Raw genomic sequence first — 72,089 nt, forward strand, 5'->3', positions numbered from 1 at the left:
CCTTGTGGCTTTCCTTCTCTTCCTCCAGTCCCCCAGGCACTCTGCTGCCTTGGTTTACAAATCAGGATCCTTAGGCACTTCCTATTTCATTGATGACAAGGTGGTATTCAAACAGGAAGATGAGACGGGAGAGGGTCCTGTCTCAGCTCTGATATTTGTATGCTGCTGGAAGCAAGTTATTTATCTGTACCTTGATTTCCTCAGCTAGAAAATGGATTGTTGAAAATTGTAAAGGTCGATACAAATATAAATTCTTAACACCAAAAATAATAAGAATAAACTTTATATAATAGTTTGAAGTTTGCAAGGCTTTCCCCTCATATACACAGGGTACATAGGATGAGCACTGAGTGCTCTCTAGGGTCTCATCTCTTTCCCAGATAATGTGGAAGCCTTTTCACTTTCTGGGCTGCCTCACTTACTCTAACCTACTCTCACACTGGCAAGTCTGGGTTCCCAGAGAAGGCCCAGCACCATATGTTTACATTCAAATCTTCTGTTGGTGGGGAGAATACACTCTCCATACTCATGATGTGAGCTCTTGAGTCCCTCTAAATTTCCACAAAACTAGCCACTTACAATAATAAAACATGGAGATATTAAGCTTTTTGCTTAGCAATGACACAAAGAAGTAATAAAAATATCATAAGTAGCCATATATATTTTAATTTAATTTAAATTTAAAATATTTCATTTTCCCAATTACATGTAATAACAATTTTTCACATGTTTTCCAAAATGACAAGATTCAAATTGTTCCCTTCTCCTTTTCCCTCCCCTCTTCCAGGGTAAGTAAACCATTTAATCTGGATTACATATGTATTATTATGTAATACATACTTCCATAGTGGACATTATTGTAAGAGAATATGCATATGAAACCAAAAGCCCAAAACAAAACCCCAAATAAACAAAAGTAAATCATATGCTTTCATGTGCATTTTGACTCCAACAGTTCTCTCCCTGGAGGCGGAGAGCTTTCTTTGCCATAAATTCTCCCAAGTTATCCTGGATCCTTGTATTGCTGAGAGGAGCAAAATCTTTCACATTTGATCATCGTGCACTATTGCTATTACTATGTGCTGTGCTCTCGTTCTGCTTATTTTACTAGAAGTAGGCATTTATTAAAAAATTTTAATGTAAGAATATGAAATATAGCAACATAATTCCACAATCTCACCAGTGGACTCAGTATCCATGGAGGAGAATGGGTACGCACTTAAAGAAACCTGCAAAGGTGGCACTTGAGTTAAGAAAATTCATGTATTCAGAGTAACTCAACTCTGAAATTGTACATTTTAGGCTCCTCTTTCTGTCTCAGAAACACCACAAAAGTTCCTCAATGAATGCAGCTTCTGTGCTGAACAGATGCTTCTACTGTTAGGCTGAGCCGATCTATTCTGTCCTTGCCTAAATACCTCATTGGGTACAGCCCCAACCAGCCTGTCAGTATTCTGGGTGATTACTCGAATTCTCTGCTTCTCAGCTATTCTTCAACTCAACTGAATTTTCTCCTCCACACCACGGTAGTATGCATCACTTGCAGCAATTCTGAAATCTGTTCTTTCACGTCTCTCTTCTTTCTGCATCTATGATTGGGCAAATTAAATTTGTCCCATAATCACTGAATAGTTCTGGCGTCCTTATCAGTCTAGTATATAGAACAGCTTATCGGATTCAAAATGAACAACCACTTCATAACTTTGAGTCAATGTAAATGTTTTTCTTAGAACTCTGAGTGTATATACATAGCTATGCCTCTGATAAGTGAATTGCTAAAGTAGACAACTAGCAACAAGCTGCTCTTTGTGATAGGGCAGTATCTTAAATGGACAGTACCTTATACTTACAAAGTCCTCAGGAGGTAGAGTAGGACCTTTATTATGTCCATTTCACAGAAAAACCTGCAACTCCGAGAGATTAACATGCTTGATCAGAGAGGTCTCTGTACTGCCCAAGAGTCCATCTCATTCTCCCTTCAGTCCCAAGTCTCTGCCCTGCCACCTTCCCATCGGTCCATATTTCACTGTGTTCTCCTCACTTTTCTTCCACCGGGCTAGACACTGGACGGGACCTGGAGGTTAAGCGAAGCTGTTCTTTTTTTGGAAGGGACCTCTCACCATTCAGATCCTCCTTTCAGAAAGGGCCTCTTCTCTCTCTCTCTCTCTCTTTCTCTCTCTCTCTCTCTCTCTCTCTCTCTCTCTCTCTCTCTCTCTCTCTCTCTCTCTCTCTCTCTCTCTCTCTCACAACTCTCATCTCCTGTCATAGAATTGATACTACTAAATATCAGATCCAAGGGAGAAGAGTGGTAAGGGCTAGGCAATGGGGGTCAAGTGACTTGCCCAGGGTCACACAGCTGGGAAGTGTCTGAGGTCAAATTTGAACCAAAGACCTCCCAGTTCTAGACATGGCTCTCAATCCACTGAGTCATCCAGCTGCTCCCACAAAAAAAAAAAAAAAAACCTCTTCTGGCACTGCCAGCTCTGACTATACCAATATCTCCATCATGAGAAACTTTTTGCACTTCTCAATCAAGCCCCTTCTTTTCTCTTGGCTTCTGTTTCCTCTGGGGTAACATCATGAGGCAGTTGGATTGCTCCTCCCTCCACTCTGATAACAATTAAAGCAGACAACAATGGAAATGGATTGCTTGCTAAAACAGTAAGATCCTTATCACTGAAGGGCATGCATATATCTCCCTAGCAAAATATGAGCTCCTCTGTAAAAGAAATGCTTTCTCATTTGACTTCAGGTCTTTGGCACCTAGCATTGTTCTATAAATAGACTTCTTGGATGAAGAATAGCAATAGTGATAAATGTTTCTCCAATTGGATTGTCAGAGGTCATGAGCTTAATAAGCACTGGTGCTCAACTCTGAGCCTGTCTCTTGAGACGAGGTCTAGCATCTTTTTTACTATAACATGCTAATAAGTAATACTTGGTGAGGGTGGGGGTGGGAGTGGGGTGGCAGCAGCTAGATGGTTCAGTGGATTGAGAGCCAGGTCTAGAGACAGGAGGTCCTGCCTGTGTCCAAATGTGGCTTCAGATACTTCCTAGTTGTCTAACCCCGGGCAAGTCACTTAAACCCTCATTACCTAGCCCTTACAACTCTTCTGCCTTGGAACTAATATGCAGTATTGATTCTAAGATGAAAGGTAAGGAAAGAAAGGAAAGAAAGGAAAGAAAGGAAAGAAAGAAAGAAAGAAAGAAAGAAAGAAAGAAAGAAAGAAAGAAAGAAAGAAAGAAAGAAAGAAAGAAAGAAAGAAAGAAAGAAAGAAAGAAAGAAAGAAAGAAAGAAAGAAAGAAAGAAAGAAAGAAAGAAAGAAAGAAAGAAAGAAAGAAAGAAAGGAAGGAAGAAAGGAAGGAAGGAAGGAAGGAAGGAAGGAAGGAAGGAAGGAAGGAAGGAAGGAAGGAAGGAAGGAAGGAAGGAAGGAAGGAAGGAAGGAAGGAAGGAAGGAAGAGAAGGAAGGAAGGAAGGAAGGAAGGAAGGAAGGAAGGAAGGAAGGAAGGAAGGAAGGAAGGAAGGAAGGAAGAGAAAGGAAGGAAGGAAGGAAGAGAAAGGAAGGAAGGAAGGAAGGAAGGAAGGAAGGAAGGAAGGAAGGAAGGAAGGAAGGAAGGAAGGAAGGAAGGAAGGAAGGAAGGAAGGAAGGAAGGAAGGAAGGAAGGAAGGAAGGAAGGAAGGAAGGAAGGAAGGAAGGAAGATAGTTTCAGGTACTCCAGGTCAAATAGTATAGAACTAGGCTGCAACCTTATGGTTTTTGAAAGGTTAAAAGCATAAACTGAAAGAGGAATAGGAGCTGGAGTCCATTCCAGATTTTGGTGGCATAGTAGATAGAATGTCTGGCTTAGGGTCTCCTCAGACTCCTCTTCCTATGCTCAAATCTGGCCTCAGCAGGGCAGCTAGATGGCTCAGTGGATTGAGAGCCAGGTCTAGAGACAGGAGGTCCTGCCTGTGTCCAAATGTGGCTTCAGATACTTCCTAGCTGTGTGACCCTGGGCAAGTCACTTCACCCCATTGCCTAGCCCTTACCACTCTTCTGTCTTGGAACCAGGATACAGTATTGATTCTATGATAGGTAGAAGAATTTTTTTTTAAGTACTTGTGGTAGGGAAATAGTAATAAAATGGTTCTGAGACACACGTAGAGAGTATCTATGGTGAAGGCAATCCACAACTCTAGAACTAATTAATGTTGAATATTTCAAGTATTATTTTTTAAAGTTTATTATCTGACAAAATAGAACCATGTGACTAAGTTTTTCTACCTGCTCAAAAAGCCCACTCCACCAAAGCCTCAACAAGAAGACAAGAGATCAAGAGCCTGATGTTCACCCAATTTATATCTTGTCTATGTCAGCATGTAACAACAGGAAGTGAGTGGGGTTCTGGGAATTGTAGTTTTGCTGGGGATCGTACTTTTTTAGGGTAACAGCTTCTAATTACACAAACTCTGGTGTCCTTTTTCTTTCCAGAGAATCTTCACGAACTGCCACAGAAAAGAACCTATGCCAGTGATGGATGAGTCACTTCACCTGCTGGGTTAGGCTGACTCCCCACAGAACCCAGTATCTCAGCCAAAAGCACATGACCAGAATCCTCAAATATAAGAGGTCATGTATAGGGTTCTCCCACCACTCTTCTGGGAGTATATAAACTTCAGAGCTGAGAACCTGAGGGATCAGTGATAGGGAAGGGTCTGCCAATATTAGTCCAAGGATCTTTGCTCTCTATGCAAGACTACAGCAGCAGCATTCCAGCAGAAAAGATCACTATAGCCCCCTAGCTGAAGGAAAGGTAACACTCAGTGAATCCTAAAGCCCTCGGTGGTAGAAATGGTAATTGACCATTTTTTAAACCCTTACTTTCTGTCTTAGTAACAACTTTAAGACAGAAGGGCAAGGACTAGGCAATGGGGGTTAAGTGACTTGCCCAGGATCACACAGCCAGGAAGTATCTGAGGCCAGATTTGAACCCAGATCCTCCTGGACTCCAGGTCTGGTTCTCTAATCTACTAAGTGGCCTAGCTACCCCCAATCAATCAATAAAGATCTAACCAGAGAATTCAGCAAAGATATCATGCCTTGTGATGAGCTAGTTCTGTAGGTGAATAATCTGCCCAGTTCAGCTCAGTAGTAGCTCTGCCCTGAGAAGAGCCAGTCCAGTGGTAATGACTTGCATGGTGTGACATATTCAGCTGAGATAACATGTGCTATGGAGGAGCCAACCCAGCCTAGAAAAAGAATCATTCAGTCATCACTGACCCTGATGCAGTAAACTTTACCTCTGCAGTAAACTTCATGAGAATTCTTTGAAGAAGGAAAAAAAAAAGAAATCAAGACCCTACAGTTCTGGAGTTGTGTTCTCCTCACATTTTACTTCATGGCTACTCTCCCCTTCGTGTTCTCTATGTGTTTGTGGGAAAATGTGTCCCTCTCTTTTTAAAATGTTTGTACCTTCTGTTCTTGCCATGTCATTTGAGTAAATACCTCTTCTAATTGATTCTACTGGCTGATTGTTGAAGGGAACCACTAGAGGAGACCCTTCATGACAATGTTAGGAATAGTCAGGAATAGACAATAGTTAGAAACAGTTTTCCATAGAATTCAAGGTAGTAGCTGCCCCTCTGGGGGGCCTGACTCACCAATGTGAACATGAGTTGGGGTAGTGAGCCCAAAGAGAGTGCTACAGAAACACATTTGGCACAAGTCCCTGACCTTAAAGAGCTTACAGTCTAATAGGAGAGGCCAAATTAATAAATATAACTGAAGATATCCATTCAAATGAATTGGAATTAATGAATAAAACCAAACATTTTCCCTCTAAACCTGTCCTTACTCCAAATTTTGCAATTTCTTTTAGGAGTATTAATATCCTGGAAAATGTTTTACGTTGCTTTTCTCCTCATTGAAGGGATATGGTTGGGAGGAAGGGAGATAGGAGGGAGAGAATTTTTAACTCAAAAAAAATTTTAATGAATATTTAAAAACTATTTTTAGGACCTGCTAGTACAAAAATATTTATGACAGCTCTTTTGTGGTGGCAAAGAATTGGAAATTAAAGGGATGTCTTTGAGGAATGGATGAACAAATTGTGGTATATGATGATGATGGGATACTATTGTGCTATAAGAAATGATAAGCAGGATGATTTCAGAAAAAGCTGGAAAGAACTACATAAACTGATGCAGAGCAAAATAAACAGAGCCAGGAGAACACTGTCCACAGTTACAGCAATATTGTATGATTATCAGCTGTGAAAGACTTTGCTACTTTCAGCAATTCAATGATCCAGGATGATTCTGAAGGACCTTTGACTGGGAATGTTATCTACTGTCAGAGAAAGAACTATTGGAGTCAGAATGCAGATCAAAGCATAGGATTTTTCACTTTAATTTATTTGGGGTTTTATTTTGGGATTTTGGTTTTATATGAATATTCTCTTACAACAGTGACCAATATGGAAGTATGTTTTGCATGTATACCCCAGATTAAATTGCTTACCATTTCAGGGGGGGGGGGAGAGAAGGGTGGGAGGATTTGGATCATATAATTTCAGAAAATATGTGTTGAAAATAGTTATTCCATGAATTGGGAAAATAAAATATCTTTGAATAAAAAAGGAAAAAATATTTTTACATGTAATTGGAAGGAAATGAAATATTTTAGAAAGAGTATTAATATCCTTCTTACCATCCAGTTCTTAATCCATATTCACCTTTGACTAATTCTAACCCCCTTTTTCACCCTCCATATCTAATCACTTGCTAATGTTCTATTGGATCCACTTCAAATTCTCTAAATGATTATTACTGTTCCTCCACTTGACTAGTGGCCAGTCTAGTTCAGGCCCTTGCTGGTTCTCAGTTTGATTACTGTGTTGATGTTCAGTCATTTCAGTCCTGTCTGACTCTTCATGGCCCCATTTGGGCTTTTTTTTGGCAAAGATACTGGAATGGTTTGTCATTTCCTTTTCCAGCTCATTTTACAGATGAGAAAACCAAGGCACTGGGTCACATAGTTAGTAAATAAAGCCAGATTTGAAATTTTTCTGACTTCAGATCTAGCACTGTATTTATTCACTGTGTCACATAGCTACCCTATTGTAATAACCTCTTTTTGTTTGTTTTAAAAAACAAATTCTAATTGATATATTTTGATTTTTTACATCACCACAATTCCTCCCAGAGACCTATCCCATGTAACAAGTAATTAAAAAACCCCAAAACTCTTACCTTTCATCTTAGAATCAATACTATATATTGGGTCCAAGGCAGAAAAACAGTAAGGGCTAGACCATGGGGATTAAATGATTTGCCCAAGGTCAGAAAACTAGGAAGTACCTGGATCTAGATTTGAACCCAGAACCTCCTGTCTCTAGGCCCAACTCTCAACCCAGTAATCCACCAAACTGCTATCAAATTTTTTTAAGAAAAGAAAGAGAAAAATATCAGCAAACCTGATGAATATATTTTTAAAAATCTGAAAATACCCGCACTGTTCCATACCTGTGAACCTCTTGCTTCTGCAAAAGAGTAGGGTCTTCTCTTTTTTCTTCTTTGGGACTATAATTGTAAACTGTAATTGTGCAGCATTCATTTAAAAACATTTTCTGGTTGCTCTTCTTTCCATTTACACCATTTTAGTAAATATGTATATTGTTTTCTTGAGTTTGCCTCCTTTACTTTGCATCAGTTCATGTAAGTCTTTGGTGTTTCTCTGTAGTCATCATATTCATCATTTCTTACAGTTGTAAAATTGAGATTTGAACTCTGGACTTCAATCCCCACAAGTCCTTGCTCCACTTCCCCAAAATGCTTTGTAATCTCACGGAATTCTGAGGTGGGCGAGATCGAGAAGGTACTTAAGCTGATTGCAAAAGCTTTTGAGCTCTCTTTTTGGACTTCCCTTCTGGAGCAGACATGGCTCTTTCCATAATGTAGGTGAGGTTTTGTCTAGGCCTCTGGCCTAGGCATGTTTTCCTTATCCTGTATTTTCTTTAATTCTTAATCTTTAATAAACCTCATAAAAATATAATACTCCTTGCAGAGAGAAACTCATTTCTACCTGCCTCAGTCTCCCCATATTCCTAAATTTTAACTGTTACACAGTCCAGTAATATTCCATTATATTTTTATACCACAGTTTATATAGCTATTCCCTAATTGTTGAGCATTTACTTGGCTTCCAATTCTTTGTTACTACACACACACACACACACACACACACACACACAAATACTGCAACAAATATTTTGGTATATATGTAGACTTTCTTCTTATCAATGACTTCCTTGGAGTATAAGCCTAATAGTATAAACTCGCTATAAGCCCAGACCTTTGAGTCTAACAGGTATGGACATTTTAGTCACTCTATTTGCAGGATTCCAAATTGTTTTACAAAATAGTTCTACTGATTTGCATTTCTACCAACAATACATTAATGTGCCTATTCTCTGACTCCTCCAAAATAGACCAGATATCTAGGTGATACAGTGCCTAAAGAACTGAATATGAGTTCAAATACAGCTTTAGGTATTACTAGTTGTGTGACCCTGGACAAACAATTTCCTCACTTCAATTTCTTCTTGTATAAATGAGGATAATAATAGCACCTACTTCCCAGAGTTGTTGTGAGGATAAAAATGAGATACTAGTTGTAAAGTGCTTTGATAACTTTAAAATGCTATATAAATGCTATCATTCTTTTTTGTTATCTTTGTCAATTTGCTATGTTTGAGGTGAAAACTCAGGATTTAAAAAAATCTTCTTATTAATGACTTAAGAGTTTTCTTTCCTGTGGTAGTTAACAGCTTGTAATTCTTTTTAGAATTGTTCATTTCCTTTAGTCAGTTATTTATGGGGAAATGGCTTTTGTATATGCATGTGATACTAGACCTTTGTTAGAGAAATCTGATACAAAGATTTTTCCTATTCAAATTACTTCCCATTTTATTTTAGGTGCTTTAATTTTGTTTGTACAGCAGCTTTTCAGTTTCCTATAATCAGATGATTGGTTTTATCTTTTGTAACTGCCTTTATCCGTTGTAATAAATCCTTCATTGATTTCACTGTCCCTCAGTTCTTTTCTCTAGAATACATCCTCCTCATCACTTTCAAAATAACTTCACACAGATCTGATTGTCATTCACCCTTTTAAAAATTTTGCAAGGGCTCCTTATTTCCTTTCAGATAAAATAAAACCTTCTCAGACTGGCATTTAAAGCTTTCCATAATCTGGTTCCAATCTATCTTTCAAGACTCATTTCATATTACTGCCCTTCAGCTACCCTGTGGTGAAGCAGGCTATCTCCCACCTCTGGGTTTCCACACAAGTCCTCACTGCTTCCCCACTGCAGGGTGCTCCAAAAGCTTCAGAACAATTGGACAATTTAATAGCTCAATTCCCCTAAAGAAAGTTTCCAGTTTGTGTTCTCTCCTTCCTTAAATTTACCTTGTATTTATCAGGATGATGGTATTTCCTCCAACATCGCCACCTCCCAGGGCAGGGATTGCCTTGCTTTTGTCTTTGGATCTCCTTTGTGGTTATCATGAGCAGGTAGTCTCTCTGAGTCTGAGTTAGTTCATCTATAAAATGGGAAGAATGGGCCAGTAGTAGCAGCAGCAGCAATAGCAACAGTAGCAGCAGCAGCAGCAGCAGCAGCAGTAGTAGCAATAGTCGGAGTAGGAGTAGTAGTGTGGGGCCCCATAGTCCCGAGGAATATGTTCCAAGACCTACCATGGATGACTGAAATCACAGAGGTAAGTGACCCATGTAGAATGTGATTTTTCTTATGCATGCATATGTTTAATAAAGTTACATTAAATACAGTCATAATAAGGTATATTTCTGTTGCTAAAGAGCACTCTAGAGTAGTGTGGGATGTGTTACAAGAGCCCATATGGATGCCTGAAACCACTAGAATTTGAAACCATGAATAAAGGAAGGCTATTATAGTAACAGTAGTAATAGTAGTGGTAGTAGTACTAATAGTGGTAGTAGTAGAGCAGTAGTAGTAATAGTGTAGAAATGTCTAGCATTTGTGTAGTGCTTTAAGATTTTCAAAGCATTTTATTAATATTATCTCATTTGATCCTCCCAACAACTCTAGGGAGATAAGTGCTATTATTATCCCCATTTTACAGATGAGGAAATAGAGCCTGAGGATGGCTTACCCCAAATCACACAGGTAGTAAAGAACTGAGGCAGGATTTGAACTGAGGTCTTCCTGACCCCAACTCTAGCATTCCATCCACTACTATGCCCAACTGTAGGAATTGAGTAGAATTTATTTTTTTCTTTTTTATTGATTAATTAATTTAGAATATTTTTCCATGGTTACATGATTCCCGTTCTTTCCCTCCCCTCCTCCCACCCCTCTCCCATAGCCAACAAGCAATTCCACTGGGTGGAATGACATGTGTCATTAATGCAGACCTATTTCCATATTATTAATATCTTCATTAGAGTGATCATTTAGAGTCTACATCCCCAATCATATCCCCTCGACCCATGTGATCAAGCAGTTGTTTCTCTTCTGTGTTTCTGCTCCCACAGTTCTTTCTCTGAATGTGGATAGTGTTCTTTCTCATAAGGTCCTCCAAATAGTCCTGGATCATTACACCACCACTAATGGAGAAGTCCATTACATTCGATTGCACCACAGTGTATCAGTCTCTGTGTACAATGTTTTCCTGGTTCTGCTCCTTTCACTCTGCATCAATTCCTGGAGGTTGTTCCAGTCTCCATGGAATTCCTCCACTTTATTATTCCTTTGAGCACAATAGTATTCCCTCACCAACATTTGCCACAATGTGTTCAGCCATTCCCCAATTGAAGGGCATCCCCTCATTTTCCAATTTTTGGCCACCACAAGGAGTGCAGCTATGAATATTCTTGTACATGTCTTTTTCCTTATTATCTCTTTAGGGTACAAACCCAGCAGTGCTATGGCTGGATCAAAGGGCAGACAGTCTTTTATCGCCCTTTGGGCATAGTTCCAAATTGCCCTCCAGAATGGTTGGATCAATTCACAGCCCCACCAGCAATGCATTAATGTCCCAATTTTGCCACATCCCCTCCAATATTTATTACCTTCCTTTGCTGTCATTTTAGCCAATCTGCTAGGTGTGTGGTGGTACCTCTTGAATAGAATTTATTGGCTTGAATAGCAACTCATTAAAAATAGTCAGCAATAAATCCAAGGTTTGCTGGTCACAGGACATAGAGCTAAAAAGGGCTGTACCAGTCATTAAGTGATTTGGAAGCTCAAACAAGGCAAAGATCATGGAAACAAGAGCTAGCATTCACATAGCACTTCCAGGTTTGTGAGGCACTGAATAAGATATAGAGTATGGGAGACAGAAGTCAGGAAAGATTCAGCACTGCAAGGAGCCTTTGAAATCTTCTAATCTGACCCCTATATTCACAGATGAGCAAACTGAGGTCCAAAGACAGAAGCAACTTGCCCAAGGTCACATGGCTATTAAGTTCCAGTGGTGGACTTGAACTCTTTCTGCTATACCACACCGTTTGCTTCACAGTGAGTGTAACATTTGAGCAGGACCTTAAAAGATAGACAGGATTTCAATAGGAATGACTATGGATAATGTCAGAGGATATGGTGTAAGGATAAACTGTGGGGGAGAAAAGGGTAAAGAGAGAAATATCCTCCCTCCCAAATGGCATTTTCTATCCCTTTGACAATGGATATGATCTTTGTCAACCAAGAGAAATGTAAGACATTTTGCAAATTATAAAAACCAAATCCAAGCTAAGTAATTAAGTTTGGATTTGAAATATGTCCTTAAGAAATGCATCCATTGCTACATTTTTGTGGTTTTGCTTTTGTTTTCCCTTAGTTCTTTCAGTTTTCCTTAGCTTTTCTTTTGCAGACCTCATTCTTTTCTTGAAGATTAGGGTTTAAATTGCAGCTATGCCATTTACTATCTATAGAAACTCATCACAATGGCTCTGAGCCTCAGTTCCCTCAGTTGGATTTTGTTGTTGTTCTGTTGTATCTGACTCATCATCACCCCTTTGGAGCTTTTCTTGGCACAGATCTTGACCCTTACCATTTCTTTCTTCAGATCATTTTATAGTTGAGAAAACTGAGGCCAACCAGGTTAAATGATTTGCCCAGGGTCACACAGTAAGTTTCTGAGGCTGTATTTGACTCAGAAAGATGAGTCTTCCTTGTTACTGGTCTCATGTTCTCTCCATTCTGCCACCCAGCTGCCCTATTGGGTAAGATGGTGTCTAAGGTCCCTTCTAGTTCTAAATAATCTGATGCTAGAAAAGGCCCCCCTAGAGGTCAGGTATGGTATGGCAATGGCAATAGTCCTTGGGGTACCATCTAGAGACTTGGGAGAAACAGGAAGAGACAAAAGAGAAGGAATTAGGGGGCTAACTGTGAATACTAGACACGGCTTCCCATATGAGAGATTGCATTATGATGCTCTTTTCCGATAAATTCCGATAAATCCCAGGGGACCAGATTCATGGAATCTATAACTAAATTATAAATAAGAGAAGCTGAAGCTGGAAGGGACCTCAGAATACCTCTCTTTTTTATAAATGAAGAAATTGAGACCCAGAGAAGGGAAGAGGCTTTCCTAGGCCCTGATTCAAATTCAGGTCTTCTTCTTCCTTCCTTCCTTCCTTCCTTCCTTCCTTCCTTCCTTCCTTCCTTCCTTCCTTTCTTCCTTCCTTCCTTCCTTCCTTCCTTCCTTCCTTCCTTCCTTCCTTCCTTCCTTCCTTCCTTCCTTCCTTCCTTCCTTTCTTCCTTCCTTACTTTCTGTCTTAGTAAGACTTCTAAGACAGAAGAGCAAGGACTAGGCAACCAGGGTTAAGTGACTTGTCCTGAGTCACACAGCCAGGAAATGTCTGAGATCAGATTTGAACCCAGATCCTCCCAACTCCATACCTGGTGCTCTGTCCACTATGCCACCTAGCTGCCACTATGTTGCTTCTTTTCAAGGTTTTTTTTTTAATGTTCATTTTCACCTTCCATGGTCACAATAGTCTTAAGATAAACTTTCTCAGGTTCACCTACTTAATAAGTAGAAGACAGAACTTAAACACTGGTCTCTTGGCTTCCAGTCTGGCATGATTTCTGCTATATCGTACCACAAGGGGCCCCTAATGAGAGTAAGATATGCTGCCTCCCACCCCCAGCCTCCTTCTAACTATCCCCGAGGTACTTTGTTGTCAGGGAGGATCCTTAGTTCTACCCTAAATACTTCCTGCTACTTAGATTGGAGAACTCAAAAAGCCAGTATTGAAAGGGATCTCACTGTCTAATAAGAATAACATCGAAGATCTATGCAGTTTCAAGGTTTACAAAATGCTTTACAAAAATTAGCTCATTTTATTCTCACAATAAACATATAAGTAAATGCTATTATTATCCCCATTTTCCAGATGTGGAAACTGAGATTGAGAGAAGTTAAGCGACTTGCCTAGGGTCACCCAACTAATAAATATCTGAGACAGGATTCAAACTCAGGACTTCCAGTCAATTGCTTTATCCACTCTGCTACCTACCTGCCAAGGCTCCCCAGAGACAGAGAGGGACATGGGCAAATTCTTTAGCTAGACAGGGGTGTTTGGACCTTGGTGCCCAGAAAATAGAGAAAAGAAAAAGAGGTGTCAGTGAGGATTGAGGGTAAATCAAGGTAGGTTTTCCAGGGGAGAGGAGGAAGGGGGAAAGAGGGAAGGAAGATGCATCTACCAGGAGAGCTGTGTATGAAAACCTGGCAGAGGCAGGGAAAGCATGAGGAATAGACTGGGGCAGACACTGATCTAACTTGCATGGCTAAAGTTGGAAGTCCAGAAGGATGAAGAAAAGGGGGATGGGCAGGACCCTGGTATTGGAGGCAAGATTTGGGGCCAAACTCCAGCAAAGAAACTTAAGATCGGTGCCCCCATCCCCCTTCCCAATCCTCTGGTGCTAAAAAGCCCTCGACATTTATGACTTCAGGAGGGTAAAGAGCCTGAGAAACGGATCTTAGACCATATGGATTTGTTTCCTGGGTTAAAAAAAATCCTTCTAATTGGGCCAGGAAAAGCTGTAGTCCGCTGTCTGTCCAGAGGGCCCTGGTTTCAATTACTCTGCGACAACGCCTCCCCCCAACCCCAAGCACACACACACATCCTATTCCCCAAACTCTATGGCCTCTTCTCCCTCCAAGACCAGCAGTGAGGGGGAGGAGGGGGGTCCAAAGAGGTCAGTGAGCCGAGAAGGTATGTTGGACCCGAGAAGGGAGGAGAAAAAAGTTGGAAACAAAGAGAAATTAGAAAGATGTGAGAAGAAAAGTGTGGAGATGTGAATAATAGAGAAAGAAGGTGAGAAAAGGAATGAGATTAGGGGAAAGGAGAACACAGGGAGAGAGAAAAAGACTATTGGGAGGGTACGATGGGGAGGCAAGTCCTTGGGGCGCTGGACTCAGTGTATAGAACCACAGCCTATAAGCTTTTAAAAGGTTCCTAGAAACCAACCAGCCCAAACCCTTCTCTTTACAGATGGGGGAAATGAGGTCCAGAGGCTGCAATTTCTGGGGCAGAGTTTCCCAAAGGGGGTCCAGGTCCAGATCCCAGAGGGAAGGGAGAAGCCTGATTTTCCAGGGGCCTTCTAGGGAATTTTCTGTTATACCAATTCAGGGAAGCTCAGCGATCCTGAGAGCCACTTACCAGGGTCTGGTATGGTCTGAAGAAGAAAAGAAATGGAGACATCTTTTAAAGAAGAGAGAGATAGAAAGAGATATACACACACATACATATACACAAAGACAGAGCCAGAGACAGAGAAAGACAGACAGACAGACAGACAGACAGACAGACAGAAAGACAGACAGACAGAGAAAGACAGACAGAAAGACAGACAGACAGAGAAAGATAGAGGCAGAAAGAGACAAGTGGCATAAAATAGAGATAGAATGGCAGAACAGCCATTGAGAGAATAAGACAGACAGAAAGAAGAGCTACAACAACAACAAAAAAAGAGAAATTGGAGGAGAAAATAAGCCTAGTTCTGAGAAAAGGCAAAAGATACACAGGGAAGAGAAACTAGAAGAGAAAAGGTAGAGGGAGGAATAGGCTGAGAGGGGGGTTAGCAATTGCAGTGGTGAAAGCCAGCTGTGGTATTGTGGAATGTGGACAGGGTGCTCTGGGCCTGAAGCCAGAAAACTAAAGATAAAACCCAAGTTGGGAACAGTTGGGTGGCTCAAGTGAATTGAGAACCAAGCCAAGATATGGGAGGTCCTGAGTTCAAATCTAGCCTCAGACACTTCCTAGCTGGGTGACTCTTGCTAAGTCATTTCACCCCCATTGCCTAGTCCTTACTGCTCTTCTGCCTCAGAACCAATACACAATATTGATTCTGAGATAGATGGTAAAGATAAAGAAAAGATTAAATCCAAGTCCAGCCTCTTACTCACTATTTGACTTTGGGCAAATTGTTTGACTTATCTGGCCCCAATTTAGTCATCTATACAAAGGGGATCATAGGGAAGAGGAAAGGAAGGGAATAAGCATGTTTATAATGCTTGCTATATGCCAGGCTTTAGGTAAGGGCTCAAGTATACACCTGTGAGTCCTTCCTCTTTATCCTTTTGATAATCCATATTAAGTAGTTTAGTTTATAGTCAGATAAATGGGTTTTTCTGGGTCTTTAGAGATAAGGAATTTAGAATAGATTGAATGAATTCTCAAGAAGAAGAAATAATTCACCTCAAGATGAAAGAGGGTGGGTGGAGATGAGATCTATAGTTTTAGGAATCTACTTATCATTTACCCTTTACTTCTATTATAAAAAATAAACTTTGTTTCAAGAGCCAAGGGGTTTGATGCTTTACTGGCCCTGCAGAGGTCCCTAGGGGGGTGGTTATCATCTCCCATCCATCTAGGAAGGATTTTTATTTCAGCTAGGTGGTGCAGGGGATAAAGTGTAGGATCTGAAATCAGCAAGATTCATCTTCCTAACTTCAAATCTGGCCTCACACATGTGGCCCTAGACAAGTCACTTAACCATGTCTGCTTTAGTTTCCTTATCTGTAAAATGGGCTGGAAAAGGAAATGACAAACCAGTATAGTATCTTTGCCGAGAAAACTTCAAATGGAGTCACAAAGGGTCAAACATGCCTGAAAAACAACTGTACAACATTTATAGAGCACTTACTACTTCCCAGACATTGTGCTAAGCACTTTATTTTTTTTAAGCTCTTACCTTCTGTTTCAGAAACAATACTGTGTATTGGTTCTAAGGCAAAAGAGTGGTAAGGGCTAGGCAATGGGGGTTAAGTGACTTGCCCAGGGTCACACAGCTAGGAAGTGTCTCAGGTGAACCCAGGATCTCCTGTCTCTAGATCTGGCTATCTTAACACTGATCCATTTAGCTGCCCCTTTAAGCACTTTAAAATTATTGTATCATTTGATCTTTACACAACCCTGGAAGGTAAGTGCAGTTAGTATTCCCATTTTATAGTTGAGGAAAATGAGGTTAAGTGACTTACCCAAATTCGAATAGCTGGTAAGTATCTGAGGCCAGATTTGAATTCAGATCTTCCTGTCCCCAGGCCCAGTGCTCTATCCCCTGAGCTACCTAGCTGCCTAATCATATTTAACTAGCAACTTCATGGAGATGTTGAAGATAAGGCTGACCTGGAAAGAAACAAAAATCACTTGATAAATGTCAAGTTATCATCACTACAAAATGAGCAGAGAGGAGGAAGTGGAGGGACTGAGACCAAGAGGACACTGAGCAAGTGGAGCATCAAAGGAAGAGAAGAAGGGAAAGGAGAGATGGGAAGCACCCCTCTTCCTCCACCTAGATCTGGCACTTCCCTCTGAAGGCCCCTGGGAGTGATGGCCTAACTATCTAATGACCAATAAGCCCTGAAATGTCAAAGACAAAAAACAAAATGTTGCCTGTCCTCTAGGAACTTACATTCTAATAGGCAGATGGGTAAACAGGCTGCCCCCAAACCAGCCAACCTATTCAAGCTATTAAAGCTTAAAACTTCATTGAGGATTTAGGGATGCCCTGTAGAAGTCTCTATATGCCACATACAAAGCAAATGAGTGATAGTGGTTGGAGGAGGGGGGAGGCCCTAAGAGCTGGTGGGACCCCAGGAATTTGAACTGCATCAATATGGGAATGCAGGAATTTGTATAGGCAAGCAAGAAGGAGGAATATTGCAAATGTGGACAGCCAATGGAGAAGCACAGAAGAAGTGGCAACTAGTTTGCTCAGTGGATAGAAGCAGACCTGGAGATAGGAGGTCCTGTGTCCAAATTTGGCCTCAGACACTTCTAGCTGTATAACCCTGGGCAATTCACTTAACTCCAATTGCCTAGCTCTCTTCTGCCTAGGAACAGATACTTAGTGTTGATTTTAAGACAGAAGGTAATGGTTTTTTAAAAAAAGAAAAGAAGGGAGAAGCTAGATGGCTTAGTAGATAGACAGCCAGGTCTAGAGATGAAAGGTCCTGGATTCAAATCTGACCTTAGACACTTCCTAATTGGGTTGATCCTAGGCAAGTCACTTAACTCCAATTGCCTAGCTCTTACCAATGTTCCACCTTGGAACTAATCCACAGTATTGGTTCTAAAGTGAAAGGGAAGGTTTAAAAAAAGAAAAGAAAAGCAGAGAGGCAGAGATAGTGCTACATGTTAAGAACATCAAGGAGATTAGCGTACCTGGACCATAAAAATCATAGAGGTGAGTAATATGTGAGAAGACTGGAAGAACAGGAAAAGTTCCTCCTGTGAAGAACTTTCAATGCCAGAAGAGTTTAGGGTTAATACTAGAAGTAATAGGGAGCTACTGGCATTTATTGAGCAAGTGAGTGGCGTGGTCAGATTTGTACTCTTGGAAAATCCCTTGGGCACTTGAGTGGAAGATGGATCAAAGTGGATAGAGAGTTGAGACAGAGGCTAATTAGAAGCCTACTGCAATAATCCAGGCAAGAGGAGAGTGATGAGTTAAGGGGTGACAAGGACCTTCACTGAAAGGGGCAGTCTTTAAGTATTGATGGGGATGGGCAGGAGAAAGAAGGTAGAAACATCAAGATATGACAGCTGATCTTACATATTTGGGGGGTGATAGAAGTGAGAAAGGAGGCAGGGAGGATTCAAGGATGGGAATTTGGGGGGATTGAGCAGATGGAGGTATTTTGGGAATTGGGGGATTGAGCAGATGGAGGTACGATCAACAGTAAAATGGAAATTGGGAAGGAGGGAAGGTTTTGGGGGGGATGAAAGTGAATTGTTTGGGGTATGATTTTTTAAATTTTATTTTTTTAATTTCAATTTAATTTAAAATTTTTTGTTACAATACTCACTTTATTTCCCTCCCTCCCCTCCGCCCACCCTTCCCACAGCCAACACATAATTTCATTGGGTATTACTTGTGTCCTTGATCAGAACCTATTTCCATGTTGTTGGTGTTTGCACCATTCATTTAGTTTACATTCCCAACAATATCCCTTCAACCCATGTATTCAAGCAGTTGTTTTTCTTCAGTGTTTTTACTCCCACAGTGTTTCCTCTGAATGTGGATAGTGGTTTTTCTTGTAGATTCCTCTAAGTTGTTCAGGATCACTGCATTGCCAATAATGGAGAAGTCCATTACATTCGGTTGTGCCACAGTGTATCAGTCTCTGTGTACAATGTTCTCCTGGTTCTGCTCCTCTCACTCTGCATCAGTTCCTGGAAGTTGTTCCAGTCCCCATGGAATTCCTCCACTTTATTATTCCTTTGAGCACAATAGTATTCCATCACCAACAGATACCACAATTTTTTCAGCCATTCCCCAGTTGAAGGGTATCCCCTCATTTTCCAATTTTTGCCACCAAAAAGAGTGCAGCTATGAATATTCTTGTACAAGTCTTTTCCCTTATTATCTCTTTGGGGGTACAAACCCAGCAGTGCTATGGCTGGATCAAAGGGCAGTCTTTTAGCACCCTTTGGGCATATTTCCAAATTGCCTTCCAGAATGATTGAATCAATTTACAACTCCACCAGCAATGAATTAATGTCCCAACTTTGCCACATCCCCTCCAACATTCATTACTTTCCTTTGCTGTCAGGTTAGCCAATCTGCTAGGTGTGAGGTGATACTTCAGAGTTGTTCTGATTTGCATTTCTCTGATTATAAGATATTTAGAACACTTTTTCATGTGCTTATTAATAGTTTTGATTTCTTTTACTGAAAATTGCCTATTTATGTCCCTTGCCCATTTATCAATTGGAGAATGACTTGATTTTTCTCACAATTGGTTTAGCTCTTTATAAATTTGAGTAATTAGACCTTTGTCAAAGGTTTTTGTAATGAAGATTGTTTCCCAATTTGTTGTTTCCCTTCTAATTTTGGATGCATTCATTTTGTTTGTACAAAACCTTTTTAATTTGATGTAATCAAAATGATTGATTTTACATTTTGTGATTTTTTTCTAGTTCTTGCTTGGTTTTAAAGTCTTTCCTTTCCCATAGATCTGACAAGTATACTATTCTGTGTTTGACTAATTTGCTTCTTTATATTCAGGTCATTCACCCATTCTGAGTTTATCTTGGTGTAGGATGTGAGATGTTGATCCAAACATAATCTCTCCCATACTGCCTTCCAATTTTCCCAGAAGTTTTTAGCAAATCGTGGGTTTTGGTCCCAAAAACTGGGATCTTTGGGCTTATCATAGACTGTCTTGCTGAGGCCATTTACCCCTAGTCTATTGTAGTGATCCTCCTTTCTGTCTCTTAGCCAGTACCAAATTGTTTTGATAACCACTGCTTTATAGTATAGTTTGAGGTCTGTACTGCAAGTTCTCCTTCCTTTGCATTTTTTTTCATGATTTCCCTGGATATCCTTGATCTTTTGTTCTTCCAAATGAACTTTGTTATGGTTTTTTTTCTAATTCAGTAAAAAAGTTTTTTGGTAGTTCAATGGGTATGGCACTAAATAAGTAAATTAATTTGGGTAGGATTGTTATTTTTATTATGTTAGCTCATCCCACCCATGAGCAAACAATGTTTTTCCAATTGTTTAGATCTAGTTTTAATTGTGTGGAGAGTATTTTGTAGTTGTGTTCATATAGTCCCTGTGTTTGTCTCGGCAGATAGATTCTTAAGTATTTTATATTGTCTAGGGTGATTTTAAATGGAATTTCTCCTTCTAACTCTTGCTGCTGAAATGGGTTGGAGATATATAGAAATGCTGATGACTTATGCAGGTTTATTTTGTATCCTGAAACTTTGCTAAAATTGTTGATTGTTTCGACTAGCTTTTTGGTTGATTCTCTAGGATTCTTTAAGTAAACCATCATCCGCAAAGAATGATAGCTTGGTTTCCTCATTGCCAATTTTAATACCTTCAATTTCTTTTTCTTCTCTAATTGATACTGCTAGTTTTGTCAGAGGTTTTTGTAATGAAGATTGTTTCCCAATTTGTTGTTTCCCTTCTAATTTTGGATGCATTCATTTTGTTTGTACAAAACCTTTTTAATTTGATGTAATCAAAATGATTGATTTTACATTTTGTGATTTTTTCTAGCTTTTGCTTGGTTTTAAAGTCTTTCCTTTCCCAAAGATCTGACAAATATACTATTCTGTGTTTGCCTAATTTGCTTATAGTTTCCTTCTTTATATTCAGGTCATTCACCCATTCTGAGTTTATCTTGATATAGGGTGTGAGATGTTGATCCAAACATAATCTCTCCCATACTGCCTTCCAATTTTCCCAGAAGTTTTTAGCAAATCGTGGGTTTTGGTCCCAAAAACTGGGATCTTTGGGCTTATCATAGACTGTCTTGCTGAGGCCATTTACCCCTAGTCTATTCCAGTGATCCTCCTTTCTGTCTCTTAGCCAGTACCAAATTGTTTTGATGACCACTGTTTTGGATATGTTGAGATTGAGATGCTAGGCTAGAGATGGAGTACAGAGATCAACACTGCTATTTGCTTTGAGATCTGCCCCCTTAGCCCTCCCAAGATGCTTCAGTGAGGTAGGAAGACTAGTACTTTGAGATCCTTCAGGGCACAGTCAAGACTGGGAAGTCATCAAGATAAGAGAGTGGAGGGAAGATGAAAAGAGATCTTTAGGGTCAGAGGTGGGGCTGGAGAAAAGAGGGGGCAGTCACAGTCTGTGTCCCTTTTTAATGTCCGCAGATGTCCGTGGCTCAGTCCTATTAGCTGATCTTATCTCCTAGCCCTTTGTCCCCAGATGGCATGTCCCCCAGGACCTTCCCCCTTTAGCCTGGCCCCTAGAGTTGGAGGAACAGATCAAAGGGCAAGAGCCCCCTTCCCACCCCATAATCAGAGACAGTCTCTTTGTCTGAGTCCCCCAGAGAGGCCCTGCGCTGAGACAGTGGACTGGAATGGAGCCCCTGAGCTACATGTGGAAAGGGGGAATCATCGGAGAAATCAGATCCCACCCTATTCACTGTGGACAAAGGAAAGGGGGAGTGAGATCTGGCTCCTTTCACCAGCTAATCCTGGCTGGAGCACCCTGGATCCGGAGACAAGGTAAGGAATCATGGACAGAGCCCGGTGAGGTTTCAGACGGGACAGACCCATAGGGAAGACACAAAGGCAAGGGAAGGGGTCAGGGAGAAATAATGGTTCATTCTCTTGTTGCCTCTGCTTCCTAGCCCACCCATCAAGTATCCTCCCCTAGACCCCCAAACCGTTCCAACTGTCAACGCTGAATTCCAAGATCGCTGGGGCCTGGAGCCAGACAGGGACAAAGGATACGGGAGGTGAAGACAAGCTGTCCCAGCTTGGGATAGGAGGGCAAGTCCCTGCCTGGTGCCCATCAGAGGCTGTGTTGACAGTACCCAGGAAAACGGGCACCGATGAAGCCACTGACAATGAGTCAGGCCTCCGATGGACGGGCTGGGGTGGGAACCCCCAAGCAGCTTTGCAGCAGAGGGTTCTGGGGCCTGGGCTGTCTTCACCCTTCCATCCTCTTTCCTCTCCCTTCCCCCAACTCCCTACCACCCAGAAAAGCAGACAAGCAACTTGGGTGAAAAACAATCCCCACGCTTCAGAGTCTACACATCTGGAACCCCAGCTGCTGCTGTGGCCGTGAACTCTTCCCCTCTGCTGCCTCAGCCCAGTGGCAAAAACAGAGCCAGTGGGAGCTGCAGCTGCCTGCCCTGGGCCTGTCTGGCCCAGGGAGTGGGCGCCAGCAGGGAGCAGGGCAGAGAGAGCAGACAGTCTCCTTTCACCCTCGGGACCCTTAATCCAGCTTCTTCCTTTTTTCTTAACTTTTTGCCCTTTGGGATGCCCCCCTCTGGTGAAGCCCCCCAAATTCCTTCCTCTTATCCCACCCATGGAAAAAAAAGGTTGGGGCGGGGGTGGGGGGTGGACAGGGAAGAGTACAGAGACAGAATCTCTGGCCTTAACCCAGAGCTGAATCCTTACAGGACTGTCATTAGAAGAGACCTCTCCAGATCAGGGCATCCAGTGCCCTGCCTGCTCCACAGGAGCTTGGACACACGTAAGCCTCGTGTCTGTGGTTCTTACCACAGCACATGGAGCCCAGTTGTCTCCCTCTCTGGTCCCATCTCTCTGTCTTGCTCTCCGTTCCTACACCTTTGCTCACACATGCACAAAGGCAGAGGCATCGAATAGCAGATCTGGAAGGGAAACTTAAAAGACCACCCATTCCAGCACCTCATTTTATTTAATTATTGAAAACCCTCACCCTTCATCTAAGAATCAATACTGTGTATCCATTCCAAAGCAGAAGAGTGGTAAGGGCTGGGCAATGGGGGTTAGGTGACTTACCCAGGGTCACACAGCTAGGAAGTACCTGAGGCCAAATTTGAACCCAGGACCTCCTTTCTCCAGACCTAAGCCCCCTAGATGCCCCATTAGCCCCTCATTTTATAGAGAAGGAAAGAAAGGAGAGGAGGAGAAGTGATTCAGGAGAACCTGGGCTAGACCCCAGGTCTCCTGACAGCATGTTGTGTCTTTCCCACTCTGATTCACATGTTCACATCTGAAGTCTTTTTTGGTTTTGTTTTGGATTTTTTGGATGTTGTAAGGATGTTTTTATCCAACAGAGACACGGCCAAAAATGCAGAAATTCAGAAAGTGTCTCTGCAGCCCCTACTATGTGCCTAGCCCTGGATACTCATTGGCATGAGTCATGCTGGTACACACGCACGCACACGCGCACACACACACACACACACACCTCTGGAAAATGCACTCAGAAGACTGAGACACGCATCCACATGTATGCCCACCCTGGATGCAAATCCAAACATGCTTACACCAACAAACATATAATGTCCCGAATGTTTCACACGCCCTGTGCTCTGATCTCTAGACCCCCAGACAGTGGCAGCAGCCAGCAAAACTGCTGATACCCCCTCTGGGGTGGGGAACATAGAGGGACACCCCAGATGTAAACAGAGCCAATCCCCTCAGCTAAAAAAGCACACAGAGGATCAAAATACTGAGCAAACAGGAGGATATAGCAGTTTGGGCTTAACCCTTTCGCTCTTGGCTGCTTTCCTACATTCCCAAGTGTCTCTTTGAGACAACAGATTCTCAAAAAATGATTATGGGAAGGGGGTTCAGCTGGACGGCACAGTGGATAGAGAGCCAGGCCTGGAGATGGGAAGTCTTGGGTTCAAATGTAGCCTCAGACGCTTTCTAGCTGTGTGACCCTGGGCAAGTCACTTAACCCTAATTGCTTAGCCCTTTATGGCTCTTCTACCTGGGAACCAATATACGGTATTGTTTCTAAGAAGTTTACAAGTTACATGTTTACAAGAAGTTACATGTTACAACAACAAGATGTTAGTGTAAGATTCTAAGGACATTAAAAAATGATCATCCAGTTCAACCCTCTCATCAGCAAAATTAAGGTCTAGAATGCCCTTCCCAAGAACATACAGCAAGTTAGTGGCAGAGTGGATCCTAGAACCAGATTATCTTCTGATTCTTAATCATCTTCTCCACTCCCCCCTCCCTCCTTCCCCCTCAATTATTCTAAGTGACTCCCTTAGAAGGAAGGAAACATGCCATCTATGCACCAGGTGTTTAACAAATATTATCTCTCATCCTGATGGCAATCCTAGGAGGTAGGTGCTATTGTGATCAGCTGAGGAAACTGAGGTAGACAGAGGACAAGTGACTTGCCCAGGGTCACACACCTAGTAAATGTCTAAGACTGGATTTGAACTCAGGGCTTCCTAACTCCAGTCCTAGTACTCTATCCACTGAGCCACCTAGCTGTCAGGAGGCAGGCAAAGATGAGTGCAAGATCTAGCCTGGCCACTGAACAATTCTTTGGATGGTCCAACCTCAACTCCTGGCATGGCAGACCCTTGTCATTGCAGTGGGTTACCATATACATCTCTGGTCAAATGGTTCCCATCTTTCCTAGTCTTTCTCAATTTCCCAGCATCCTCACTTCAGGGAAGAAAAGGGGATATCAGGTCCTAGTGGGAATGTGGGTCTCTTCAGAATTAGCAAGGAATATCTGAGCAGAAGCTCAAACCCTAAACCTCAGGTTTCTGATTACCTTGGAAATACTCCAACTTGGGGAAAAGCAAAGTGGGAAGTGGAAAGTGGGAAAAGACAAGGCAATGGCTGTGGAATCTGGACTCTGGCTTTCTCTTCTCCATTCTCATTCTTTCAGCTCCAGGAACTAAGCTTAATGTAGCACCTCGTCCCATGCCTCAAGTTTATACTTACACAGAGGTCACAGGAAAATGGAAACCCCAAAGGCCCTCTGTCTGTTGCTCCCCAAGAAGCTGCCCCCCTGGAAAGGGCTGAGAGGAAGCAGCCAGAGAAGCCAAGGTGGGGAAATGAGTTGGCTTCAGCCATCCCTGAACCTGCCCCATACTCCATTGCCCCTTGGTTCAATCTTTCCTCTTTAAACTCCTCCCACACATTTCACTCCATCTTCTCTTTTGTTCATCATTCAGTTGTTTCAGTCATGGCTGGCTCTTTATGACCCCACTTGGGGTTCTCTTGGCAAATATATTGGAGAGGTTTGCCATTTCTTTCTCCAGCTCATTTTACAGATGAGGAAACTGAGGCAAATGGTCACACAGCTAGGAAGTGTCTGAGGCCATATTTCAACTCATGAGGAAGAGTCTTCCTGACTCCAGGCCCAGCATGCCACCTAGCTGCCCTAAAACTCTCAGTTTTAGATTCTCTCATTTCAACTGGGCTAGTCTGCCCTAGCCCCATCCCACTCTCTTCAAACCTCAACCCTCTCTCTCTTGCTTCTTCTTACCTTGGATTCTTCATTCTCTTACAATCCCCAATATACCAGCTGTAATCAAGAGTTGCCCTATTATGAATGCCCAAAGGAGCAGCTAGGCAGAACCATGGATAGAGTATTGGGCTGGGAACCAGCCCAATTGTGACCTTGGGCAAGTCATTTAACCAACCTCTGCTTGCCTCAGTTTCCTCATTCATAAAAAGAAGATAATAATAGCACCTGCCTCTCAGGATTGTTGTGAGGGTCAAATGAGATAACAAATATAAAGCACTTTGCAAATGTAAAGTACTGTGAAGGTTGGCTGTTAATTTTTTTTTCTTGTCCTCTTGGTATATCCTGTTTCATCCTTGGGTGCTGGATTACCCTGAGGGCAGGGCCTCTGCTTCCACTATCAGACTGAGAGTTTCTTGAGGGCAATGCCCGAATTTCCCCTATTTCACTGGAAACTCCCTGAGGGCAAGGACTGAGCCTTCAAATCCCACTGGGAACTTCCTCAAGGGAGAGGATTTCCTTTATGGCACAGAGTCAAAGTGGTGGCATGAACCCAGACTATTGAACACAATGAATAAAGGGCTCTGGGATATGGCAGCCAGGGAGAGCCTGCCAGGGCTTTGACCAAAGCTCCTACTCCATACCTCCATGGAGGAGGAGGGGGAGAGGGGGAAGCAGGAGGTCTTGCCATAGTAAAACACTCACTCAGTTGACAGGTCTATTTCCTGTTCCTACTGCCCCTGGGGGAGGGCACACATGTCAGCTTTTTGTCAGAGGCACCTTGCTGAGGGTGGGAGGAAGTCAGGGTCATGGTCTGGACAGGGTGGGAGGGGAGTTTGCAGGGAGATCCAGGAGCAGCCTGAGAAGATAGCAGGAGCACTGTAGCTTTCCTGATGGCCTCTCCTGAGTTAGCTGGGCACAAGAACCTGGCTCAGTGTCAGATTATGCTATCCCTTCTCAGTCCCAAGAGTCAATAGGATCCCTGTTTTCTCCACCTACCTCCTCCCCACAAAAGCTATGACACAGACCTTCTTACCCTTGAGGGGGTTTTTCCAAACAGGGTGCCCTCAACCTAGCAAGGATTGGATCCTAGTTCAAAATATGCTGAGTTGGAGCAGCTCTGTAGCTCAGTGGATAGAGAACCAGGCCCAGAGACAAGAGGTCTTGAGTTCAAATTTGACCTCAGATATTTCCTAGCTGTCTGACTCCCATTGCCTAGCTATCACCACTCTTCTACCTGGGAATCAATGCTCATTAGTTATTCTAAGACAGAAGGTAAGGGTTTAAAAAAAACATGCTGAGTTTCTGTAAGTCTTGGGATGGGAACTCAAAAAAGGAGCATTAGGGGGCTGAGATTGCCCCTAAGATCTCTTCTAGCCAGTGTATGACCTTATCATCTTATGCCCAGACTATTTGAACAGCTGCCTGTTGTTCTCCCTAGCTCACGTTTCTCCTTCCTCTCTGCTGTCAAATTGATCATCTAAAACTTGGGTCTGATGAAATCCCTCCACCCACCCCAATTCAATAAACTCCAGTAGCTTCCTAGTATGTCCAAGATCAGATATAAAATCCTCTGGCTCTTAAATTCCTTCACCACCTGGTCCTTCCTACCTTCCTGGTCTTATATCTTTTTATTCTCCATATAATCTACAATCCACTGACAATGATCTCCTTGCTAGTCTTTGCATACAGCACACTCCATCTCTTGATTCTGTGCATTTTCATTGGTTCTCCCCCATGGAATTCTCTCCCTCCTTTCCTTTGCCATCTTGATTTTCTTGGTTTCCTTCAGGTCCTGGCTAAAATCCTACTTTCCAGGCCTAGAGATAGGAGGTCTTGGGTTCAGATCTAACTTCAGACACTTTCTAGCTATGTGATCCTGGGCAAGTCACTTAATCCTATTTGCCAAGCATTCTTCAATTGGAATTAATACATAGTGTTGATTCTAATATGGAAGGTAAGGGTTTAAAAAGAATAACATTTCACTATGTATAAGAAACTTTTCTCCATCTTTCTTAACACTAGCACCTTCCAGGGGGAAGCTGGGTGGCTCAGTGGCTCAGTGGATTGAGAGCCAGTCCTATATATGAGAGGTCCTAGGTTCAAATCTGACCTCAGATAGTTCCTAGCTGTGGGACCCTGGGGAAGTCACTTAACCCCCATTACCTAGCTGTTACTGCTCTTCTGCCTTAGAACCAATGCATAGCATTGACTCTAAGACAAAGGGTAATTGTGGTTTAAAATAAATAAATTCCTTCCTTCTGTTGCTTATCTCCAATGTACTCTGTCTAGCTCCCATTTATACATAGTTGTTTGTGCATTGTCTTCCCAGTTAGCTCTGCTGTCTCTTATTTAGACATAGTTATTGGTGTATCTTTTCCCCAGTTAGGCTCTATCTCTTCCTTATTTACACATAGTTGTTTGTGCATAGTGTTTGCAATTAGACTGTGAGCTTCTTGAGGAAAGGATCTGTTTCTGCCTTTTCTATTTTCCTTGATGCTTAGGACAATGCCAAGCACTTAATAAATGCTGTTGTCTTGGCTTGGCCTGCTTTTATAGCTCAAATCTAGGATCTTATCATTTACCAAATATGGTAAATGGCCTAAACCAGGTGGAGGAGAACTGATGGGCCACAAACCACTGGGTGAGCTGGGAGGTATAGGGGAAGGGGTCTACCTCAGGCATGCAAAGACTTCCCCCCAGCAGACAGGGTGGATGAGAATGGTTTGTTCCAATGGCCATGATGGCAACTGAAAAAGGCTCTATAGAGCCCTTAGAGGTTGGATGGACACTGAAGATGCCAAAGTCATTCACTGCATCCTAAGCCATCACCAATCATCCTGACTTGTCTTGCCACTGGACTTTGATGACTGAGGGAGAAAGCAAAGCTAAAGACTTTGAGCAATTCTGCCTCACTTCAATTCAAAACATTGATCCTCCTTAATAAAATGATCCTATGGACTTAGGAGAAAGAATGCCATTCACATTCAGAGGAAGAACTGTGGGAGCAGAAAAGCAGAAGAAAAACAACTGCTTGATCACAAGGGCTGATGGGGATATGACTGGGGATGTAGACTCTAAATGATCACCCTAGTGCAATATCAATAATATGGAAATGGGTCTTGATCAATGACATGTAAAACCCAGAGGAATTGTGTGTCAGCTATGGGAGGGGATTGGTGAGATGAGGGAAGGGAAAGAACATGAATCTTGTAACTGTGGAAAAATATTCTAAATTAACTAATTAAATAAAATAAAAAATAATAAACTTTTAAAAAATGATCCTATGAATGTGTCCTAGATTCCCAAAGGAACTGGGAAGAGAGGTGAGAAGGCCTAGGAGGGTCCAGAGATTTCAAGATTTTAAAGTTGGAAACAGTATTAGAGGTAATCTAATCTAAACCCTTGTTACAAACGACACACTTGAAACCTAGGGAGATAAAGAATTGTCCATAATCATACAGTGGTAAGGAACAAATCAGAACTCAAATCTATGTGTTCTGACGTCAGATGCAATGTCTGAAGATCATCAGTGGAAGGAATGATTCCTTTGGAGGAATGAAGAATGAAGAGTAATTGAGTAAAAACTTTTGGGCCTATAAAAGGATATTGTAGAAAAGGTGACCTCCACTATGGTCAAATGAGAAGAAATGGAGTTACATAATAGGAAGAGAGATCCAATTTAGACTTTAAGTAGGATTTAAAGTAGAGTGGTGGTGGGTGTGTGAAATACTGGAAGAGATCTGAGAAATCTCTCTCATTTTTCCAATCCAAGAAGACTCTCTTTCAGTAAACTGCCTGTGGTCAGCAATGGAGGATGGATAATATAATTCCACTAGGATCTTTTTTAGGCCAAAACTGAATGATTTTTTCCTGAACCCTTCCAAGTTAGTTAAGTTCCTTCATTTTGTACATCTTGCTGCCATTGTGCCCATTTCCCTTCACTCCCCTACTCTCCATCACAAACTGAAAGGAAAGATTTAGGGAACAAGGGAAGCTAGACAAGCTTGAGGGCTAGGACCACAGCTATACACAGGTGAAAGTCCAATGCCTACAATAGGATCCCTACTCAACCAGGTCCACTACGTCTTCCCATTAGAAAATGACTGAGGATAGCAACAAATTGGGAAACAATCCTCATAAAAACCTCTGACAAAGGTTTAATTACTCAAATTTACAAACAGCTAAATCAATTGTACAAAAAATCAAGCCATTCTCCAATTGACAAATGGGCAAGGGACATGAACAGGCAGTTCTCAGCCAAAGAAATCAAAACTATTAATAAGCACATGAAAAAGTGTTCTAAATCTCTTATAATCAGAGAGATGCAAATCAAAACAACTCTGAGGTATCACCTCACACCTAGCAGATTGGCTAACATGACAGCAATGGAAAGTAATGAATGTTGGAGGGGATGTGGCAAAGTTGGGACATTAATTCATTGCTGGTGGAGTTGTGAATTGATCCAACCATTCTGGAGGGCAATTTGGAACTATGCCCAAAGGGTGCTAAAAGACTGTCTGCCCTTTGATCTAGCTATAGCACTGCTGGGCTTGTACCCCCAAAGAGATAATAAGGGAAAAGACATGTACAAGAACATTCATAGCTGCGCTCTTTGTGGTGGCAAAAAATTGGAAAATGAGGGGATGCCCTTCGATTGGGGAATGGCTGAGCAAATTGTGGTATATGTTGGTGATGGAATACTATTGTGCTAAAAGGAATAATAAACTGGAGGAATTCCATGGAGAGTGGAACAACCTCCAGGAATTGATGCAGAGCAAAAGGAGCAGAACCAGGAAAACATTGTACACAGAGACTGATACACTGTGGTACAATCGAAGGTGATGGACTTCTCCATTAGGGTCAATGCAATGTCCCTGAACAATCTGCAGGGATCTAAAAAACACTATCCACAAGCAGAAGATAAACTGTGGGAGTAAAAACACCGATGAAAAGCAACTGCTTGACTACAGGGTTGGAGGAGATAAGACTGAGGAGAGACTCTAAATGAACACTCTAATGCAAATACCAACAACAGGGAAATGGGTTCGAGTCAAGAACACATGTGATACCCAGTGGAATTGCGTGTGGGCTATGGGAGAGGTGGTGGGAGGGGGGGGGAGAGAAGAAAAGAAAATGATCTTTGTTTCCAATGAATAATGTTTGGAAATGACCAAATAAAAATTAAAAAAGAAAAAAAAAGAAAATGACTGAGATTTAGAATACTGTTCTGTCTCAGTGGGAGAGGGAGGAGGAGTAGAAAAAAACCCTTCCTAGATTAGGACAAGTAGGAACAGGTAAGAATCTGTTGGTGTTCTTCCTTAGTTTTTGAAGAGGACAAATAACATCATGAAGGTGATGTCTTGACTTGCAACTGAATTGGATTAAGTGAAGAGGAGTTACACAAAGTCATCAGCCTCAATCTCTTCCATAGTCAGTGAGGTCCATTGGTAAGACAAAAGTCAATATGACTAGCAATGGCCCAGGATACAGTGGATGACCTGTGCATCTCTGATGTCTGGCCAAGCTTTAGGTACTCCATAGTGCCTACTTCAGTTGCCTTCGTGACCACTGGAACAAAGTGTTCTCTTCCACCCGTTCTGCTGGGACGTCTCCACATGCTTGGGGTAGACATCTTCTCTAAATCAATTCAACAGATGTATTGCATTTATTAAATTCCTGCCACATTCAAGACATTGATAGGCTCGGGGAATACAAAGACAAAAGTGTAAAATGGTCCCTAGCCTCAAAGAGCTTACATTCCACTGGAAGGTACAAGTTAAAAATGAATAAGGAAAGGAAAGGTAGAGGGCAGCTAGCTGGCGTAGTGAGTAGAGTGCAGGTCTAGGAGTCAGGAGGATCAGATCTCAGGCACTTACTAGCTATGTGATCCTGAGCAAGTCAGTTAACTGTTTACCTCAGTTGCCTCATTTGTAAAAATGAGCTTTTGAAGGAAATGACAAACCACTACGGTATCTTTGCCAAGAAAACCCCAAATGGGTTCATGATGAGTCAGGCACAACTAATCAACAAACCAACAACATGAAAATAACATGAGGAAAGGAGAGTGTACTGACAAGTACATTAAGAAGCTTAGGAAAGACCTAAACTGAGTCTTGAAGGAGACTAAGGAGTATAGGCAGTAGAAGAGAGAAAAAGAGCGCATTCTGAGAATGGGAAATGATATGTGCAAAGGCATGACAGCAGGAGAACAGCAAGGGAGTCAGTCTGGCTGTCGGATACATAACGGAGTGTGCATAATAGGAAACGGGATAGGAAAGATAGATTGGAGCCAGATGGCGAAAAGCTTTAAATGCCAGGCTGAGAAGTTTGCATTTTAATCCAGAGGCAACTGGGAGCCATTGTTGCTTTTTAAGCAGGATCTATGGGCAATCCCACACTTGTAGAAAAATCATTCGGGCAATCGTATGGAGAATGGATGCTTGAAGGAAGGGACTGGAAACCAGAAGTCCAACAAGGAGGTTTTTGCAAAAGCCTAGGGGAAAAGAGATGGGAGCCTGGACTGGGAGAATGACAACATGTTATGGGATTGGTGCTCCGGAGAGAGATCAGGGCTGGATTTGTGGATCTGGAAGCCATTTGCAGTGAGATGAACATTGAACCAATAGGAGTTAATGAGGTAGATCACTAAGTAAGAGAGTATGGAGAAAGAAGAAAAGGAGGTCTAGGAAAGCGGTTTTTTTTTTTTTTCAGAATGAGCCTGAGTTTGATTTTTTGATCTTTGGTTTAATCAATCTGCAATTATTAAGTGCCTGCTAAGTGCCAGGCTCTGTGGTGGGCATTAGACATATGATGATAAAAATGAAACAGAACTCTATGTTTTGGAGACCAGCAAGATAGTGGAGTAGGAAGCCCCACAACTTATCCCCTCCTAAAACTACTCTAACAAAGATCTCAGAAGAGCACTAGACTGAGGAATGACTGGAAATTTAAGGGTAAACCCATTCCAAAGGCCACTGTTAGGGGATTCTCTCCTCGTTAGTAGAGATCAATGCCTTGAACCTGTGTGAGGGGAGCAGGGACGACTTGTTAAGAGTGAGAGAAAGGAAAGATCTTCAGCTTTCTTTGAGTCATTTCAGGTTTTTTTATTGTTGTCAATTTCTACTCTTTTCAGATTCATGTTATATAGTGGCTTCTGGTGGTTTGGGCTTCCATCTTTTTTTAAAACCTTTACCTTCCATCTTAGAATCAATACAATGTATTGCTTCTAAGGCAGAAGAGTGGTAGAGACTTGCCCAGGGTCACACAATGAGGAACTGTCTGAGGTCAAATTTGAACCCAGGACCTACCATCTCTGGGCCTAGCTTTCAGCCCACTGAGTCACCCAGCTGCCCCCTAGGCTTCCATCTTTGAGACAAAAGATGAAAGATGTCAACCCTACTTCAGGTTGCTGAAGGAAAAGACTCAGGAGAAAATCCATTTCCATTATCTCCAACTTGCTACACTAGAAATTTCAGAGAATTTCCATGTAAGTAAGATCTGAGACTCTCTCTCTTAGTTAAGCTCTTAATTTACTCCCAAAGAGAGAGCTCTTTCACCCTCTATTGTCTGGCACATATTCTTAAATGTATATTTTCTCTGATGTCTGTTTGTTATCGAATTGGGTAAATGGGTTTGGGTTTTTTTGTTTTGTTTTTGTTTTGTTTTTGCTATTCACCATGTGTGCTCATTGTGTCACTGGTATTTGGTGTCAAGCACTAGATATAAAGCTTGGAGTCTTCCTTTCCCCCAAATAAGGTAGTGATCACAAGTTCACTTAAACATGAAAATCAGATTCCCAAGGCCATCAGTATTTATTATTTTTTTAAGAACAACTTTAAAATTTTTTTCTTTATTTTATTGCATTATTATCTACACATGAGTTTTCCAAATTTACATAATTCATGTTGTCTTCCTCCCCTCTCCGATAGTTGACAAGCAATTCCTCTGGGTTATACGTATGTTATCACTCAAAACCTATTTCCATATCATTCATTTTTGTAATAATCTTTTAAAACCAAAACCCCAAATCCCATACCCAAATAAACAAGTGATAAGTCATAGGTTTCCTTCTGCATTTCTACTCCAACAGTTCTTTCTGTAGAGGTGGATAACGTTCTTTCTCATGAGCCCCTCATAGTTGTCCTGGATCACTGCATTGCTGCTAGTAGCAGAGTCTATCACATTTGATCATCCCACAATATTTCAGTTACTATGTACAATGTTCTCCTGGTTCTACTTACTTCACTCTGCCTCAGGCTAACCATATTTAAAGAAGAAGTTAGCTATAATTCTAGCCCAGGACCCCTCTCCAAAGAGAGCATGGTGGTGGCCAGCTTCTGCTTTCCATCTCCTGCATCCCCTCCTAGCAGGAATGTCAGTCTCCCTAAGAGAAGGAGGAGGAGGAGGAGGAGGAGGAGGAGGAGGAGGAGGAGGAGGAGGAGGAGGAGGAGGAGGAGGAGGAGGAGGAGGAGAAGGAGGAAGAGGAGGAGAAGAAGGAGGAGGAGGAGGAGGAGGGAGGAAGAGAAGGAGGAGGAGAAGGGAGGAGGAGAAGGAGGAGGAGGAGGAGGAGGAGGAGAGATTGGTAATGTCAATGCTTCCTCCCTTTGAGCCACACAATACTCCTAAGCTACATGAGGGGTCCAGTTTTACATAACAATTATCTGTCTAGTATAAGATTACAGATTAAACCTAAAGTAATAACAAGGACAGGAACTGTAGAATGGAGGTGGGACAAGACTGCGGAGCCAGACACTGGGAACAGAAAAGGCTACACCCTTCCCAGAAAGGGCACATTGGACTCAGCTTGGAGCATAGAAAAGCCCAGATCAACACTATTCCACACCCACAGATGACGAACCAGAGCAGCAGAAAATGCTCTTGGAATCTGAAGAACTTTCTAGATAGCTAATGGGTTTGGGATCAGCAGCTATCTATTGTCTCTCCGTTACTGTAGAAGCCCATATTCCTCTGTTGCACAGAGCAAAATCGAGGCTGAGAGTCTGGAAAATTCAGAAGAACAATGATGATGCCCATGTTCAGACCACATAAAGTAGAAAGCTTGAAGTTTCCTGGCCTGAACAGCCCTTATGATTCTTGAAGTATTAATTAAAGTTCTCAAGACCATAATGACAGAACTGAGCCATATAAGACAGACCTGAAGCATTCAAGGCCATTGTAGTCCTATTAGAAGCACACAAGATTGGGGGCAGCTGGGTAGCTCAGTGGATTGAGAGCCAGGCCTAGAGATGGGAGGTCCTGGGTTCAAATCTGTCCTTAGACACTTCCTGGCTATGTGACCCTGGGCAAGTCACTTAACCCCCATTGCCTAGCCCTTACCACTCTTTTGCCTTGGAACCAAGACACAGTATTGATTCCAAAATGGAAGGTAAGGGTTTTTATTTTATGAAGAAGAAGAAGAAGAAGAAGAAGAAGAAGAAGAAGAAGAAGAAGAAGAAGAAGAAGAAGAAGAAGAAGAAGAAGAAGAAGAAGAAGAAGAAGAAGAAGAAGAAGAAGAAGAAGAAGAAGAAGAAGAAGAAGAAGAAGAAGAAGAAGAAGAAGAAGAAGAAGAAGAAGAAGAAGAAGAAGAAGAAGAAGAAGAAGAAGAAGAAGAAGAAGAAGAAGAAGAAGAAGAAGAAGAAGAAGAAGAAGAAGAAGAAGAAGAAGAAGAAGAAGAAGAAGAAGAAGCAGCAGCAGCAGCACACAAGATCAAAGGCCTAACACAAAGTCCTAATCCAGAAAATAAAGCTGGAAGAATGACTAAACAAAAACAGAAAAAGAATGATCATGATGCCAAGGATGCCAAAGACACAATTTCAGAAGAGAAAAATGACTCTACAAACATCTAGAAGCAAAGCCTTAAAGAAAAATATAGTTTGACCACAAGGTCAATTAAAATAAGTAGAAGAAATGAAATAAGGAGGGTTTTTTAAATGATATTATAAATGAAATGAGAATACTAGAGGAAAGAATTGGAAAAGAAATGAGAGATATAGAGGGGAGACTCGGAAAGATAATTAAGGGCTAAACACAATAATTGTGATATCTAAGAAATAGACTCCCCTGAAAATTAGAATGGATTAAATAGAAGTTAATGATTCAAATAGATAACAAAAAGTATTCAAAGCCAAATTTAAAAAAAGAAGAAAATTTAAGATAACTCATAAAAACCAAACATATCGAATACAGATAATTTAAGAACCATTGAACTATCTCAAATCCATGATTTATAAAAGATCCTGCATATCATATTTTAAGAAATCATAAAAGAAAGCTAACCCAAATGTAGCATAACAAGAGAGCAAATAGGAATTGAAAATATTCATTAATTATCTCCTGAAGGAAACTCCCCAAATAAAAACTTCTAATGATGTCATAGTCAAAATCCAATGTTTGAATGTCTTTCCACACAGAACTGTTCATGATTGTCCCATTCTTTATTAATAGATGGCATGCTTTTATTAATAAATGATGTTATACTTGTTGGGGGGGGGAGGGAATACAATACTTCAAGAACAAAGGAAAAATAAAACAGCCAGGGAAAAAGTACTGGAGAACCATAGTCAGAATCACAAAGGACATAATAGCTGCCACTATAAAGAAATGAAAAGCATAGAACACAATATTTTAAAAGACAAAAAATAAAGGCTTACAACCAAGAATAATTTACCCAGAAATAAGTAATATAATCCTACAAAGGGGAAAATGGATCTTAAATGAAATAGAGGACTTGCTGATGAAAAGACCAAAGATAAGTAGAAATGCTGAAATATAAACACAGATGAGGTAGAGTCAAAATGGCAGAGTTAGAGTAAGTAATTAGGACTGACTCCCCAAAATCTTTTCTCCACAATGACCTATCAAATACACCAGGCCAAATTCTGATTTGGCAATCCAAGAAAAAGTAGCTAGGTGGTGCGATGGATAGAGTACTAGGGCCAGAATCAGGAAAACTCATATTCTTGGGGTCAAATTTGACACTTATGGGCTGTGAGACCCTGGGCAAGTCATTTAACTGTATTTGCCTCAGTTTCCTCATCCGTAAAATGAGCTGGAGAAGGAAATGGCAAACCACTTCAGTATCTTTGCCAAGAAAATCCCAAAAGGGGTTATAAAGAGTTGGACATGACCAAGAACTTACTTTAAAGAGCCAAAAAATATCTTAGTCATTTTTTCCAATCAAGAGCAGCTCTAGAAAACTGACAGAGAGGTCTATAGACATTAGCCACTGGAGATGGATCTGGCTAGGAGTGCAAGCAGTGTGGAGCTTTCCAATGCCTAGGGACTCAAAAAGAGCCTAGATGAGGTATTAGGGCAGGAAGCACCGGGCCAGAAAGAGATTCCATGGGATCTGTGGGTGGAAGAATGGGTGCCATCTGGCAGCTATCACTCACTATCACTCACTCAGATCCACGGCAGAGAGGAATAGTAGCAAGCATGGATCTTAGCTGGGTACTGAGCAAAGAACAATTTCCAGAAATGTAGCTGGGTGGCTCTGATCCCAGAAGCAGAATGGTGACTCAGTTCTCTCCTCTAGCTCAGCATGTAAGCCCACAGTGGAATAACCAGGACAGGAGATTCAGAACAAAGGGGAACTGGCAGTTCAGTTGTGCAATCTCCCAGAAGACTAACAGTGACAGAATCCAGCTGCACTCTACTGAAACTCCCAATCAAGGATAAACCAAACTGAGGTCAAGGACTTGCAAGGCTCAGACCTCAGAAGGGCAATGAACAAACCTCTCCCTAGATCACACCACTTCAGGAATGCTGAATGCTTGCAGGTCCCCAGAAAGCATCAAAAGGACACAGGAGAACAAAAGCTCAGGTCAGACATCCATTCCCCGCTACCCCCCTAGAATTGACCAGAGTCTGGCAGTAACATAAAGCAAAGAAGAAACACACAAATACGGAAGAAGGAATAATTCAAAAACATCTACAAGCAGAGTCTCAAACAAACACAAAGGAGTCAGACAAACCTCCCCTATCAAAGGAAACAAATGAGCAGATATAATTTTATGCAAAATACACACACAATGAATAAGTGGGGTGATCAAGAAAAGCCTCATATAGTAGATAGTTTAGGAGCCGACTCCTGAAGAAAACAAGGGATTCTGAGACATTGAGAAGAGGGAGTGTTATGTGTCTCATGTGAAAAACAGTCAATGGACCAATTTGACTGATATAAGTATAATTTATATAAGTTTTATAACTTATATATATATATAAATTTATATAATTTATAAGTATAACATAGTTCCTTATTAAATTATAGTAATAATTGGTAAAGAGGCATCATGCTACAGTGGATAGAGCAGTGGGCTTGGAATCAGGAATACTTCTCTTCCTGAGTTCAAAACTAGCCTGAGACACTTACTAGCTACATGACCCTGGACAAGGTCATCTTTAACATAATCCTATTTGCCTCAGTTTCCTCATCTGCAAAGTGAGTTGGAGAAGGAAATGGCAAACTTCTCTGGTATCTGTGCCAAGAAAACCCCACACCGGGGTCACAAAGAGTTGGACAAGACTGAAATGACTCAACAACAACAATCATTGATAAAAGAAATTATTTGTCCTGTGTTTTCTAAGAGAACCAATGACATCACGGATGATGTCTTGACTTGTTCTTGAATTGGATTTCAGTGAGGAGGAATTAATTGCACAAAGCCATCTGCCTCATTCTCTCTTCCAGAGTCATCTAAGTTCAGTGGCAAGACAAAAGTTGGGATGACTGGTGATGGACTGGGATGCAATGGATGACCTTGGCATCTTTGATGTCTGGCTAAACTCTAAGCACTCCATCCATCTTCATGGCCATTGGAATAAATTGTTCTCATTTACCGATTCTTCTAAGAGAAGTCTTCATTTGCTTGGAGTCAGTATCATCCTAATTCACCAACAGGTCTGAAGTCTTGAAGCCTATTGGTTCCCCTCCGTGTGGTTTAGCTCATCTGCTGAGATGGTTTTACTGGGATGTGACTACAACTTCTTGGAGCCACAACTGAGAGGTGGGTGAAAGATGGACACCGAAGATAGATGAGGAGCCCTAAAAAGGGTACAGCAAGCTCTCATACCAGAGGTGCTGGTGTTCCCCGAATACTCCACATACCCCAATTGGCAAAAGATAATTAGACTGAAAAGGTAAGCTGGAGCCATATTAGAGAAGGCATGACAGAATTTTATCCTTGTAGTAATAAGGAGCCACTCAATCAATAACAATAGTAGTAGTAATAATAATAATATTTATATTTTATAGCCTTTCAAGTTAACAAAATGCTTTACAAATATTATCTCAATCAATCCTCATATATATTCTGCGAAGTAGATGCTATTTAATATCACTTTTGTAGACTTTATAGAAGCCTCAGTTTCCCCAGCATTTAGCACGGTGGCTAAAACATAGTAGGTACTTAATGTGTTTTGAATGGATGAATTAAGTTAAGGGAAGTCAAGGGTCACACAGCTAGTACATATGTCTAAGATGGAACAGTAAGTCAGGTCTTCATGACTGTAGCCCTATTCAGTATGCCACCTAATTAAGCACCTACCTTGTGCTAGGTATTGTGCTAAGTCCATAGTGGACTGTGGGATATGATCGGGATTATGATTAGATGTGTGACCCTGGGCAAGTCACTTACTTCTGTTTGCTTCAGTTTCCTCATCTGTCTAATGAATTGGAGAAAGAAATGGTAAATCACTCCAGTATCTCTGCCAAGAAAACTCCAAATGGGGTCACACAAAGTTGAAAATGACTAAACAACATGATACCTCAAACTCAACATTTCCAAAGCAGACTTCATTATCTCTTCCCAAAAATCCTTTTCCCCATCTTCTCTATTATTGTCAAGGGCACCACTGTTTTCTCTATTATCCAGGTGTGCATCTTAAGGGCTAGGCAATGAGGATTAAGTGACTTGTTCGGAATCAAATACTAGGATGTGTCTAAATCCAGATTTGAATCCAGGTCCTCCTGTCTCCAGGCCTGGTGCTTTATCTACCATGCCACCTGGCTAACCCATTGGGCATAATTATTAAGTAGTTGACGTCAAAATTAAGGAGATTAACCCAGATTAAAGCCCCATCTCTGACCCATACTGACTATGGGACACTGAGCAAGTCACTTAGCCTAGAGTGTCAAGCTCAAGTAGAAAAGGAGGCCACGAATCCATACATAAGGATCACTGTGGGTTGTATATTGACTTAATTTTAAAATATAATGTTGTTTATATTTTATTGGGTTTTAATTTATTTTCTAAATTATTTTTATTAAAATTACATTTTTATCTGGTTCAAGGTACACATGAAAGTGTTGTGGGTGGCATTTCAATCTCTGACTTAACTAATCAATTTTCTAGGCAATTCTCTGTTACTTTAAGGTGCCCATCAGCATCAACAGAGGGAAGGAGGGAGGGAGGGAGGAAGGAAGGAAGGAAGGAAGGAAGGAAGGAAGGAAGGAAGGAAGGAAGGAAGGAAGGAAGGAAGGAAGGAAGGAAGGAAGGAAGGAAGGAAGGAAGGAAGGAAGGAAGGAAGGAAGGAAGGAAGGAAGGAAGGAAGGAAGGGACGAAGATCATGTAGAGTAACAGAAAGGGAAAGGAAAAGGGGATGATGGAACAGGGAGGGTCTCCAGAGGCTGTGGGGCCTCTGAGAGGACAAAGGGAAGGAGAAGGGAATGGAGGAAGGGCTGTGGCTAGCTTACCAGTATTGGATCAGAGAGGGAGTCTGACCAGAGGAAACTGGTGTTGGAGTGGGTAGGGGGGGCTGATTCTGACCTTGATGCAGACTTACCCTGGACCAACCATGGACCACATCTTGCACCTGACTCTGTCTCTTCTAAGTGTCCCCTCTTGGATCAGCCCGAGTCTCTGGCCTCTGGGACTATTCCGTCAAGATTAGGTCTGAGCTGCATCCCATCCCCCAGAACACACAGAAACACTGGGGCCCAAGAGGGAGCTACCGCTTGCACCAGGGAGACAGAATCCTGGCCAAAAGAGATGTGGGGGCTCCTCGGTCTTTCCTTGATCTCTCTCCCATCAGAACAACTGGGTCTGATTAGCAGGTGTCCCCTGCACAGCTGTCACTGTGACATTCTCATTCGCTGTGGCCAGGCCAGGTTACTCCCTCCATACAAACCCTCCACACACCCCCTCAGGCTGGGAATAGGGAACAGCTGAGACTTGCCTTTCCCCCCAGGGCCTCCCTGAAACATTTCTGAGCCCTAAACAAACGAGAGACCTCGGGGAAGGGAGGAGAGAGTGAAAGCTAAAGAGAGGCCCCAGGGCTCACCCCCCTCCCAGGCCTCCCCTTGCCCCCCACCTGCCCTCAGTCTAAGGCTCCACTAGACTTTCCCAAGGGCCTAAAAGGACCAGGAAGCTAAATTAGTTTGTAAATCACTTTGCATGTGCTTTGCATCTGATTTGGGGTATTACAGAGGGCTTGCATCTGTGAGTGATCATGGGATTCTCACTCACCACCTCAACTTCGGTCTTTTCTTTTTGGTGGTGTTTTAACACCACAATAACTTTTGGTTTTGGAGCACCTTCGTTTTCTAATCAATTTCCCCTTCCTCTTTCAGATAACCATCCTTATAAAAAGAAAGAAAAAAGGGAGGAAAATACATTTCAGGAAAACTAACCAACATATGAAAAAAAGTGCCATATTCTCTGCCTTATCTCATATCAGAGTCCCTCACCTCTGCAAGGACGGAGAGGTATCTTCTCCCATTTCTTCTTTAGGGCTAGGCCTGGCCATTATATATTAGCTATATCCAGGCTTCACGATGTGACTGTTGTTTCTGTTTGCATTGCTGTATCTAGCTGCTTTTTTAAATTATAAAAATAATGTATTTTTTACCAATTACATGTAATAACAAATTTCCACATAAGTTTTCCAAAGCTATATGATCCAAATTGTCTCCCCCTCTCCTTCCCTCCACCCTCCTGGAGCTGGCAGGCAATTCGATCTCGGGTATCCATGTATTAATCATGCAACATATTTCCAGATTGTTCATTTTTGTAAGAGGATAATCATATAAAACCAAAACCCCAAACCCCAAACCCAAATCAACAAGTGAAAAATCGCATGCTTTCTCCTGCATTCTGACTCCAGTTCTTTTCTCTGACTGAAGATTGCATTCTTTGTCATAAATCCCTCGGTATTGTCCCAGATCTTTGCATTGCCAAGAGTTAAGCTAAGACTTTCACAATTGATCATAGTACAATTCTGCTGTTACTCGTGTGCAATGTTCTCCCAGTTCTGCTCACTTCACTCTGCATTAGTTCATGCAGATTTTTCCAAAGTCATCCTGTTCATCATTTCTTTTTTTTTTAAATATACTTTATTTGATCATTTCCAAGCATTATTCGTTAAAGACATAGATCATTTTCTTTTCCTCCCCCCCACCCCCCATAGCCGACGCGTAAGTCCACTGGGCATTAGATGTTTTCTTGATTTGAACCCATTGCTTTGTTGATAGTATTTGCATTAGAGTGTTCATTTAGAGTCTCTCCTCTGTCATGTCCCCTCAACCTCTGTATTCAGGCAGTTGCTTTTCCTCGGTGTTTCCACTCCCACAGTTTCTCTTCTGCTTATGAATGGTGTTTTTTTCTCCTGGATCCCTGCAAGTTGTTCAGGGACATTACACCGCCACTAATGGAGAAGTCCATTACGTTCGATTGTACCACAGTGTATTAGTCTCTGTGTACAATGTTCTCCTGGTTCTGCTCCTCTCGCTTTGCATCACTTCCTGGAGGTCGTTCCAGTCTCCATGGAATTCCTCCACTTTATTATTCCTTTTAGCACAATAGTATTCCATCACCAACATATACCATAATTTATTCAGTCATTCCCCAAATGATGGACAACGTTTCAGTTTCCAATTCTTTGCCCCCACAAAAGGGGCAACTAGAAATATTTTTGTACAAGTAGGTCCTTTCCTCTTTGTTTTTATCTCTTTGGGATACAGACCCAGTAGTGGTGCTATTGAATCATAGGGAATGCATTGTTTTATAGTCCTTTGGACATAATTCTGAATTGCCCTCCAGAATGGTTAGATCCATTCACAACTCCACCAGCAATGCATTAGCGTCCCAATTTTGCCACATTCCTTCTAACATTTATCATTTCCTTTACTGCCATATTGGCCAAACTGATAGGTATGAGGTGGTACCTCAGAGTGGTTTAATTTGTATTTCTCTAATCAGGAGGGATTTAGAACATTTTTATATGATTATTGATAGCTTTGATTTCTTCATCTGAAATCTGCCTATTCAATTTCTTTGATCATTTTTCAATCCGGGAATGATGTATTCTTATAAATTTGACTTAGTTCTCTAAAGATTTGAGAAATGAGACCTTTATCAGATAAATTTGTCATATTAATTTTTTCCCAGTTTGTTGTTTCCCTTCTAATCTTGGTTACATTGGTTTTGTTTGTACAAAATCTTTTAAATTTAATATAGTCAAAATTATTCATTTTATATCTCATAATGTTCTATATCTTTTATTTGATCATAAATTCTTCCCTTCTCCCTAGATCTGACAGGTAAACTATTCCATGTTCTCTTAATTTGTTTATAATATCCCCTTTTATGTCTAAATTGTATACCCATTTTGACCTTATCTTGGTATAGGGTGCGAGATATTGGTCTATACCTAATTTTTTCCATGCTATTTTCATGTTTTCCTAGCAGTTTTTGTCAAAGAGTGAATTCTTATTCTAAAAACTGGGATTTGGGGGGTTTATCAAATACTAGATTGCTAAGATTATCTACTCTTAATCTATTCCATTGACCCACCATTCTATTTCTTAGCCAGTACCAGATTGTTTTAATGATCACTGCTTTATAGTACAGTTTAAGTGGTACTGATAGGCCACCATCCTTCACTTTTTTTTCATTAATTCTCTTGATATTCTTGAGCTTTTGTTCTTCCAGGAGAATTTTTAAATTATTTTTTCTAGTTCTATAAAATAGTTTTTTTGGTAATTTGACTTGTACGGCACTGAATAGGTAAATTAATTTAGGTTGGATTGTCATTTTTATTATATTAGTTTGGCCTACCCATGAGCAATTAGCATTTTCCCAGTTATTTAGATCTGACCCTATTTTGTAAAGTATTTTCAAAAGTATTTTAGAGATGTGTTTATATAATTCCTCTGTTTGTCTTGGTAAATAGAGTCCCAAATATTTTATATTGTGTAGAGATAGTTTAAATGGAATTTCTCTTTTTAACTCTTGCTGGACTTTGTTGGAGGAGCTAGATACTTTTGTAGATAGAGTGCTAGACTGAGAGTCAGGAGATCTGAGTTCAAATCTTGCCTCAGATTCTTACCAGTTATATGGCCATTGGTAAATGATTTAAACCTCTCTCAACCTCAGTTTCTTCAACTGTAAAGTGGAGATCAAATAGTACCTACCTCTTAGAATTGTTGTGAGGATCAAAAGAGTTAATATAAGTAAAGCACTTTGTAAACCTTTGGGGTTTGGGTTTGTTTTTTCTTTAATCAAAGAGATCTTATTTTCCCAAATGCAGGTAATAACGATTTTTGACATACATTTACTGAAATTATAAGATTCAAAATGATTTCTTCCTTCCCTTCTCTCCCCCTTTGGAGATGGTAAGCAATTTAATCCATGTTACACATGTTTTATCATGCAAAACATACTTCCATATTGGTCATTGTTGTAAGAGAATACTCAGGGGGCAGCTGGGTAGCTCAGTGGATTGAGAGCCAGGCCTAGAGACCGGAGGTCCTGGGTTCAAATCTGGCCTCAGATCCTTCCCAGCTGTGTGACCCTGGGCAAGTCACTTGACCCCCATTGCCTAGCCCTTACCACTCTTCTGCCTTGGAGCCAATACACAGTATTGACTCCAAGTCAGAAGGTAAGGGTTAAAAAAAAGAGAGAGAATACTCATATAAAAACCACCCCCCCCAATAAAACCATAAACAAACTAATGTGAAAAGTAGTATGCTTTGATCTGCATTCTAACTCCAACAGTTTACAAACCTTAAAATGCTATATAAATGCTAACTTTTATTATTATTATAGTCATTGTGTAAATTGTGTTACTGGCTCTGCTTAGTAGATCATGTAAATCTCATTCTTTTCTGTATTTATTTGTCATATGCATCTTTTCTTGTTATTGTTGTTGAATTGTTTTCAGTCACATCCAGTTCTTTGTGATCCCATTTGAAGTGTCATTGGTAAAGATATTAGGGTGGTTTGCCATTTGCTTCTCCAGCTCATCAGATGAAGCAAAACAAGTTAAGTGACTTGCACAGGGTGGCACAGCTAGTAAGTGTCTGAAGCTGGACTTGAACTCAGGAAGGGGAATACTCCTGTCTCTGGGCTGAGCACTCTACCGACTGACCCACTTAGCTGCTCATCTTTTCTTATGGCATAGTAATATTTTATTACATTCATATACCACCATTTATGTAGCCATTCCTCAATAGATGGGCATCTGTTTTGTTGCTATAAAAGAGAGCACCTATAAATATTTTGGTATAGATGGGAACTTTCTTTTTTAATCATTGATCTCTTTGTGGGCTTGGCCATTTCTTTAGTTTAGTCTCTTCCTCTTCTCCCTGAACTTTTCCATCTAGCCCCCAATAATGGCCATATAGACACCTCCCAATGCACATGTAAAAGCACCCACACCAACACCAAGAAACATACAAAATGACTCACTCACAACCACAACGTCCCACCCCTCCCCACCTACCCATCCCCTTAAATCCTTGCACACACACAGACACCTCATACTATCCACATATACACATAAAGATATACAGATACAAAAAATGCATAGAAACTAATTGGAAGCAAGAGTCAAGGAAGGGATTATATATGATCCTGGAATTCAGGAACTATAACTGCCAATCAAGAAAGAAAACCTCCATTGTAGTGGATAGTGTTTGGCCAGGAATCATGAAATACTCTTCCTAGAGTTCAAATCCAGCCTCAGATACTTACTGATTGTGTGACCCTGAACGTAATCCTTTTTGCCTCAGTTTCCTCATCTGCCAAATGAGCTAGAGAAGTGTAAAGGGGGAAAGGGGTTAATTTTAAAAGGGTTGGACTTGATTATTTAAGAGTGTGGTCGCCAAGAATTTAATTAATTCCAAAGAGATTTTATTTACAATTTATTTACAAAATGTAGCAAGAAATCATAGGGAGGATAAGGTAAGATATCTAGCCTAAGCACTAAGTAATTTATCTCCTGGCCCATCCAGGCAGGGAGAATTAGTTTCAGCCAACCTCGGCAAAGCCAACCGGGAAGTGTCTCTCAAGAGTAGGTCTCTCCAGAGGATAGTTTTTTCAGAAAAATCCAGCAGTTAAGAGTCAGTCTTTCACTCACCATGTGTCAGTATAGTCAGCAGATTCTTCTGCCCTTCTTCACCAGCCTCAACCCAAAAGCATGAAGAATTCCTCCACTTCCAAAAAATGAAGAACTGTCTTTCACAGGAGGTTCCACTCCAAGTATCCCAGTTCCAAGTCAAACTCCACTTTTAAAGACATTTTCTCTTGCATCACTTCCCCTAATTCCATGTCTACCAATCATAGTTGACACTCTGTTTTTTGGACTGCCCAGAAGGCAGTCAGTCAATTATGATTCATCACCCACTATCACATGTGGGTCACAGGCCTCCCCCATTCAATGTGTGAAATGGGGTGTTTACACCTTTGGTGATTAAATCTAACATGGGCAGATCTTCCCACTCAACTTTAAGTACCTGTTTGCACTTTTTGTGATTAAATCTAAAAATAGGCAGGTCTCCATACTTAACTTTTAAGTAGGATGTTTACACTTATGGGGATTAAAATCTAAAAATAAACATGAGTTACAATTTAAATCTTCACAGTCAGGGAAGAGCTAAATACCTTCATTGTTACAATCAGGGGAGAGCCAAATCCAATCTTCACAGAAGTAAATGGCAAACCACTCCATTATCTCCACCGAGAACTCAAATGGGAGTTCTTCTCAGAGAGAATTATATATGACTGAAAAATGACTCATCAACAACTATGTTTCCACCAGAATGTAGGCAACTTAGGTTTCAGAGAAATCTGGAGAAAACCATATGAATTTGATGAAGAGTGGAATGAGCAAAACCAGTAGAAAAATTTATATCATAACAATGTTAGAAACCTAAATAACTTTGAAAGGCTTAAGAACTCCAATCAAGGGGCAGCTAGGTGGTTTAGAGGATAGAGAACCATGTCTAAAGACCGGGCTCAAATCTGTTCTCAGATACTTCCTAGTTGGGTGACCCTGGGCAAGTCATTTAACTTCAATTGCCTAGTCCTTACTGCTCTTCTGCCTTGGAACTGATACTTAGTATTAATTCTAAGGCAAACAGGAAGGATTTAAAGAAAAAAAACTTCAATCATCTTGATGACCAAGCCTGATTTATAGAAGATTGGCGACAAAGGGCCCAACGTGCACATCCTAGCAGAAAGGAAATGCACTTGGGTCCAGAATGAGACATAGATTTTGGATGTGGTCAATAAGGGAATTTATTTTGCTTATTTCTGTATACTTGTTACAAGTTTTTTCCCCCAAAAGTAAGAAAGGAGAAAAGATATATTTCTGTTGATTAAAAAATACATTGAAATTAAATTAATTTTTTAAAAGATGGTTTCATTTTCTGTTTGAATTCTAAGTATATAGTACAGTGCCTGGCATGTAGACGGCCCTTAATAAATGCTTGTTGATTGATTGAATGACTGCTGGGTCTATAGTTATTTATGATGTTCACAGAAATGGATGCTTGTGAAGACCAAAGAAGTGTATATATCATAAATCTGGGTGTGTGCTTGTGTGTGTATATATAATAATAATATTATTATTATTAAAAACCTTCGGGTGCAGCTGGGTGGCTCAATAGATTGAGAGCCAAGTCTGGAGATGTGAGTTCCTAGCTTCCTGTGTGACCCTGGGCAAGTCACTTAACCCCCATTGTCTAGCCCTTACTGCTCTTCTGCCTTAGAATTGCTACTAAGACAGAATTCAAAGTCCTAGGACTTGGTTATCCAGTGTGGGAACCCTCAATAGCCATCCTCCTAACATGCCTACAGATGACTATTGAATTAAACAATCTTGGAGTTCAAAGGATCCTCAAAGAGTCATCTAGGTCAGCCACTTTGCTTGAACACATTCAGTGACCATGAGCTTTCTACTTCATCTTCCTAATTGTTTTTTTTAAGTTACTTGTGCTGAGCTAAACTGCCTCTTGACCATTCCTGTGCACTGATCCTTTGTGAAACTCTACATAATAAATGTTAACTCTTTCCCTGAGATGACGACCCATCAAATATTTTTTAAACCATCACCTTCTGTCTTAAAATAGATACGAAGTATTGGTTCCAAGGCAGAAGAGAGGAAAGGGCTAGGCAGAAGGTTTTAAGTGACTTGCCCAGGGTCACACCACTGGGAAGTAGCTGAAGCCAGATGTTAACTCTTGAATCCAAGTCTGGTACTCTACCCACAGAGCCACCTAGCTGCCCCAGCCCCTCCAATATTTGTAAGACCTCCCCAAACCCAAGATTGTTCTTCTTCAGACCAAACACTTAGTTTCTTCAACCAAGTGTCATATAGCAACATTGAGTCTCTTCCCTCTCGTGGTCACCATTTGAGTCTGTCAATGTCCTTCCCAAGATTATTGCTCAGAAGAGAATATAGTATTTGAGATGAATGAGCAGACTAGATAACAGTAGGATCAGTCTGGGGAATAGGGCTCTTTTATTAAGGCACATTCATGCCATTAGCTCATCAGGAGCTTGTGGCCTGCTACGACTTCAGGTCTTTTTCTCTTAAGCTTTAGTGTGACTTCCACTGTCCTATGCGGTGCTTTCTTAACCAAAATACAGGACTGTTCATTTATCCCTATATTAGATTTCATCCTGTTAGACTCAGTCCAGCTTTCCTGTCTTATAGGCTGCCTTTCAATGGGCTGGCTGACATGTTTTTGGATCCTCCTTCAGCTATACAACATATTTGCTTTCCTGCCCAGATTTCTTCCAGCTGCAAATGTGATTATAATGAATTCCAGTGTACTTCCAAATAGCTGGCAAAAATGTTGAACAGGAAAAGGATAAAGACAGAGCCCTGTGTCACTCCACTGGAGACCTTCCTACAAATTGACATTGATTCATTCAATCAACACTTTTTCAGTCAAGTCATTCAATTGGTTTGCAATCCTCCCAGTTGTATTATCCAGCCCCCACAGTTCTCCAGCTTGTGTTTAAGGACAAGACCACACATAAGTGGTCTAAACGGGAAATCTTCAAACACATACTACCCTGAAAATACCTCTGGGACCCATTTGCTATTACCTAGAACTCCATAATCTGAGCTTTGGGGTTAGGGACTTACCTCTCTGTTAAGGAAGCTAGGTGGAGTAGTGGATAAAGCATTGGGCTTGGAATTAGGAAAACTCATCTTCCCAAGTATAAATCTGGCTTCAGACACTTACCAGCTATGTGACCCTGGGCAAGTCACTTCACCCCATTTGCCTCAGTTTCCTCATCTGTCAAATGAGAAGGAAATGGCAAAGCCCTCCAGTATCTTTCCAAGAAAATCCCAAATGGGATCACAGAGAGTCAAACTCTACTGAACAACAACAAAAAGGTGGTACAGAGGATTGTGTGCTAGACTTAGGATCAAGAAGAACTGAGTTCAAATTCTTCCTTTGACATTTCCTAGCTATGTGACCCCTAGGCAAATCACATAACTTCTTATAGTCTCAGTTTTCTCCTCTGTAAAATGGAGCTAAAAATAGCCACTCATCTTACAAGGTGGTTGTGAGAATCAAAAGAGTTAACACATATAAAGCTCTTTGAAAACCTTAAAGTGTTCTATAAATGCTAGCTATTAATTTTATTTAAAATCTGTTTCCAAACTTTGCTTTTGACCTTTATCTATCATTGCGTCTTTTGATATCTTTCCCAGCATCCTCTACCTTATCTGAGTCACAGACAGAATCAGACAAGACAAGGCAGGGGGAGATCTTGACTGAGGTCAGGTGATGTTCTCAAGGTTTGTCACTGGTAAACACCTGAGAATTAGTATTAAAAGATATGGGAGGATTCAAGTGGGTGGCTCAGTGGATTGAGAGCCAAACCTAAAGATAGGAGATCCTGGGTTCAAATTTTGTCTTAGATACTTCCTAGCTATGTGACCCTGGGCAAGTCACTTAACCCCCATTGCCTAGCCCTTACCACTCTTCTCCCTTGGAACCAGTAGACAGTATGGATTCTAAGAAGGAAGGTAAGGGGTTTTCAGTTTTGTTTTGTTTTTTAAAGAAAGAAAGATATAGGAGTTCTCGACAGTTCTAGGAGTTCTGCTTTGAGGGATGGATCCCAAAGGACCACAGACCAAAGAACAGAGACAATGTCCAAGTTTTCAGACTTGGCATATGGGTCGGTACAGACTAAGAGGAGATACAGTGGAAATCTGGAATCTAGGAATTTTGGGGTGGGAATTGGTCCATTGTTGTCCCTTGTAATCGAAAAAGACCAAAATGATATCCCTGGTGATGTATTTTGACTCACTCATAATAAATTAGATTCAAGTAAGGCAGAGTTGCACAAAGTGCTCGGCATCTCTTCTAGAGTCATCGAAGTCTAGGAGCAAGACAAAAGTCAAGATGACTGGTGCTGGGAGTGGTACCTTGACAAAGGAGGAGAGAGATTTGGTTCTAAGTAAACAGGTTGATTAACTATCCAGGAGATGTCTGCAGATTGAGCCAAGTGGGCAGGTGTGGGCTCAGGAGCTGTCAGGAGGGAGAGGAGAGGGTACAGGAGCCTTGGGTGCATTAGAGGGAGTGAGAAGTGCTAGACCCTGGCAAAGGTTTCTTAAGGGTTGCCTTTTTCTTTTGTCCTCCTGGTGGTCCTCCCAGACCCATCCAGCTGCTGCTCTGAGCATCCTTTCCTGCCTCTCCAGAACCTCAGACTTACCCTAACCAGAATATCGAATAGTCAAAGAGGAGGAAAGCAGTCCACCAATATGATTCTGGGGCCCCACTTCCCATAAGACAGGACACTGTCTTGGCCAGCTTGCTGCCCTAGAGAGGATCTAGCTGGGAAATTTTCCCTGGAATGTTTTTTGTTCTCCATCCCCTGGCTGATCCAGCCGGCCTGGCTCTGACCCCACACCCACGGCTTATGGACAAGCAGGCCGCCAGTGGCTAAGTCTAGGCTGGGGGCCAGAACTCCTGAGTCCCCACCCCTCCTATCTTCGGGAAAGGGAGAGGAAAGACAGATAGGAAGAAAGGGAGGGAAAGATCCATCTTCCTTGGTTGTAGTTGGGGAGGCCCAAGGAATTTAAGTGACTCTCAAGGTCACAGCAACTCAAAAAACAACCAAGACCTTCTCTGACTTCTATCTTTCCACCATCCATTCCCATTGTCCTATATAAACTCTGCCCAACGGCTAATAGGAGCTCATTTCTATACTACCTTTTTCTTTTTTTTAAACCCTCACCCTTCATCTTAGAATCAATACTCTATATTGGCTCCAAGGCAGAAGAGTGGTAAGGGCTAGGCAATGGGGGTTAAGTGACTTGCCCAGGATCACATAGCTAGGAAGTGTCTGAGGCCAGATTTGAACCCAGGACTTCCCTTCTCTGGCCTAACTCTCAATCCATTGAGCCACCTAGTTGGCTAAATTTCTATTGTACCTTAAGGTTGACAGCATTGTCCTCATGACCACCCTTTGAAGTAGGTAGACCAAGTATCATTTTCATCCCCATTTCACAGATGAAGAAATCTAAGCTTTGAGAGATAAAGTAATTTGTTCAAGATCTTATCACTAGTAATTGGCAAAGTCAAATTTTGAACCCAGGTCTCGACTAGCACTTTTCCCACTATAGACTATCTCTCTTATAAGTAGGGTTATCATGCTCATCAGTTTTTTCAGAGGGTCCGTTCTAGGAAGCTGGATGAAAGCCTCCTAGGAGAGGGGGCCTGAATCTCTGGGAAAAAAGGGATCAGATCACAACCTGGAACCCAGCATTTGGCTATTCCCAGCCAGGGCGAGAAGGGCTAGAAGTATGGATGGGAGATCGTCCCTGAAAGCAACGGCACGTGGCTCCTCTAAAGGGAATTGCCCTGTTTGCCCTTTTCCCCAGACAGTGGTAGTGATGGTGGAAAGCAGGACTCTGCCCCCCAGGCTGCTCTGCCCAGGCATCTGGCACAGTTTGGGGTTTTCAGGGCCCTGAACAGGAGTCCTAAAGTGACAGAATTATGAGAGTAGTGGGAAGGGGGGTAGGAGGGGAACCTGACTGGAAGTGCATCCCATAGCTCTGCCAAACCCTGAAACGGCAGAGCAAACGGGGCATGAAATGGGGAACGTGAAACCTTCTCAGGACTCCATGAAGCGAGACACCAAGGGTGAGATTCTTGCTGCCAGGGGGCGGGGAGACAGGCTTGCTCCAGCTCACAGATGTCCCGGGCTTGGGGCCCAGACAGCCTGGAGGGGAGGGGGCCTGGCCAAGGGAGGCATATGAAGGGGGTGTGCACAGTGATAAGAGGTGGGGAAGCCAAAGACTCTCCCAGCAGGGAGGGCATTTGGTCCTTTAGTCAGGCATTATGGAAGGTGTTTCTGAGGCTGGGAAGAAAGGGAAGGGTGATGAGTCCTGTCTTGTCATCTGCCAGAAAAATAAGAGTAATACAAAATTGTATTAGGGACTCTCCTGTCCATCCCCAGGTCTGTGGACGAGGGTTCTCAGAAAAGAGGCACTCTTAGTTCTCAGCCTCGCTCCAGGATCCCATGGAAGTATGCCTGCAAAGTTGGAGCTGGAAAAGAAAGAGAGGTGGGGAAAGATTGATCATCCCTCTCAGCTGTCCATCCTTCTCCCTCCCACTTTCCGGCCTGGGGCCTGGGCTTCCCCATCCCAGCTGCTTCACTCCAGGAACCGGAAGGGGAATTGCAGGTGTGTGGAGGACCAATGGAGGTGGAGAGATTTATGGGGGCTCTGGCAGAGGAGAGGAAGAAGGGAAGGAGAAGAAATGGGTTTTTTTGAGGGGGGAGAACCACTTTGGCTTCTGAAATTAAATAAATTCTATTCTCTTAACTTGAGAAAAGCAGCTTTTATCCATGGAATCTTGAAATGAGGCTGAGGATAGAAGGGCACCTCCTTTCTGAGGACCCTTATTCAATTCAAGAAGCATTTATTAAGTGCCTCTTATATACTAGGCACTTGTATTCTAAAAAACTTGTATTCTAAAAAAAAAATCTATAAAAACAAGAGGGATTGAAGTTACACATCAAGGCCCAAGCATACCCACAAACACAAAGGGTCAGATTCCAAGAATGAGGACAGAGTTCATCTTCCTTGGGCATCTGGAAGAAGATTGTCATTGGACAATATGTCATTGGACCAAAAATGGAAGTCCAGCCTTGAGGCATGGGAATGGAAAAAAATGGCCATTTTGGGGGATTCCTTCTAGCTCTAACTGGCTGACTGACCTCTTCCCTCTACATTGAAGAAAACCCTAAACCCCTGGAAAAAGAGTTCCTGGGTCTGATATATAGACATGTCTGGATTTAGGAAGGTGGGGGGGTATGAGGAGAAAATCCCTGGCATAGGGAGTGGGTTTAATGCCACATGTATGTGTAGACATGTTTCAAGGGTGAGGCATACATGTGAGATTGGACATTAAATGAGGTTTCAATATGAGCCCCATTAAGTATCTCAGGAGATGAGAGTCGAAGAGGTCTAGAGTGTGAGCATCAAGTACCCTCTGCTGGTAGAAAGCAGAACTGTCACTAGAGCAAGAGAGCTGGAAACTAGGGTCCGTCCTGATTAGCCTAACTTGGGCAACCTGGACTAGGATATATAGTCATCATTCCTGGGAGGCTGGAGATCTGTCACCTAACCATCTTAGTGTCCCTGTGGCATCTAGTGTGGGCCAATCATTTATTGAAATAGCCACCATAAGAACTAGAAAGAAGCTCATAAATCAGAGTACTAGAGAATTGTAGAGCTGGATGGTAACTCAAACATCATCTAATTCAGCTCCCTCGTTTTACAGATGAGGAAATGGGCCCACAGATGGCAGAGGACTAAAGAACTCTGCACTACTGATTCTCAGTCCAGGGCTTTAGTCACCATACCAGATCACAACTTAAATCTAAATCTTTTTTCAAAATTATATCTATTCTCCATCCACTGCATCTCTTGTGAGAATTTTTATGGGTTTGGCACTTGTTGGCTGAAGTGCTTTTTATTTATCCCAAATTTATCTACTTTGAGTTTCAAGAGTGCCCCCTTGTGGTTTTAATAGGCTGGTGTTTTGTCACCAAGTCAATGTCTCCCTCCCTCCACTCCATTTTATATAATACATATATGATATATATGAAAATAGATTCTATCCCTCCTCCAGATACAAAAGGTCTCTTTTTTTAGTCTCTCCAAGGTGGCACCTCCTGGTTCTCTTATGAATTTCTCTTTCCCCCTATTTTTAAAAGACTTTATTTTATTCCAAAAACAAATTTACACACAAGTTTTCCATGATTCCAAGTTTACATGGTTCATGTTGCCTCTCTCCCCTCTTCTGTCCCCCCTCTCGGAGTTGATAAGCAATTCCACTGGGTTGGTTATACATGTGTTATCACTCAAAACCTATTTCCATATTATTCATTTTTGTAATAGAGGAATCTTTTAAAACCAAAACTCTAAATCATATACCCAAATAAACAAGTGGTAAGTCATATGTTTTCATCTGTATTTATGCTCCAACAGTTCTTTATCTAGAGGTGGGTAGCATTCTTTGTCATAAGTCCCTCAGAATTGTCATATTGTATTGCTGTTAGTTGCAAAGTCAGTCACATTTGATTGTCCCACAATGTTTCAGTTACTGTGTGTAATGTTCTTCTGGTTCTGCTCATTTCATTCCACATGAGTTTGTGGAGGTCTTTCCAGTTCTTTCTGAAATCATCCTGTTCACTATTCCTTTAAGCACAATAGTATTCCATCACCATCATATACCACAATTTGTTCACCCATTCCCCAATCGGAGGTCATCCCCTCAGTTTCCATTTTTTTTGCCACCACAAAAAGTGCAGCTATAAATATTTGTGTACAATCAGGTTCATCCCCATTTTTCTTTATCTATTTGGGATACAAACCTAATAGTGGTATTTCTGAATCAAGAGGCTCTTTTAAAGCCTCTTTCCCCCTTTTGTTTTGATTGTTCTATAGTTCAATTGCTACTTTTTATTTTTAATAGATTTTATTAATATCTTTTGTTCTTATATTACCTGGACTTCCTCTAGCTTCTTTTCCTCTTCCATTCCCAGAGAAACATTTCTTCCAACAAAGAATTTTTTAAAAAGAAAGAAAAGGAGCAGATAGCACAGTGGATAGAGTGCCAGGCCTGGATTTGGAAGGACCTGGGTTCAAATTTGGCCTCAGATACTTCCTAGTTGTATGACCCTGGGTATATCACTTAATCTGAATTGCCTAGCTCTAGTCTCTCTTCTGTCTTAGAATTTATACTAAGGGAAAATGTATGTTGAAAAGTGTTATTGCATGTAATTGGGAAAATAAAATATTTTAATTAAACAAAAATGAAAACAGAAAAAGAATTGACACAAAGAGAGGAGGTAAGGGCTTAAAAAAAGCCTAAAACTATCCCAAAACTTTTGGAATACATGATGGAGAAATTTAAAAGTTTGCAAAGCACTTGATGGGAATGAGCTCATTTGAACTTCATACCAGCCCTGTGAGGTAAGTACCAGAGGCATTCTCATTTCTATTTCACAGATGTGGAAATTAAGGAACAGAAAGGCAATTTTTAGCCACAAGTGTCAAGGTGAGATTCAAATCCAGACCTTCCTGACTGTGGGTTCAGCATTCCATCTATTATACCTCCCACTACCTTTCTGCCCAAATCATTCCACGTGTGACATATACAGGTAATACAATATAATTCTTTCTTTTTGTGTGTGTCCAATAGCCTTGCTGATGGTACTCAGTTTCTTCTGCCCATTTGATCTATTTTTATTTTTTAAACCCTTCTGTCTTTGTATCATTTCTAAGACAGAAGAACAGCAAGGCTAAGCAATCAGGTTTAAGTGACTTGCCCTGGGACACATAGTTAGGAAGTGTCTGAAGTCAGGTCCTTTTGACTCCAGCACTCCATCTACTCTGCTACCTAGCTGCAGTACCAGTCATCTGATAACTTCCTGGCTTTACTCATTATTTTTACTAAAGGCATTTTATGTAAACTCAGTTGTTTTAAGCCACTGAAGGAGTATAAATGTTGTCAGCCTCCTCCGAATTTTGCTGCTCTTTTGAAACACTCCTGTCACACTGTCCTAGTTATGTTAATAGAATCATAGTTTATAGAGCTGGAAGAAACTTCAGAGGTCTAGCCTTGAGCCCGTCATCCTTTAAGTGGTTCGGATGCTTTTTGTCTAAGAGCATTATCTTCCATTTGCCTAAACCAGAGAGGGCTCCTTGCAGTCTGTCCTAAAGCAGGAGTAAGGAGAATAAAAGGGACAGAAGACAAATAACCCTGAAGGCCAGAACTCATCTCTAAAGCAGGGGTTCTTAACATTTATGTGTACGACACGGACCCTTTGAACAGGCTAGAGAAACCTAGAATTGTGTTTTTAAATAGCTGGAGGAAATGAGAAATTTCAGTGAAATAAAGTGAGGCAGTCAAGTAATGGAGTAGATGGAGGGCTGAGTTTGGAGTCAGGAAGTCCTGAGCTCAAATCCTACCTCAAACACTTACCTACTCTGTTATTCTAGGTTTGTCACCTAGCCTCTCTCAGCCTTGGTTTCCTCCTCTGTAAAGTAGGTTTGATAATAGTACTTACTCCAAAGGGTTGTTGTAAGGATCAAATAAAATATTTGTAAGCACTTTGCAAACCTTAAAATGCTATGTAAATACTAGGTAGTAATAGTAGTATCAGTAGAGGTAGTAGTGGTAGTAGTAGTAGTTGTAGTAGTAGTAGTAGTAGTAGTAGTAGTAGTATTTAAGAAACCTGCACTAGGATAGTTTTGGGAAAACCTGGAAAGACCTATATGAATTGATGCAGAATGACCATTGTAAATAGTGTTAGCAACATTGTAGTGTAATCAATTATAAAAGATTTGGCTACAATGACGACCCAAGACAATTCCAAAGGACCCTTGATGAAAAATGCTATGTAGCTCCAGAGAGAGAACTGACAGACTCAGAGAATCATTGAAATATATCATTTTTTCACCATATTTTTCCTACTTTTTTGCAACGTGAATAAGGACATATATTCTGTATGTGGCACATATAAAAATGATAATCACATTGCCTGCCTTCACAATGGGTGGAGAAGGGGCAGAATCCGAAAGAGAATCTGAAACTCAAAAAAGTTTTAAAGAATGGTCAAAATAAATGACAAATTTTAAAAATAATTTTAATTTTTTTTCAAGAACCCCCACTCTAAAGTCACCTGAATTTGCATGTTTGTCTTACATTTCATTTTCATCTTAGTCATTTGAAGGTGAAACAAACAGCTTGTTCTTCCAACCCTCACCCCTCCCCTCCACTGTCTCACCAATCCCTTCTTTCTCCCTCATCATCCCTTCAGTGTCCTCCCATATTACAATGGAAAGAATAGAGAGCCTGGGTTCAAATTCTGTCTTTTCCACTTACTACCTTTGTGACCTTGGGCAAGATACTTAACGTCAGTATGCCTAGGAGACAGTAAGGTGGTTCAGTGGGTAGAGTGTTGAATCTGGAGTCAGGAGAACCTGAGTTCTATTCTGGCCTCAGAGACTTCCCAGCTGGGTGACCCTGGGCAAGTCACTTAACTTCTGATTGCTTGATAAAAAGGTTCTACTGGTTCTACTGGAGAAGGAAATGGCAAGCCATTCCAGTATCCTTGCCAGGAAAACCCCATGGATAGCTATGGTTTCATGGGGTCACAAAGAATTGGGCACTATTCAACAACACAACAATAACAATCAACCTATATGATCCTGGGTCAGTCATTTAACTGGTACTGTTTTTCCATCTGTAAAATGAAGGGGTTGGGCAAAGGGGTTCTGGTTTTAATTTTACTACCCTCTCCCCACTGAGTCTCCAGCCCTATGCTAACTTCCCCTCCCCACTATTTCTCTAACCCTTCTCCTCCCATCACCCTCCCTCAGTTTCTCCTAGCCAAAGCCTTATCTTTCTTTTCTGTCTGGGACTGCGGTTTCATCAGTCTAAGGAACTCCACAAGTGGAAATTTCCTCCACTGTTGCAGACTGTTCTACTTGTCTAGAATTTATCATCTCAGAGAGTTGCCTGTGGCACTGAGAGGTTAAGTGACTTGCCAAGAACCACAAAACTAATAGAGGCCAGAGATGGAATCTCACACAAGGTCTGGTTACTCCTACTGTGCCCTTCCTCTCCGAGACTGAAACAGAACTTTGTTTGATTTGATTTGACCACCAGAGAGCGGTACAAGCCTTCAAGAAAGGAGCTTTCCCCGATGAGCTGGGTGGTCTCTCTGCTCCCTGTGCCCTTGCCCCCTCTTTCCCTCTCTACCTCCCTTTCCTCAGCTGGATCTTTCCTTCCCAGAGCTCCTTCCCGGTTCCCCTCACATCCTTCCCCAGGAGCAGCAGGAACAAAGCCTGCAGGGAAAGAAATTGAGATAACCAGCCCTGCTGATGCCTGGGCTCTACCAGATTCTTCTCAGAAACTGTGAAATGAGAGCCATCAATTTCTAGAAGCTGACTGTCAATTCAGAGCCCTCAGCAATGGGAAATCCAATGAAGGAGCCCCACTGGGGTTGACTCTCCTGCCTGAACCTCTCCGGCTGCCTAGAGGGCAAGATGCCTTAAAGGAGACCATGGCCACCCAGATATTCTGTTCAGATTTCAGCCTCCCCAGCATGGCATTGCTGAAGTCAAAGGGCACTAAGGGCAGAGGGGCAATGTCCTGGGGCAGGTGTGGGAAGGGTCATCAAGTCCTCTCCTCCATCACACTGGACCTTCTGGGTCCTCACTCTCCTCTGCCTCTCCAAATCCCCTCCTTCTCAAAACTTAGCTCCTTCCTTGGCATCCATTATTGAGTTTTTTTGAGTCTCTCATTCCCTGATTTCATCATCCCATCTCTTTAACTCTCTCATATTGAGAGTATTTGCACCATACCCTCGACACCCCCACTCCCCACACACACACACACACACACACACACTGAGCCGGAACACTCACATGGAAACCCATATTCCATGGATAGAATTTTATTAAAAATTAGAGATAGCAAAACCAAAATCCTCACCTAGGTAATACATTTTGAATTCAGAAGACTTAGTCTTGAGCCCCAGCTCTGTTACTCCTGCCTATGTGACCTTAGGCAATCTCTGAAGGGCCTCAGTTTCTTCCCCTGTAAAAATGAGTTTGGACTAGCTGATTTCTAAGGTGCCTTCCAGGTCAAAAGCCCATGATTCCACTGTAGACCCCCACCTTGGGGAAATGTAGTAGAAGGACTCTTCTCTTTCCCCTTCACCCCCACTACTTAAGAGCAAGTGCAACTACTTTTTTATTTTATTTGGCCAATTTCAAACATTATTCCTTGATTTAAAAATCATATTCAATTCTTCCCTCCCCTCCCATAGCCGACACGCAATTCCACTGGGTATTACATGTGTCCTTGACCAGAATCCATTTCCATGTTGTTGGTGTTTGCACTGGGATGTTCATTCAGAGTCTACATCCCCCACCATATTCCCTCAACCCATGTCATTGAGCAGTTGTTTTTCTTTGGTGTTTTCACTCCCATAGTGTTTCCTCTGAATGTGGATAGTGGTTTTTCTCCTGTATTCCTCCAGGTTGTTCAGGATCACTGCATTGCCACTAATGGAGAAATCTATTACATTCAGTTGTACTTCAGTGTCAGTCTCTGTGTACAGTGTTCTCCTGGTTCTGCTCCTTTCGCTCTGCATGACTTCCTGGAGGTCATTCCAGACAACTACTTTTTAAAAATGGAGAGGCTTCAAAACAAATATACATAGTCCAGCAAAACAGATTCTCATGCTGAACATGTTCAAAAAATATATATATATATATATATATATCTCATTCTTCATTTGAAGTCTATCACTTCTCTGACAGGAAGTAGGGGAAGGGAGGGGGCTTCATCTTTAATCTTCTGGATTTGTGGTTTACAATCATTTTGTATTTTTTTGCACATATTTATTTAGGGGCACAATATCTCGCCCAATAGAGTATCAGATCCATGAGGTCAGAAACTATTTCCTGTTTTGTCTGTGTATACTCAGCACTTAGAACAATGCCTAACTCATAGCAGGCAATTAATAAATGTTTGGGTTTTTTGTTTTTTTAGAAAAACCCTTACCTTCTGTCTTAGAATACTGGGTATTGGTTCTAAGGCAGAAAAGCAGTAAGGGCTAGGCAATGGGGGTTAAGTGACTTGCCCAGGGTCACACAGCTAGGAAGTACCTGATGCCAGATTTTAACCCGGGACTTCCCATCTCTAGACCTGGCTCTCAATCCACTGAGTCAACTAGCAGTCCCCTTAATAAATGTTTTTGACCAATTGGCAATCAGAAGGAGGAGGAGAAGAAAGACCCTGAAAGTTTTAGCTTTACCTTGCTATGGGGAGATAGCATCAAAAGAATCCTAGAAACTCATACTTTGTGAACTTGTTTATACCTTGGCACTAAGGAATGGAAGGAAATTAGAGGAGAGAAAAATGCATTCAGTCCTACTTTCCCTTTTGATTAACTTGTTTATTCAATCAAATTTTTTGTTGTTATTGTTGTTCAGTAATGTCTGGCTCTTCAGGACCCTATTTGGGGTTTTCTTGGCAAAGACACTGGAGTGGTTTGCCATTTTTTTCAATTGCTTGTTTGACAGATGAGGAAACTGAGGCAAGCCGGGTTGTGAGTTATCGCGGGTCCCACAGCTAGTAAATGTCTGAGGCTAGTGTCATCAGGAAGATGAGTCTTCCTGACTTCAGGTCAGGCACTGGGTCCATTGCACCACCTAGCTACCCTTTGATCAAGTTGCTTCCTTTAATTCACCAGAAAAAGGTGTTTACACATTATACAGGGATCACTGAATGTTAGCATCCTGCTAACACCTCATTATATCTGTGATTCTCTCTGCTTTCTGTTATTCCATAAACTGGGATGGAGTGACCCCGGGGGAGTCAACGGAGAGTGGTGTCCTCAAAAGAAATAGGGAAGATGGGAAGAAGGGCAGGTTTGGATGGGAACCTACTGAATTTGAGATGTCTCTGGGACTTCTACTTTGGAATGTCTGGCAAGCAAATGGTGGCATGGAGATGGATGTCAAGAGAGATGTAAGGACCCAACATGTAGATCTGGAAGTCATCTGGAGAGAGATGAGAAATCCATAGGAACTGATGAGATCACCAAGTGTGTGAAATTGTGGAGAGAGAAGGTCCCAGACAAATATGTGGGGGACACCAGGCAAAGAGTTAGGGGAGTGAAAAGGATGATGAACTGGCAAAGTAAACTGAGAAGGAGTAGTCAGACAGGTGGGAAAAGAGCCAAGAGAGAAAAGTATTGTAAAAACCAAGAGGAGAAATTATCCAGAAGGAAACGATGAACTGTGTCACCTGCTGCAGAGCAATCTAGAAGATGGGGATTAAGAAAAGGTTATCAGATATGGCAATTAAGAGATCATTGGTAATTTTGGAGAGAGCAATTTTATTTGATGAATGAGGTCAGAAATCAGACTGCAAAGGGTTGAGAAGCAAGTGAAAACAGCAGAAGCAAAGCCAAAGGGTTCAGACAGACAGCTTTCTCTAAGAATGTGACCATGAAAAGAATATGAAGGATGATAACTTGGGATGGTGCTAGATAGCATCTAGCCTTCAGCACTAAGCTGAATGTCCTTGGGCAAGTCTCTTGTTATTTGACTCAGTTTCTTCATATGTAAAACACTCCCTCCCAGGATTGTTGTCAAAATCAAATGAGATATTTATAAAGCACTTTCAAACCTTAAAGAATTCTATAAATGCTAACTATTATTATTAGGCTCTAGTGAAAGAGAAATGCTGGCAAATGTTTAAGGAGGAAAAAACGTAGGCAATGACACACTTTTTGGTTTAATCTGCATCACTAACATTTCTCTATCTCTCTCTTGAGTGTAAACAATCAACAAACAGTAAATCGAGCCCAGATTTGTAGTGTTTGCCCATTTCCAAGATTTCAGTGCTCACAATTAAGATTGAGGACCTGACTCTGCTATCTGGTACAAAACTGGTCCAGCACACTCCTGTGTGAGGGTTTTTTAAAGATGGAAGGGGGGGCGGGGCAGCAGAGGTGGGGAATAAGCATGTTTGTAGACAGTGGGAATCTTGGAAGCTGGGGAAGACTATGAAGCCATACACTGGAATAGGATGGGGTAGGGGGAGTAGATAAGATCACAGTACACTTTGGCAGGGAGGAGTCGGCATTTTGAAAGAGAAAGGTCACCTCCTCATCAGACACTAAAGGATAAGATAATGATTGATCATGTCAAGATATTTTGAGATACAGAGAATGAAAGGAGAGAAAATTCCCGATGAATGATCTCTATTTGTGCATTAAAATATAAGTAGAGGATCTTTGGGCAGCTAGGTATCATAGAGGATAGAGCACCAGGCCTGGAGTCAGGAAGATCTGAGTTCAAACCCAGACACTTGCTAGCTGTGACATTGGGCTAGTCCCTTAACCCTGTTTGCCTCAGTTTCCTCATCTGTAAAATGAGCTGGAGAAAGGAATGGCAAATCATTCTGGTATCTTTGCCAAGAAAACCCCAAATGAGGTCATGAAGGGTCAGACACAACTGAAAAACAATGAACAACAACAATAAAGGACAGCTGACAGGGAGGAGGAGATGGGGTGGGATGGTTTGAGGAGACAAGGTTTGGAACAGAGGCTATGGGAAGTGGGATGCCACCATGCCAGGGACCATCATAGCTTTCTTAGCTTCTCAGTTCCTGACCCTTCCTCCCACCATTTTTCCATCTTCCCTTCTCCCACCTCTTCTAATCACCAACTCCATCTTCCAGTAGGCATGTCCCTGAGCAGATACAGTCTGATTCTGTCCCTCATCTGTCTCTGAGAGAAAGAAAGGTCACAAATTCACTATAAGACTGGCAACTCACAGGGCAGCTAGATGGCTCAGTGGATTGAGAACCAAGTCTAGAGACAGGAGGTCTTGGGTTCAAATCTGACCTCAGACATTTCCTAGCTGTGTGACCCTGGGAAGTGACTTACCTTCCATTACTTAGCCCTTACTACTCTCCTACGATATTAGGTATTGATTCTAAGACTTAAGGTAAGGGTGTAAAGAAAAACTCACATTTTTATAGTGCTATAAGATTGATCACGTTTTCTTCACTTTATGAAGTCAGTGTTGTCATGAATGAGAATTACCATCATATTCATTTCACAATAAAGATCCTTCATTACCTCCACTTTCTCACCTGCTTTCTAGCTTACTTTTTCATAGTACAACATGCATAGGATGCAATCCCTCCATGCCTCTATCAGCTAGGTAGGTAGCACAGTGGACAGAGAACTAAGCCTGGAATCAGGAGGGCCAGGGTTCAAATCTAGCTCTAGATACTTCTTAGCCATGGGGCCCTAGGCAAGTTATTTGGCCCTGACTGCCTATCTTTTGCAGTTCTTTTGTCTTAGGATTGATATTAAGACAGAAGGTAAGGATTAAAAAATTTCTTTTAATTAAAAAAAAAGATTCAGTTCAGCTACCATCTTCTTCATGAAGCCTTTCCTGATTCCCCAACTCCTACTATCCTCCCTCTTCCCACCTACTTTGTGTTGATTGAGTCTATATTTATGTATTTATTATTTCCCTCAATAGGACTCTTTGTGAATAGGGATTATTCATTCTTCAGAGTAGAACCTCAGGTGCCTAGCATAGGGTTTGGCACATTATGGGTCAGTCTTTTTTCACAGTCAAGTCCAGCAGTTTTCGTCCTCAAAAAGTTCCCAATATCATGGGAAAAATGATTGTTGTTAGGTCATTTTTCAGTTGTGTCTGACTCTTCATGACCCCATTTGGAGTTTTCTTGGTAAAGACACTGGAGTGGTTGCCATTTTCCACCCTTGCTCTTTTTATAGATGAGAAAACTGAGGCAGATGGAGTTAAGGGACTTGCCCAGGATCACACAGCTAATAAGTATCTGAGGCTGGATTTGAACTCATGAAGATGAGTTTCCATGACTTCAGGCCCAGCACTCTATCCTATCAACTGACTCCTATCAACTCTTTTTCATTGACTCTCCACCCTTTGCAATCTTGCTGGCACCCTCAGGACTCAAATGAAATTGCTTTTCCCAAGCTACCATCTCTGTGATACTTGATCCAATGGCTTATTCTCACTTTTCATCTTCCTGGACTTCCTTGCAGCTCTGGCCTAGGTGCCCCCATTGGGGGTGCTGCCTTCACAGCCTTAGAGAAGCTGGGTGGCACATCTTGCACACCCACATTGTCTAAATGATGCCTTTTGCCAATTTCAGAATGCTCCCCAGGAGGCACTGGCCCAAGCAGCCCTTGAGGGGCCCTGGCAGCTTGTGGCTTAATCTAAGGTGCAGAGTCTGGTCTCACAAGCCCCCAGTTCTTCCTGCCAAGGACCCAGCACTAGTCCCAATCGACCATGCTGCCAAGCCTCCTTCTGTATATATCTGGGCCTCTTTTTTCTCTTCTTAGTGTTGAAGAAGAACAAAAAACCCATCTCAGGTGTAGACATTTTCACTTGCTGCTTTGGGTTGCCTCATGGCCAGGCCAGTCTCAAGCAAGATACACATTTTGTATCTTTTTGTATTTGTACACATTATGCTTCTTCTGCATGCCTCTCTTCAGCAGGTACCCATATCCACTGTGCTCAATAAAGACCAATCAAGACCGGGGAGAAGAAAACCAAAATGTTTCCTCATCCTAAATGTCCCCTTTGTCCTTGGTTTTGTGGCGCTGCTTCCTCCAGGTTCTCCTTCCTATCTGAACACTTTTTTCTCCAACTCCCTTTGCTATCTCATCGCCCATCCATCAGCCGTGAAGGTGGCTGAAGCGGTACCGGGGAGCCCAAGACAGCAAGGTCATCCACTACATCCTGGGCCATCGCCAGTCATCCTGACTTTCATCTTGCCATTGGACTTGGATGACTCGGGAATAGAAAGTGAGGTTCACAATTTTGTGCAAGTCTGCCTCACTTACATCCAATTTATGCATGAATCAAGACATCACCAGTGGTGTCATTTCAGTCCTCTTTGAATTCAAAGGACAGCACCAAACCCTTTTCCCAGCCGTACCTCAGGGTCCTCTCTTTCAAAGTACAATCTCTTGTTGAGCTCATTGGCAGCTCCACCTGGAGAAGCTGGAGGCATCTCAAAACAGAGCTCACGGTCTTTCCCCCCAGGTTTGACCCCTCTTCCAATTCTTCTATTTCTGTCAAAGACGTTGTCATCTTTCCAGTGACTCTGTTCTCCCTCACTGCCTATATGCAATGAGTCACCAAATCCTGATGGTTCTGTTTCCAAAACACCTCTCAGAGGCATCCCCTCATCTACACTTATGCAGGTTCAGGGACTCACTGCTTTAGCCTGGAGGGGCAACAGTTCCATTTGGTCTCCCTAGGCTCAAGTCTCTCCCTTTTCCCATCCATCCTTCCACAAACTGATATTCCTAAAGCACAGATTCTGTCTCAGCGCCCTGCCCAAGAAGCTTCATTCCCAGTCGTCTCTAGGATAAAATACAAACTCCTTTGTCTTGCAGTGGCATAGGAGAGTGCTGGGCCTGGAGTCAGGAAGAACCTGGACAAAGGTGATTATGATATGAGGAGAGAGAAGGGAATGGATGCTAAAGATATTGCAGAGATTAAGTCAATAAACAACTGTATGGATATGATGTGTGTTGTTTGAGAGTGAAGAATCAAGGAAAGGAATGGGGAAAGTAGAAGGCAGGATGGATTTAAGGAAGGAAAGGCTGATCTGTTGAATTTAAAATGCATGTGGGACAGTGGCAGCTAGGTGGTTCAGTGGATAGAGTGCAGACAGGAAAACTCATATTCCTGAATTCATATCTGGTCTAAGCCACTTCCTAGCTATGTGACCCTGGGTAAGTCACTTAACCTTATCAGCATCAGCTTCCTCATTTGTTTTCCAGCCATGTATAAGTAAGAGACTTGACCCATATGATAAAGAATCTCATTGACTGTGGTGTCAGAGGAACTGACCAGAACTGAGTGGGTACATAAAAGAATAGCAATGCAACAATCCAGGATAATTTGGAGGGAATTATGAGAAAGAACACTATCCACATTCAGAGGAAGAACTGTGGGAGCAGAAACACAGAAGTAAAACATGATTTATCACTTGCTTATATGGGTACATGATTTGGGGTTTAAGCTTTAAAAATCTCTCTATAGCAAAAATGAATAATATGGAAATGGGTATCAAGTGACAATATTTATACAACCTGGTGGAATTGCTTGTCAGCTCTGGGAGGGGGGAGGGAAAGAAAATGAATCATGTGAACATGGAAAATATTTTAAAAATTAAAATTTTTAAAAGGGGGTGGCCAGCCTGCCTTTACATAAATCTCTTTCTTCTGTGACTTAGAGACTTGGATGGGGAAGGGAAGCCTCTTGGTACACTCAGCCTCTGTAACAGTGTTTGTTGCTTTCATGATCTTAGATAAGTGTGTATTCAGAAATAGAAATGTCCAGGAAACATTGGGAGTTTGAGAAATTGGAGCAGAAACTCCATCAGAGTGAAATAGCAATTGGAGCAGTGGCTGCCAGAGCAGTGGTGGGCAACATCAGAGGAAGTAGCTACAGCTAGATATGGAAAGAGAGTTATCTAAGGATGCTAAGCCTCCTCAGACAACATGGATCCTTGTGGCAGAGAGAAGTGCCAACCATGAACTCCAAAAAAAATTCATTAACCCTCACACACACAGTATTGGTAGGAGAATGCACATCAGGTGTGCAGGGTTCAAGGCGCGGGATAGTTTTGTGCCATGATTTTTAATATACCCGTTAAATAAATACCTTTTCTGAAAGCTAAGTCTGACTGACTAATTATTAATGGAGAGCATACCCATGGGGGCTTTCAGGTATAAGACAGTCCCTTAAGATTACCCCCTAGAACTCTGAGGGAGAGTAGTTAACCTCTCTCTGAGGACCACAACCTGTTAGTGCAATTGAGACTCCCATTAGGGGTGCTGCCTAATATATATATGAAGATGTATATAAATTTTTTTGCCAATTGAATATATAGGGAGAAATGCTCTTTGACAGCATTTTAATTTTGTATTTATATTTCCAGCATCTAGGATATAATAGTCCCTAGCATATAGTAGAAGCTCAATAAATCATTTTTTAAAAATCCTTTCCTTCTGTCTTAGAATCAATACTGTGTATTGGTTCCAAGGCAGAAAAGAGGTAAGTGCTAGGCAATGGGGGTTAAGTGACTTACCCAGGGTCACATAGCCATGAAGTATCTGAAGTCAGATTTGAACCCAGAAACTCACATCTCCAGGCCTGGAAGTGAATCCACTCAGCCACCTAGCTGCCCCCACAAAATTCAATAAATTCTCGATGAAATTGAAGCTCCTAGAGGCAAAGTAGGTCATCCAATACAAGCTGGACTTCAAAAGCAGGTCCCCTAGCTTTATATCTGACCCTCTTTCCCATCCATCACTCCCCAATCTACATCTCCCACCCCAATCTTTCCCCTAAGCTCCAAACTCCCATTTCCAATTGCTTGGTAGACTTTGTCACTGAAATGTCCTTCAGATACCCCAAACTCGGAATTTTCCAAATTGAACTCATCATTTTATTCCAAAACTTGCTCTTCCCCCAGACTTGCCAGTCTGCTGCTGTTGCCACATTGTCCCAGTCACTCATGCTTGAAACCTGAGTCATTTTTCACTCCTACCTCTCCTTCAACCCCAACCTCTAGTCACCAAGTCCTGTCAATTCTTCCTTCACAGTGGTTTTAAAAATCTATCCCTTCCATTCTCTTTTCATACCTGGATTTGCTGCAGTAGTTTCCCGTCTGGTCTCACTCACTCTGATTCTATTTATTCATAAAGGTAGAAAAGAAAGAAAATAGGTTTTTGTTCATTCAAAATAATAAACTTTAAATGTAAAATACATGTATGTATTGCCTATAAAAATTTGCGTGCCTTCTCAATGAGTGAAGAAGAGAGGGAGAGAATTTGGAACTCAAAATTTTTTAAACGAATGTTTAAATTATTTTTATGTGTAATTAGAAAAAATATTTTTTAAAAAGAAAATACATGCAAAAGATCCTGTAACACTCTCAAACCCCTTTCATCACTCCCCATGACCTACCCAATAAAGTTCAAATTGTTAATCCTGGCATTTGAGACTTTCCACAATCTGGCCCTAGATTACTTTTTCAGCCTTATGTCCCCTAATTCCCTGACAACTCTGCCCCATCTCACTGATATCTTCCCTGTGTCCTAAGCAGGCTGGGCTCCTTCCCATCTGGTCCTTGCTTCATCTCTAGCTTTACTCATATTATTTCCCTTACCTTGAATGTTCCCCTCTATGCGCTCTATGCCTGTGCCACACTATTTTTTCATGATCTCAATTCCCATGGGTTCCACTACCACCTCCATTCTGATAACTCCCCAATCCACATATCCGGTCAGCCCTTATCCCTCTCCTGGTTTCCAATTCCACATTTCCATCTACCTGCTCAAGAGCTCCTCTAGAATGCCCCATTGTTACTACTGGTGCTCAATCTTGCCTGATGCTTGGTCAAAGACATCCCCCCCCAATTTGGGATTTTTCTTGGCAAAGAAAAAAAAAGGTGGTTTTTCCATTTCCTCCTCCAGCTCATTTTACAAATGAGAAAACTGAGGCCAACAGATTAAGTGATTTGCCCAGATTGACACAGCTAGGAAGTGTCTGAGGCCAGATTTGAACTCAGGAAGATAAGTTTTCCTGCCTGCAGGACCATTACTCTAATGACTGCACCTCCTGCTTCCTAGATCCCAACATGCCAATGTCCTATATGCATTCCCCCCCTTAAATCCTTACCTTCCATTGTCTTAGAATCAATACTGTGTATTGGTTCCAAGGCAGAAAAGTGGTAAAGGCTAGGCAATGGGGTGTGAAGTGACTTGCCCAGGGCCACACAGCTGGGAAGTGTTTGAGGCTAGATTTGAACCTAGGACCAACCTCCTTTCTTCAGATCTGTCTCTCTTCACTGAGCTACCTAGCTGCCAATATCCCATATATCTGAAAGAGAGCTCAACCTTTCCTTCCTTAAAGCCATCCCACCAGCTACTTTCCCTATTGCTATCCTCTGCTCTTCACTCTCATCCATGTGCCATTGCTTGTGGATTTCACCTCTGCAGTATCTCTCACATCCATTCCCTTCTTTCAACTCACCCTAGTCCAGGTTCTCATCCTCTCTTGACTGGATTGTTGCAACAACTTCCTAATTCGTTTCTCTGCTTCCCATCTCTCCTCTTTCCAATGCATCCTCCATATAGTTTCCAAATTAATATTCCTAGGACTTAGGCTTGGCTATACCCCTCCTCTGCTTGTGAGGCTTCAGCAGTTCCCCCTTAAAATGCAAACTCCTCTATTTGACATTTAAAGTCCTTGGCAATTTGGCTCCAGCCCATCTTTCCAGGCTTATTAAACATTATTCTCCCTCATGCATACTGTACTGGGACCAAACTGATCCCCTTGCAGTTCACTGTGCACAATATTTGGTCTCCCATTACCTATCTACTTCTACCTCTCAGAACTCTTAGCTCCCTCAGAGGCAACTAAGCCATAGGGTGAACAGAGCCCAAGACCTGGAGTCAGGAAGACACAAATTCAAATCAAACCTCAGACATTAACTGTGTGACCCTGGATAAGTCACTTAAATCTCTGCCTCAGTCTCCTCAACTGTAATAACTATAGCCACTTCCCAGAATTGTTGTAAGGATGAAATGAGATATCATTTATAAAGCCCTTTACCCTGTGTCTGGCACAGAGTAGGGGTTTAATAAATGCTTGTTCCTTTCCCCTCTCCAAGGCAGACCTCAAGGACCACTTCCTTTAAAAGCCCTTTCCTGATTCCCTTGATTGTTAGCATCATCCTTCCCAACATTGGGTTGGTTATTGAAAAATTCCTGATCTGAGGACATATCATATTCCAGTTAATGTAAACTCCCTGAGTACAGAGCTTGCCTCCCTTTGGGCTATGAATTCCCAATGTATAGCACTATGCATGGCACTTAGTAATGCTGCTAAATAAATGTTTGTTTTTTACTTTATTAAGACAGCTAGATAGCACAGTGGATAGAGCACCAGGCCTGGAATCAGGAATACCTGAGTTCAAATCCAGCAACAGACACTTACTGGCAGTGTAATCCTGGGCAGGTCACTTAACCGTGTTTACCTTAGTTTCCCCCTCTGTAAAACAAGATGAACAAAGAAATATCAAACCACTCTAGTGCTCTTGCCAAGAAAACCCCAAATGGTGTTGCCAAGAGTCAGACACAACTGAAAACGACTAAACAACTAATTTATTTGATGAATTCACCAGGGCTCAACTTCAAAGGCATCTATGACTCTTCCCTTTTCCTCATCTAATATCTGTTCTTTGTCCAATCCCAATGATTCTACCTCCCCAATATCCTTTCCTTCTCTCTACTACATGAGTCCTGCGCCTTCCTCCAATTTAACCCTTATCATCTCTGGAGGCAGCACCATGGGAGCAATGAAGAGAGTGATGGATTTAGAATCAGAGGACCTGGATTCAAGTCCTGACCACATCACTTCATTTAAATTCATCTGTGAAATGGGGGCATGGGTCTAGATGACCTTTACAATCTTCAACTCTATAATCTTCCCTAACAGACTTGGGGATCCTCATTTTTCCTCATTGTGTCCTTAGTACATGCCTTGCACTTTCATAGGCATTCAACAAATGTCTGTTGGATTGAGTTGGCTTGACTAGTCTGTGCCATTGGAGAAATCAACTCACCTCTGAGGCTCAATTTCTTCATCTGTAAAATGAGACTATTGCTATTTATACTGTCTGCCTCACAGGACTTTGGGGTGGAGAGATTCTAAATGAGATGATAGATCTAATCATTTTAAAACCTCTAAGCCCTGTATAACTTGGAACTGTTACAGTTATTCTTTTTAAAGTACTATTTTATTTTTCTCCAATTACAGGTAAAAACCATTTTAAACATTCATTTTTTAAAAAACTGCAATCCGTGCTCTTTTACAAAAGTGAATAGTATGGAAATGGGTTTGAATGATAATATATTATATAATATATATATGTATAACCCAGTGGAATGGCTTGTCAATTCTGGGATGGGGGGAGGGAGACAACATGAATCATGGAACCATGGCAAAAATTTAAAAATTTTTTTAAATTAAATGTAAAAAATTATAATCCAAATGAATCCAAACTCTCTCCCCCCCTCCTTGAGGTAAGCAACTTGATATGGATTTTGCATGTGCAATCATGTAGAACTATTACAGTTATTCTTAGTCTGGTCCTTAATATAGACTTTTCTATTCTTAGGAATTTACTAAGGTATGTCTCCACTTCCCAAGAAGACCTAAAGATCCAGAGCAGTTACCCAACGGGATGGAACAAAGTCTTTCAATCTCCAACACTACGGACCATGCTAGTGGGCATTTAGTAAATAACTAGTGGATAGATGAGTATGTATGGACGGACAGAGAGACGGACAAACGGAAGGACAGATAGATGGATGGATGGGTGGATGGATGGACGGACGGAGACTAGGAACTCTCAGAAGAGAGCGGGGACTCTTGCCCAGTCCATATCGGCAAAGCACACAGTTTACCACTCTGGTCGCAGGGAGATGCTGAGTCCAGAGGACCATATCCCTAATTGTCCACCAGGTGGCGATCTGGCTTCACTTTACCACCTACCCCACCCCCTGCCCATGGTGATGTAACATTTCACCAGCCCTGACATTTACTCTCCACCGCCCCCTGGGGGAACCGGGTGCCAAATACAAAGAGACTATGTAAATTCCCTGTTGGATTGGGTGGCGCCAACCTGGGGTTGCCAGAGGACTGAATGCCAGGAATCTGGCTTTTGGATTTGGGCGGTCCACACCAGCCCCTACCTCTCCTGGTCCCTCTCTCTCTCTCTCTCTCTCTCTCTCTCTCTCTCTCTCTCTCTCTCTCTCTCTCTCTCTCTCTCTCTCTCTCTCTCTGTCTCTCTCTCCCTCTCTTTCCCCCCCCCTCTCTCCCCCCCCCCCCCTCTCTCTCCCCCTCTCTCTCCCCCTCTCTTTCTCCCTTACCTTTCGGCTGAGAATTGATATGGCATTAAGGCAGAAGAAGGGTATTGGGCAAGTTCCCTAACCCCCTTTGCCTTAGTTTCCTCCTCTTTAATGAGCTGAACAAAGAAATATCAAACCACTCTTGTATTTTTGCCAAGAAATGGGGCAATGGGGGTTAAGGGACTTTCCCAGAGTCACACAGCTGGGAAATGTCTGAGGTCAAATTTGAACCCAGGACTTCCTGACTGCAGGAGTGGCTTTCTATCCACTGAGCTACCCATCTGCCTCCCATTCTGCTCTTTTCACTGGGTTATATTGGCCCATCTACTTACATTTATTGTGCCACATGGTAAGGCCAGAGAGCCAGGGGAGCCTAGAAATTAAAAATGAACAGATATGCAAGGCTCCTAAACCCTAACTTTCCCTCTCTGCCCTTCCACCCATAAAAACCCCCAGACAATGAAAAAAAATCTCATTTCTTTTCTTTCTCACTTGAAGTCCCTTGAATGGAACTAGGAGAGATTAGTTGCTGTCCAGATGTTTGGGAAAGTGAATAACAACTTGGGCCTGGAAGCA

Source organism: Monodelphis domestica, chromosome 2 (assembly GCF_027887165.1).
Source record: "Monodelphis domestica isolate mMonDom1 chromosome 2, mMonDom1.pri, whole genome shotgun sequence".
NCBI lineage: Eukaryota > Metazoa > Chordata > Mammalia > Didelphimorphia > Didelphidae > Monodelphis > Monodelphis domestica.